The sequence below is a fragment of the Helianthus annuus genome, chromosome 4, assembly GCF_002127325.2.
Source record: "Helianthus annuus cultivar XRQ/B chromosome 4, HanXRQr2.0-SUNRISE, whole genome shotgun sequence".
NCBI lineage: Eukaryota > Viridiplantae > Streptophyta > Magnoliopsida > Asterales > Asteraceae > Helianthus > Helianthus annuus.
Genome location: NC_035436.2, coordinates 32,590,113 through 32,662,201, shown reverse-complemented (window position 1 = coordinate 32,662,201; position 72,089 = coordinate 32,590,113). Strand labels below are relative to the sequence as shown.

At 38.9% G+C, this 72,089-nt stretch overlaps 2 protein-coding genes across 2 annotated transcripts; both read left to right on the top strand.

Annotated features, from left to right (window-relative positions):
- The first annotated feature begins 21,696 nt into the window (after positions 1-21,696).
- Positions 21,697-51,864, top strand: LOC110934494 (cytochrome P450 81Q32). Its single transcript, XM_022177499.2, has 2 exons — positions 21,697-22,594; positions 51,094-51,864. The coding sequence occupies exons 1-2, from the start codon at positions 21,716-21,718 to the stop codon at positions 51,712-51,714; spliced, it is 1,500 nt and encodes a 499-aa protein (XP_022033191.1). The 5' UTR covers positions 21,697-21,715; the 3' UTR covers positions 51,715-51,864.
- A 368-nt stretch (positions 51,865-52,232) lies between these two features.
- On the top strand, positions 52,233-52,817 carry LOC110933141. The gene has a single exon (XM_022176378.1). It carries the CDS (start codon positions 52,233-52,235, stop codon positions 52,815-52,817), a length of 585 nt encoding a protein of 194 aa, XP_022032070.1.
- The last annotated feature ends 19,272 nt before the right edge of the window (positions 52,818-72,089 follow it).

Below are 72,089 nucleotides of genomic sequence, written 5' to 3'. Positions count from 1 at the left end.
TTTGTTTCCGACGGGTTCACTGGTCTCCTTCTCTCTCTCTCTCTCTTTATCTGTCTACTATCTCTCTCTCTCTTACCTGTAATCCGATGAAGGGACCGGCGGGGTGGCGGTGGATTTCAGCAGAAGGGAGCGGCGGGTGGCGGTGGATTTCAGCAAAAGGATCCGACGAGGTGGCGGGTTCATCCTCACCATCGATCGTGATGATCATCATCTGCATTTAGGATGAAGGGTGGCTTTCTAAATTTTGGAGAGAGACCCAAGTAATGGGTTTTAAAAAATGAATGGTGCCTTTCAAAATTGTGGAAAGAGAAAAGGAAAATCTGACGACTATAAAGGTGGGGAGAGAGAAGCCTGCAACAATTAATGTGGAGAGAAGTTGAAAATGACATTTATGAGGAAATGACCAAACTACCCTTTTAAGTGTCAAAATCTAATTGGCTGAGAGTGGTTCTTACGGTTCTTACAACTGGAGGTGGTTCTTATTTTAGCGGCTCCCTATATATATATATATATATATATATATATATATATATATATATATATATATATATATATATATATATATATATATAGGGTAGGGATATGGTAAAAAGTGTCTAAAATGTAAGAAGGGTAAGAAGTGTTTTAAACCATTGGATATTTGATCTAATGGTTGAGATCAATAGGGTATAAAAATGTAAATTGTGTTTTAATTAGAGGGACCTTATGTAAAATTGAAGGGCAATAGTGTCTTTTTCAGTGTTTGAAATATGGTAACCATATCATACACGACCAAAAAACTCCTACATTTACTCCTTTTTCCTTAAATATCGGAATTAATGATTCACCTTAATTGTAGGAGGTCTTTGGTTGCATATTCGTCATACATTATCATAACGAGAACTGTAATCAGATTCATGGCATGGTGTTTTAAAACAACTGGATAAATTGACTATGATTCAAGTCATGGTGTTTTATCTGGAGACATTGTTCATGGCGTGGTGTTTTAAACATCTATGATTCAGGTCATGGTGTTTTATCTGGAGACATTGTATAAAAATCGTAAACACCATGACTATGATTCAAGTCATGGTGTTTTATCTGGAGACATTGTTCATGGCGTGGTGTTTTAAACATCTATGATTCAAGTCATGGTGTTTTATCTGGAAACATTGTTCATGGCGTGGTGTTTTAAACATCGTGATTCAAGGCATGGTGTTTTATCAAATACAAAACATTCCCATGTTTTAAAACACCATGACTATGATTCAAGTCATGGTGTTTTATTTGGAGACATTGTTCATTGCGTGGTGTTTTAAACATCTATGATTCAAGTCATGGTGTTTTATCAATACAAAACATTCCCAGATTTTAAAACACCATGACTATGATTCAAGTCATGGTGTTTTATCTGGAATCTAAAAAACCTTGTATTGTGATTACATCCATGGTGTATTAACATTTGGAGAATCAATACAAAACATTCCCAGAATTTAAAACACCATGAGTATGATTCAAGTCATGGTGTTTTCTCTGTAGACATTGTTCATGGCGTGGTGTTTTAAAACATCTGGATACATTCTGGAGACATTGACTATGATTCAAGTCATGGTGTTTTATCTGGAATCCAAAAAACATTGTATTGCAATTTAAAGATGATGAAAAGAAGATATGAACAATATACGATTAAAAGATGTTGCGATTAAGATGATGAAGAAATGATACGTAGGTGAAAATCGAATTGGATCTTGCAAAAAATAGGACGATAATTTTTTTTTCAGTTATCTTGAAACTCAATTAATTGATAAGAAAGGTAAATTACTAATATACCCTTTTGAATTAATTAAGATAGAGGACACTTGTCATCACCAAATTATTTCTCACACTTCTTACAAAAGTATGACTTTGTACAGGATCCTTTACCTATATATATATATATATATATATATATATATATATATGAATATATTTATGCTAATGTGTTGTATGCAAGAATGGTTGAAAGGACAAATGAGTTATGCGGGTCAAATTGTGATTGCCATTTGTACCCGGTATTTAATGTTTGAAATGGTCAAGTCATATATTTGTAGGTAAGCATAATGTATGGTCATGTAATGTCACAAATTGGAAGGAAATAGTCAACGCAAGGTATGGATAACGAGTCAATGGATTTGACTCGCGCCAGGTATGTATAAAGGTTATGCTTTTAATAGGAGCTTATAGCTCGACTAGAGAGGGATGTGTCAAAACTGGGTAATTGGTAAACATAGGTCAGAATGTATTTACAATGGTCTTCCAAAAAGTCAAACAGAGTAAGTTGATGATTATTAAGCAAGTTATTGTAAAATAGAATGAAGTATTTGATTCACTAAGTAGGTAAGACCGATGAAAACTATTGTAGTAGCAAACAAAACCCTAGTCGAAAGAAATAAGCTTTGAAATTAGTTACATGTTAGACATATCATAAATTGCCTCTTGGGAGTCGGAATGAATGACGGTTACGACCTAGACAAATGATTTAAGTAGGGACGAGAGCGAGTAAAATCTCGCAATTAATATTAAAAATGATGAAATAAAGTCTTTGCAAGTATGCAAGAATGGAAAGGAATTATGAACGTGTACTTTGATACGTCTATGATAAGTAAGAAGTACCGGTTTGACTTTGAAAAGTCAAACTGCAAAAGTTGACAAATGAGTTAAAGATCTGCGAAAGAATGGTTATGTATTGACCCGTTATGAACGGGTCAAAAAACGAAAGTTATATGTTAGGAAATGGTCATGTATTGACCCGTTATGAACGGGTCAAACGCACTAATATTTTACAAAGGAATCGAGAAAAGACTAATAAGTAAATAAAGTGATGTAATAAACATCATGTCTGAATGAAATCGAATGAAATGTGTAAACCCCTAATCTTATAATGAGAATGGCAGGAATCACGATGTGATAAACCTATCAAGAACGGCGAAAGAATGCTCATGAGCGGAAGCTCATTACACGGATGAATCAGGTGAATCCAGAGATGGTATGAATGGTAACGAAGAGGGTCGATTCGCTTTTGCATGTCGAGGTACTGCATCAAAAGAGTAAGGTTAGTGAATTGTTTAATATCTGAAAGTAAATATTTATCTATGGGTTGAAAAGGTACTTTCGTACGAAATAATATAGTGCAGAATGTGTTATGAAAAAGAAGACTTGGCTTTTAGAAGTGGATTAAGAATGAATTTTAGTTCAGGCTTATGTAGTAAACAGACCGTGCATGAGTAAGAAGGTAGGAATGAAACTCTAGGTATAAATGAAACTAGTAGAACTAATACTGATGGTAAAATATATTAGTAAGTTCATATGAACTTCAGATTTGTTGTAATGTAAATCATGGTATTAGACTCTTTAGGTTGTTACTAGTTTGCACACACTAGTTTAAATACGATAATGTGCTGAGATGAGAATTTAAGAAGAAATTGTTAAAGAATGGAAATGTAAAGCATATGTAGTTGACCGGTTACGAACGGGTCAATATGATATAGAAAGCATAATGAAGAGATAGTATAAGTAGTGACTCGTTGTAATGGGTCGTAAGGGATGAAAATTATGATAATAATAAAAAGGTATGTATTGAACCGTTATGGACGGATCAATTAAGACAAGTATGATGGACTATATGTTTGATGTTTAAGGAATGTTACGTACAAATCTAGGTAGGTTGATTTGTTGAAAGAAATGGAGAAAGGATTTCTAGAAATGATGTTCTTAAAGTTATGACCTTACTAATAGATAAACCGATATTGATGAAGTAGGTTTCGGGGGACGAAACCTTCTTTAAGGAGGGTAGATTTGTAACACCCCAAAACACGAATTATTAAATTCGTAGATATGTCACCATGTGTAAGTAAATGAAAAACAATAACTAGGTTATTAAACTTAGTTAAATACCTAACGAGGTAAGTAAAGGTATGAAATTAGTGGCAATTATGATGGTGTCATAAACTTAAGGGACTAAGGTTGTCAAAGTGGAAACTTGAATTAATTAAAAGAATAAAAAGAAAATTTAAAACACACACACACACACACATTGTGTGTGTTTGTCTAGGGATCAAACAAAGCAGGAGAAAGGGGGTGTAAACCCTAATTCACACGAACCTTCAAATTGACAAGGAAATTAGGGTCAAATCTGATGCATGAACTAGGAATTATGATCATTCAAGTATTCTTCACACCAACGTAGGAGCCATGTCAACATGGACACGAGCATGGAAGGGCAATGGGTCAAAGGCAAATACGGAAGCCATGCACGAACTCGGATGCACGAGGTAAGTGATTCTGATTCACTTCTTAGTACGTACATAGAATTTAATATTTATGAGTGTGGAAAAATTATGCAAGGATTATGTAATGAATGAGAGTATTAAGGTAAGTGTTATTTTTAGTAGAACGAAGGAGTTATTTATAATGAAGGTAAACTAGTAGGATTAAACGGGTCGAATAATGGTATAAAGGGATTTATAAGTTATTTGCTTATAAATAAGCTATTGATGTGACCCGAGGTGATAAATGGATCCGTAATTAAATTACGGTCGCATAGAAACAAGAATCATGTGATTTGGATATGTAGGTCGAAAGTCATGGAATTTAGAAGTTAGTGTTTTGGTTAAAATCATAGCTGGGCATAAGTGCAGCATCAAAAAGGAAGCATTCTGTCGAAATAGGACTGTCGCGCTACGCGACAACATTTCAGTTTCACCGTCGCACAACGCGACAGGTGTCGCTCCCCGCGAGAGCCGGGAGCCGTAGGCGTCACGCCCCGCGAGGAAGCCACAAGCTGGCGATCTTTGTTTTCTTGTTCGTTTTTGCATCCGGGTTCGATGTTTGAATGATCTTCAATGTCTCATAACTTATTTTAAAGCCGATTTTGTATATAAGAGATGTTATGAGCCTCCGGATAGTTAAAGTATGGATTTTTCTTCATGTTAGTAAAAGAAATCTAGAAGTGATCCAGTCTAGAAACGAATAAGTATGCAAGACAATAAGTATAAAACATATATCATGGAAAGTTGTGATTATGACAAGAAGCATAGATACATATATGAATAATAGTGGTAAGCGAGAGCTCGTATGTATGTGTGCGTGTACGAATGTGTGCGTATATCTGTAGGTGTATATGTTTGTATGCATGTGTGAATTAGGAATGTATGCATATACAAATGTAATTTGCTATGAATGCACGTAGGAATTAATATACATGTATGAATGCTAGATGTTATAAAGGTATGAAGGAATGGTTTCATTATGTTTGGGCATTGGCGATTGCTAATGGTGTGCCTTGAAGTTGTAATGTAATGCTGGTAAAAGAACATCGGGTTCATGAGGTATCGAAGTCGAACTCGGAACGAGAAAATACGAGAGGATAGTTGAATAAATCAAAGTTTATATTGTCGAATGTTATTTGATATTAAATATATATTAGAATAATGTCGTATGATGTTGTTAACGACTAATGGTTAAGTTGTATGTGATGTCCACAGGTACTACATGGATTTCTTCTACCACTAACAAAGAGAAGCGAACATAGATCGAGTCGAGAGCAGGGATTGTACGGAAAAGGACGGTCACATAGTTTGATTTATGTATTTATTTGAAGGCTTAATAAAAGGGAATGTTGCAAATTCTTTCTAATAAATGTATGAGACTTGTAATTAAGGCTCGTATTTTCCGCTGCGTTGTTTTTAAGGTATTACGTGTTAAGGCGTTACAGACAACATTCAGCATTAGACCGTTTCTCGATCCTAGCAACACCAGTAAAGATCTGGACGTGATCCTCTGGATCTTTAGTCCCATCATATGTTCTTAGATGGGACGGTATTTTGATCTTTGTTTGAAAATCATAATCAGCGATTTGTTGGGAGAAGCATGACAAATTGCTTGGTTTATATGGCTTGGCCAAATCCTCTTCCACCCTTACTCCTGTGTTGTTGTTGTTGTTGTTATTGTTGTTCCCTTGGGTGGCCATCACTTGATTAATAAAATGTTGCCACGGGAAGCTTGCCATCATTTGAGCCATCATCTGAGGCATAAGGTTGAAGCCTTGAAGGCCCCCAGGTGCAACTGGGCAGTTTACCCCGAAAGAAGTGCTTGTGATGGCACTTCATGCCAAAGGAAGCACAAACAAAGCTTGTTCCCACGTAGTTGTTGTCGAAGGTGGAATGCTTGCTACTGGAGATTGTAGGAGCTGGTCCAAAGTCAGCTCGTGCCCCAAGGGAGCACCAGTTGCAACTGGTTGGGAAGAAAAGAGGGGAAAGGACGTTGGATCTGACCTCGTGTACAGATATGGGTTAGGATTTGGAGGAGGATTGTTGGGACCAGCCTCATTCCGGGACACGGTTGGTTGTGAACTTGTAAAAGGAAGAGTGGGAGGTCCAGGAGATAGCGATGGTTCTGGCTCGTCATAATCTAGACGGATCCTCACTCCTTTGTCTCTTTCTCTACTCACGTATTGATTAAGGAGAGACCTTAACTCGAGAAAGTTATTGGCAACCCCATCTGGAGTAAGGTTAACACGTGAGGGGGTGTTAGAAGCACCAACATTGGGGGATGGCACTCCGGAAAGAGACGGTGTCGGCGTTTGGAAAGTGAGGAACTCAGGGTAAGTTGCTCCAGTAGGAGTGCTTCCTGGTGTTGAGACGGTAGTTGACACAGCCACATGCATTTGGCTTGTGTTTGGGGTAGAGGTACGTGGGATTTGGTTTACCTCTCTCGGAGATTCACTTTCCGGCATGATAATTTTTGAGAGAGTGGAGCTACACTACTAGGCCTTTGAAGAAAGTAAGCGGCGTAGCCCCACGGTGGGCGCCAACTTGTTGATGCAACAAATACAAGACCGACGATAGTAGCTAGGCTGGTTAGGAAAAAGGCTTGGAGGGTTCCAGTTTGCCTAACGCAGGTCATGGGGTCCCCCCACGTTTGCAAGACGTGGAGAGAGGTTCCTTAGTTATATTTGTTGATTGTTCAAGATCTTTGGCAGCCTTTGAAACAAGAACAGTTGAGTTGTGTGTGTTTAATGTGAAGAAAGGAGACTTGTATGAAACAAGTGCTCGAGAAGGAAGATCAGAGATCCCAAGGGAATCAGGGCTGATCGGAATGTCTGTAATGCACTAAATGGAGTGTTATTTATAGAGGAAGATATCGCCCATAGAGGAAACCTTGGACTAGTGAACCCTGCTTGCAGTGGGAGACTTACCCATTTTGAGGTTGAACGGTTTGGACCCGTGGATAAAAGGTTGCTCTCTGTCCACTTGCTCTCTTTTACGGTTGTGAGAGAGCTGGACAAGCAATTAGTGAGGTGATGGTTTTCTGTTTACATCCTTTTTGCTGTTCACCTGAGTTCGCGGGTTTTGAACCCTTTAATCCTTTAACCTTTCAAGCGTTTATGTGACTAAGTCATTTTATTTAGTCTTGAGCTACCCCCAACATTAGTAATGTTGATTTAACTGTTCTTACTGTGAATTATATTTCTCTTAGTGAATCATTTTGTGTTCAGGATGATGAATTTTCATGGTGGGTAGACTCGGGAGCTACGGTACACGTGTGCAAAGATCTAAGGTGGTTTGAAGAGTGCAAATGATGATGGATCTGAATTACGAATGAGAAATGTAGCAACCGAGCGTATTAAAGGGGTCCGGAAAGTCAAGCTTGTATTTACTTCTGGCAAACACTTATTACTAGATTATGTGTTGTATGTTCCGGGTATACGGAATAATTTATTGTTGGGTATTGTATTAAATAATTATGGGTTTAAACAGGTCACTGAATCTGACAAGTTTATCTTTTCTAGACATGGAACCTTTGTAGGATTTGGATATTTATCTAAGGCTATGTTTAAATTAAATGTTCATGTCATGTTTGCTAAAGAATCCGTGTGTATTGCTTCTTCTATTAATAAAGTAGATAATGAATCAAAATTAAGGCATGCTATATTAGTACATGTTAATTATTTTAGAATGAAAGACATGTCTAAATGAGCTTAATACCGCTTTTGATATGAATAATAATCAATATCACACTTGCAAGTTAACCAAGATAACAAGAAAACCTTTTAAAGATGTCAAACGAGAATCCAAGGTTTTAGAACTCATTCATTCTAACTTATGTGATATTCATAATACTCCCTTGTTTGGAAATAATAAATATGTTGTGACATTTAGTGATGATGCTTTTAGGTTTTGTTATGTTTACTTGTTACATACAAAGGATGAAACTTTAGACAAATTTAAAATATATAAACAAGAAATAGAATTGCATCAAAATGAATTGGTTAAAAATCTTGGCAAATATTATGATCCATATTATTTCTAATCTACTGGTATCATACATCAAACCACTGCTCCGTATACACCTAAGCAAAATGGTGTATCAGAGAAGAAAAATAGAACACTGAAAGAAATGATTAATTCCATGTTGTCTTATTTGGGTTTGAGTGAAGGATTTTGGGGTAAGGGTACGCTGACAACCTTCTACTTATTGAATATGGTTCCAAATAAAAGGACGAAGCTAACCCCATATGAGCTCTTGAACAAACAAGCACCAAACTTAAGTCACCTTAAAGTTTTGGGTTGTAGAGCTATAGTAAGGCTCACTAAACCTAAGATGAGAACCTTAGGTGCGAGAGGCATAGATTTTATATTCATTGGATATGCTGAACATTCTCCGGCTCATAGGTTTTATGTGACAGAACTAAATGATTATGTGTCTGTTCACAAAGTAATTGAGTCAAGAGATGGAGATTTTGGGGATGAGGATAGGTTTTCCTTGGTACCTAGACATAAAGATATGCCTTAAAGTCTAAAAGATTTTGAAAGAAACTCTGTCAATACGAAAGATGTACCTTCAACTAGTACAAAACCCAGGAAAAGTACTAGGGTAAGGAAAGCCAAGAACTTTGGTGATGATTTCCAACTTTATTTGGTTGAAGGATCAAGGGATAAAATTGAATACCAATATCGATATGGTTTCAATATAGAAGAAGGTCCACAAATATTCAGTGAAGCAATGGCTTCAAGGGATACTTTTTTTTGGAAGGAAGCTATTCAAGATGAAATTGTATCTATCATGCAAAATAAAACTTGGAAGTTGACAGATTTACCTCCTGGATGTAAACCATTAGGATGTAAATGGATTTTCAAAAGGAAAATGAAAGTGGATGGGAGCATTTATAAATTTAAAGCTAGGCTAGTGATACAAGGGTTTAGACAAAAGAAGAAATTGACTTCATTGATATATATGCTCCAGTAGCAAGAATATCCACAATTAGGTTGTTGTTGCCTTTAGCAGCTATCAACAATCTTGAAATTCATCAAATGGATGTTAAGACTGCATTCTTGAATGGTGAATTGGATGAAAAAAAATATATATGAAACAACTAGAAGGGTTCATTATGCCAGGAAATGAACATATGGTTTGTAAGCTAGTTAAGTCATTATATGGCTTGAAACAAGATCCTAAACAGTGTCATCAAAAATTTGATGATGTGGTGTTATCAGATGGTTTTATACTTAATCAAGCTGACAAATGTTTATATAGCAAATTTGACTCCTCAGGAAAAGGAGTTATAATTTGTCTATATGTTGATGACATGTTGATATTTGGGACTGACTTAGGTCAAGTTGTTAAAATCAAAGAGTTCTTGTTGTGAAAGTTTACCATGAAAGATATGGGGGAGGCAGAAGTGATTCTAGGTATAAAGATCACTCGAGGGAGCAATGATATATCAATCTCTCAATCGCATTATATTGAGAAGATCTTGAGGAAATTCAACAATTTGAATTGTTCTCCAGTTGAAATTCCTATTGATCCTAACATTAGGTTTATGCCTAATTAAGGTAGCCCCATATCTCAACTTGAATATTCCAAAGCAATAGGATGTTTGATGTATGCTATGACCAGCACAAGGCCTGATATAGCTCATGATGTGGGAAAACTTAGTAGATATACAAGTAACCCGAGCACACATCATTGGTAGGCAATAAATAAACAGATTGTTTAAGTACCTGAAAGGAACTATAAACCATAGTTTGTGCTATTCAGGTTTTCCCTCAGTAATTGAAGGGTTTACTTACTAATACAAGTTGGATAAACAATAAGGAAGATCATTCTTCTACAAGTGGATGGGTGTTCCTACTTGGTGGAGGTGCTATCTCCTGGGCTTCAAAGAAGCAAACTTACATAACAAATTCAGCAATGGAATCTAAATTTGTAGCTTTAGCAGCAGCTGGCAAGGAAGCTGAATGGCTAAGAAATTTGATCTTTAAGATTCCTTTGTGGCTAAAACCAGTATCACCTATATCTACCAAATGTGATAGTGCAGCTACTTTGGCTATGGCTTACAACCAAGTGTATAATGGAAAGTCTAGACACCTTGGTATTAGACATAGCATGATTAGAGAATTAATCATGAATGGAGTGATATCTCTAGATTTCGTAAGATCTGAGTATAATATAGCTGATCATCTAACTAAAGGGTTAGGAAGAGATCTTGTGAACAAATCAGTCAAAGGGATGGGTTTAAAGTCCACACTTTAATATCCTATGCCATGGCACCCAATTCCCATCTAATACAACTTTAGATGCTAAATTCAATGTGGAAAGCTTGTCATAAAGATATTGGAACACAACATTAGAACCATCATAAGGTTTGTGTTCAGAATGCAGATAAAGTAGGTTAAAGTAGAATTTCTTAATAGTTCTTTGATAAATTGCATTTGCAGGTGCAAGAATAAAGAAACTACCTATAAAAGTATGAAGTTTAGCCGCTTCAAGAAGTTTAGACTTGGTTTTGATATACTCTTTGAATGATTGGACACAGGCTAGTAAAATATTGTGTCAAGTAAGAATATATAGATTTGTATACTTTTGTGTATTTTACCTTCAAGTATTCAATTGGATAGCAAGGGTTCAATCCATAGCGACACCCCGATATTCGAATATCTGGATCGTGTACTTTACTATGATGAAAATACAATTCTCAGGACATTTTCATTTATGCATCAGTTTGTGTTAAGCTGAGAATAAGTACGGTAATCATGGATATCACTAACATGGGGGGAGGAATGTTGGTAATTTTAGTGTTATCAATATGACTAGTGATATTGGATTACTTTGTCGATCAAGTCGAATCTTATTTTATTAGTCTAGTAGGTGATGCAGGAGTGTGGGATTGACTATATAAAACAGGATAATATATATTGGGCCTTAATTGGGCTCGTTAATTGTATACTCGAGCCCATCAGTAGTTAAGTGCAATAATCAACTTGGGCCAATTTCCATTTCATGTGTGTTATTGTCTAACATGGTTTTCCATTAAGTGTTTGTATAGGCTAAGTGCAGTGATCCAATAAAAATTCAATCCATTGTATCACTGTGTGTGTTACGGTGATCGACATCAATTAAAATTAATAGAATTTAATTTAATTAGATGTCGGTATAATCTATTTTGAGAAAATATTGGATTTGAATTTTGGAGATAACTACCCCCAATAAACCGTCGCTTTTTTTAGGCAATAAAACTGATTTGATCGAACTCTCGCTGGTACAACGTATTCTCACAAAAAAAAAAATCAGCAAATCTGATTCTTGAAGAACAAAGTTTAATCCGTTCAAACTTTTGGTAGTACCATCAAATAGTTTGTTATGATTGTGATACTTGAAGTCTTTGGAAAATAACATAAAGTTCCTTTCATAGGGTAATGGAATTCGAATTGGATTTTGTATAGGAATTAAAATTTAATTTAGAATTTAGGAGTGTTTATTTTACAAAATGGAATAGAATCTAGATGGAATTGAAATGTTGATTTTGTTCATTATGTTATTGTTCAATGAATTGAATTTTTTTCATTATAAAATGGGTTCGGAAATCGTCTGCGATTGGGGCTGGAAAGCGAAACCAACAACGGGTGAATATTTGGCTGAATTTTTAAAACTTTTTAATCTACTAAAGAATAGGAGGATGACAAATCAAAGTGATGCATGGGGTGGAAGTCGGATAAAGGATGGTTCTTAACGGTCCAATTAGTCAGAGAAGATCAAGGAGCAGCCAACTACTTGACCGACAAAAACTTCGTAATGAATTGGTGCGGTTGGGCGACGACAAAGGCGAATACTTTGGTTTGGAGGAGTCTCGCGGGCAGGATTCCTACACGGACCGAGCTGGCCAAAAAAGGAGTACCAATTAACAATTTATCATGTCCTTTTTCTGGTTATGTGCAGGAAAAAGTAGACCACGTCTTGATCTCTTGCGTATCGGTTAAAACAATATGGTGGCGAAAACAATATGGTGGCGAGTGAGCGATTGGCTAATAATTGCAGGTATTGCATCGTACTCCACAGTCAAGGACTTGCTCATTGTGGCTGTGGGCGTTGGATTACAGAAGAATGTGGCCCTATGTGTCGTAATGGTGACCATTTGGACGATTTGGATACAACTAAATGACAGAATTTTTAATGGAAAACCCAGCTCTAATACTAAGTTGTTTGAAGAAATCAAGGAATGCGCATTATTGTGGCCGAAACACAGATGAAAATGGAGAATATTTCTATAGAAAATTGGAGTAATCTAGGCTTAAATGTAATATCGATCTGGGCGAAAAAAAAAACAATTGAATGTAATGACTTCTAGCTGTTGGCTAGCAAGTCCTGAGTGTTTTTGAAAGTTAATAAAACATATTCTCTTTTCTGGTAAAAAAGTAATCAATTCAAATTTCTTTTTTTGTTGAAATGGATAGTGTAATAAATAGAATCTACATTTGAATTTCATCTAAATTCCATTCTCTTCTGAGAAATGAACACTACTTAAGGATTTTGGATGTTCTAATTAATATTGCAATTGACCTAATGAAGTTTCCAATTTTCTTAAAGAGTCTAATTAGTTGTTAGACTCGAACACCACCTAGTTACACTTAGCATCCAATCAACTATACGGAACATCCCAAAGACATACATGATCACCTTGAAATGAGAATGTGCTTCATCCTAATCCTAATGACAAAATATTATAACTTATTTCATGTTGTGATATAAGTTTTAGTAGATAAGGAATTAGATGTTTTTGCTTGCCAGTTCTTCTAGTGTTGGGCATTACATGCCAGTCTTGAGTTGGTTGGGAGTGAAAAGATTGGAGAATAAGTAGATTGCGTTGTATGAAAACGTGAATCTTTTCTTACAAGCATTGGTTAAAAATATCAAAAGGGGAAACCAATAAGACTATGACTGAAGTGTTGTTATAAGTCAAGAATATGAATTGTTGTTATCAGTACAAGAATATGTTGAATACTATAGTGATCAAATGAATCAAAGCTTTATGCTAGTAAGATAATCTGTAACATTCAAGCTTCATATAAATTTATACTTTTGAATTAATCTAATCACACAACTTATTACCCACAAAACTATAAAAGATAAACCAAGTATCACATTAAAAACTTACATAATTGTGATTGTGACCATCTATAACAAGAGAGGAACTTGGTGAGTACATCTCCCAACACAAACAAGAGCCTAATCTTTCTTCAAACATAAATAAGGCTTCTATGTGTCTAACAATCCCATTACCTTTATAAAAGGTCACCATCTGAAACATTGTTACACACATTATAAATTTAGAGTTAAGTTCACGTAAAAATAAAATAAACGTACGAAGCGTACGAATTGAAAGAAAAGTCAAAAAAGTGGCGGTGTCATTTTGGTAATTATCAGCAACTTCAAAATTACTCTAGTAGAGTAATTTTGAGCTTCTGTAGAGTAATTTTGTAAATGTTCATGTAGAGTAATTTTGGTCGTTTAGGGTAATTATCAAAATTGTAGGGTAATTATCAACTTCAGCAGTAAAAAAGACAGTAACATTGTGAAGTGAACTTTGCGTACTTGTCAAAAAGTTAACCAGGCTTATAGCTATTCTTCTGGCATAAGGCGCCATCAATTTTCAATACATATATCACATCGTCACGCACGCATGGTCCATCAATACGTTTCTAGTAACATATAGTAGACATCAATAATCTTAGCAACAAACGTGAAACAACAACCGGAACATCAAGTATAAGTACATAGTAGCTATCAAGCACATCAAACTTATACAAATATCGTTGCATGCAGTCAACCCAAAATAGTTGAGAAGGGGGCATCTAAAACTAACTTGGGGCCGTGGTTAGCTTTTTTTACTGTTTATAAGAAAAATGTGGCTTTTTGTTCAAGCAACATTTCTTTCCACACCATATATTTTTTGCTAAATTAACATTCGTGTACATTAACTTTTTGTGCACCATACATTTCATTAGAAATAAAAAAAAGTGAAACGTACTACTTTCGTGCTAAGTACTAAGTGATAACTAAAACATTAATGCAAAATTTGCCTCATTTCGCATCATCATCTATAACCGAAAGGTCTAAGCGAAAAGTACATAGAACCCTAAAAATGTAACAATGCTGGTTGTCCTTCGGATCTAGATTTGTTCAGCGCCAAAAACATGTAAATGTAAACGTGATTTCATAACTTTTTCGCAAAAACCCTTAACACGAGCTTGGAACTTTCCATGAACAGCTTTTTAACATCCCCAACACTCACCACAATGCTAGATTATTATGCGAGAATGCTTATACGATTGTTCCCTTTGATTCCTGCGAGTAACAATGCCAAGATCCAACCAAATTCCACTCTCTATTTAAACTTCTCTCTAAGCTTGGTGGTATGATAGTGCAAGAGGAGGTTGGTCCTACCTCCCTTCCATTTTAGGGTTTTCTCATGGGCTCACCATAATATTTTCCCTTCGGCCCTTTAATCCATGTTCCATTTAATTTTTTTAACCTGCTCAGAATAAAATTTGGGGTGTTAATTTCAGGTGTACACTATTACATTAGGTTTCGTCATCGAAACATGTTACACATTTAATAGTTGTGAGTAAAAGTATTTCATTTCTCTCTCAGGTTCCTAAGTGGCGTCCGAGCATTTTTGTTGCTTCTATTAAACCTTTACTTACGGTATAACCTTATTTTTATCCATCTTTCTTTTTTGTTAAATATTGCTACCAGTTCTTCACTGTAGTTAAGTCATTCATCACTTCAATATCATTGAGCAGTATATGCGCTTCTTTTTTAGCTAAACACTTACTCAAATTCAATACATGGAGAGTTGGGTGGATTCAACTCAACTCATTAGGCTATGCCAACCTATCAACTCATACTATTGTTCTTGATTGTTCGATATACTTTAGACTTAGGGGGTGTTTGGTTCGCTGGAAATCAATGGAATTTAAGGGAATTGTAATTTGAATTCCATCTCTTAAGATGTTTGGTTCACAGAATTTGATGGAATTAGAATCCCAATTCCAATCTTCATGTGTTTGATTGACATTGGAATTGGAATTAGGCATGAATTCCTTCAAATTTCTTTAACTAAAGGAATTCAAAATCCTTCTTATACGTGAAGGAATTAAAGTAAATTCATTGGAATCTTTGACCGTTTTGACCCGAACCGTTTCGACCCGTACCGTTTCGACGCAAACGGTTTCGACGCGAACGGTTTCGACCCGTACCGTTTCGAATCGAACCGTTTTGACGCGAACCGTTTCGACGCGTACCGTTTCGACGCGAACCCTTTCGACCCGTACCGTTTCGAATCGAACCGTTTCGAGGCGAACCGCTTCGATGCGAACCGTTTCGATCTGAATCGTTTCGAGGCGAACCGTTTCGACCCGTACCGTTTTGAATCAAACCGTTTCGACGCGTACCGTTTCAACCCGAACTGGTGGTTGTGGATGACGAGGTGATGGATTCCATTTCATTTGACAACCAAACACATCAAAAATGGAATTGAGATTCCAATTCCAACAATTTACAATTCCAGTTGGAATTGTTAAATTCCAAATCCAATTCCTTCAAATTCTAATTCCTATACAAATTCCAATTCCAAAAGCATTCTGCGAACCAAACGCCCCCTTAATTTTCCTCTTTTGCGGAATCAAATAATTCCCTTGAATAGTGAAACTTTCAAAATTACTTTGCCTCCGAAGTTAAAGTCATTAAGTTCATGTCTTTTGTCCGAGTAAGATTTATGTCTATCCTTTGCCACTTTCATATACATTTCAATCTTCTCAAGCTTTTTAGTTGTGGCAATAACAACCTCCAAGCTTCCTAGCCCACTTTGTCCGATATATCCACAACTTATGGGTGTCCAACACCATCTTCAATATAAAAAAATATATGAGGAGGCATCCCGATACTTGCATGAAAATTGTTGTTGTTGGAGAATTCAGCTAGCGGTAGGTGACTATTCTTCCAAAATCAATAATGCGTGCACTAAAAATATCCTCAAGGTCTGAATGGTCCTTTCCATCATGAAACTTGGATACCCTACATTTATCAGATAGCCCGTAGTTTACTGTTTTCATTATTTTAGTACGTAATATATAACAACTTAAAAAATCGAATATATCACTGCGACATGTTTATTCTTTATTTTTAGTGATGCGCTATAAGTATAATTCAGATAATGTCTAATATCCTTGGTTGTTTTGTTCTTTCTCATGATGAACCCAACCAAACTGTCCAAACATAGGTATTGTACATTATTTTATCTTATGGTTTTCTTGACGTAGCATAATAGAGAATATTTTTTTTACCATAAGTTATAGCAAGGGGAGACTATTTGCACACTTGGTGTATAGATAGTCAGCCCAAAAAGGGCTTTTTTGTTTTATATGCACACCCTGCAGTATCGAGCTGTGGACAAAGCACGGCGTTTTGTTCCGGTCAACCAGACAAAGATTGACGGGTCTACTGACCGGAGCAAAACGCCGCATTTTGGTCCTGTCAACCAGACACCCGGTCAGTCTTTTGTCTGGTTGACAGGACCAAAACGCGGCCAAAGCTTGGCGTTTGGATCCGGCCAACAAACCCGTCAGACACTAGTCAGTCTTTTGTCTGGTTGACCGGACCAAAACGCAGCGCTTTGGCCACAACTCGACATTACAGGGTGTATATATAAAACAAAAAGTCCTTTTTGGTATGCATATAGGCATTTGGGTATGTCGATAGGTACGTACACCAGCAAATATCATTACTAAAACAATATAAACCAAACAAGATCGATAATAGTTATAACATATATTTTATTAAAGTTTCATCTTAGTCAACCACATCCATTTACAAATTATTCATACAGCTTTGTAAACCTCCATTGAAACATGTGTGATTGCTCATAAATGCAAATCACGCAATATACATATACCGGGTTAGGTTAAAATGAAAACCGGCTTAAGTTGTGAGAACCATGAGAACTAGGACATCCAAAAGGTTTTATCAAAAATCATTTGTTTCAGCAAAAAAAAAAAAAAAAAATAATGCTGCATACACAAATTTACATGAGGTGTAAAAATTTTTTTATCGTCGTAACAAAATGTACATAAGCGCATAAACAAAACATACATCAGGCAAAAGTATTGACTCGACAATTTTTCTTTTTTTTTTTTTTTTGCTTTTTTACAGATGTTTTTATAATATTTTCATCTAAGTTTGTGCAAAAAATTGTGGCCGAACTCACACAGAAAGTAGGAGTTATCATGATTCTCACAACTCGTGTTGGTTCTCATTTGAACCGATGCCTACATAATGCAACATTCGTATGCTCATAACCTCCAATCATACAACTTAAATTGCAATTCACAATGACTTTTCCCAAAGTTATAACTCGTACATAACAATATTAAATATCACATTAGCACTCATCACTATAAAAGTTCCCATAATAACGATATGTGTATGTTATGATATTAATCGGGTTTTATCAATTTATTAGTATGGAATTGGGTACAAACTTCGGTTGTATCTATATTCGCTGCACGAAACAAACAAAATTTCAATAAACTTCAGACAAATTATAACAATATATGATGAGGATACGTCCTTGGTCGGATCGAATGCCCGATGAACATAAAGCCGAACCGTAAGCTCAAAGGATTGGTCGTACCTAATGCCCTAGACAGAGCAATCAGACGCGTTGATCTGTCGTAACTAACCTGGGGCCCACGGCTTTAACTACCTGATAGCGACTGGTCCGACTCTAACTAACTCGCCACGTCAGCATACCCCAAAAGTATAAATACCCGCCAAGACTTCCCACAAAGGGTAATCGCTACTTTCTCTCTAACACTCCCCTCTCTCTCTCTCCATGACTTACTTCTTCTCATAAATACTTATTCTCACGCCCGAGCTTGGTCACAGAAAGCCTCCCCCCTCCCTGTGACGAGGCTAACGGTGTGCTTTCTTCTTTGTGATCTTGCAGGTTTAGTCAAGGTCATCTGAAGCTCTACTCTTACCAGCTCGGACCAACTGGTTTTTGAGTCTTCAGTGGCGCCATCCCCTCGAATTCACACAATCCACTTCGTTGATTCTTTTCATTCGAAATTATGGTATCCACATTGTCTCCACAAGTACTTTCCCGTCTTATAACGACATTTGGGAAGGAAGAGTTGCACCTGTAACAGCTGTTTCTACCAGCTGTTTCTACGACGGTTGCCACCTCGGCGGTCTCAGCAGGATCGGCAACAATACCTCCACCTGCAAATTCTGTAATCGCGAGCTCTGTCACCACGGTCTCAGTTACTGCTCCAGTCTCCATGCCGCTGCCTAATTTCGACAACGCTTTCCTTCTACGGAACGCTGATTTACTACGGCAGCTCCAGCAGCAGCAGCGAGAGGAGAGGTTACAGAGTCTCCGCACGAACTTGTTCAGTAGTGCTTATCCAGGGGTGAATCCCATCTCCGCTGGAACTTTCGCCTCCGGATCTATGGTAAGTCCTGTAATCTCCACTCCCATAACATGTGTTTCACAAGTTTCCAACCTTACGAATGCTCCAGTAAATAACGGTCTTTACGACCTGTTTCGCCAGGGATCTATGAGTCTAAACCCTAAGGATCAGGAGTTAATCATGCCCTACCATCCTACGTCCATGACTTCTCAGTCAAAATTCACGTTAAGGATCGCTAATGCACCGCTCCCAGCAAAGTTGAAGATGCCCCCAACGTTAAAATTTTACGATGGTACGTCCGACCCGGACGATCATATGTACGCTTTTGCCGGAGCAGTCAAGGTCGAACAATGGCCCATGCCAGCATGGTGTCACATGTTCGCTCAGACTCTCATGGGGTCAGCAAGGGTATGGTTCGATGGATTACCGGAAGGATCGATCGATCATTTTTGAAGATTTCCGGCGTATGTTCTTGCAAAATTTCTGTCAACAGCGACGCTGCAAGAAAGACATTACTGAAGTTCATCACATAAAACGTCGCGATGGAGAATACGTAGAAGATTTCATTAACCGTTTTAATCGAGAGAGCATGCAGATAAGTGCAGCAGTTGATCAACTCCGCGTTCGTTTCACGGAGTTCGAAATAATCAGCTCGTAGAGACCATGAAGATCTCCCAAAAACCATGGAGGTACTTATGGAACGAGCTCGAGCCTTTGTTCGGGGAAAAAACGCCTGCGGGCAACCGAATGAAACGGCAGCAAAGAACGCGAAGGCTCGAACCGCATCACGGAGACGGAACGCGTCACCACCAAAGGATAGAAACAGCAATTGGAATCGAAGTCGTGGACCGTACCAAAAATCTGATCGAAATAACTTCTGAACCGGTAATGTACGTTTTAATACTTTCTCCGAATTAACTAAGTCACCGAGCGAGATCCTTAGTACGGAAACCACCCAGTTTCCTACACCGTCAAAGCAGCGGCCTACATCAGATAAACATTCCAAAAAGTATTGTGAATATCACCGAGACAAGGGGCAAACGACCGACGAATGTTGGGCACTTAAACAAGAAATTAAGAAAGCCGTACGATCCGGAAAACTCTCCCATCTCGTGAAGGAAGTAAAAGATGGCAAAAAGTCAGCGACCGCAACCGACAATCCAAACACCGAGGCCGGGATCAATATGATTCGGTCTACCGAATCAAGGGGAATAAAGCGATCAAGCCAGCACATGGCAACTTGGATGCACCAACCTACGTACTTCCCTCTGATTGACCCAGAAGATGCTCGGGACGGACCAATCACAATATCAGCCTTATTCGCGGGACATCTGGTCCGGCGAATATACGTAGACGGAGGAAGTGCCTTTGAGATAATGTATTTACAGTGTTTTCAGCAGCTGCCCCCCTAGACAAAGAAGAGATTAATCGAAGTGTCTACTCCGTTGATAAGTTTTTCGGGAGAGGTGGTTTGTCCGATAGGACAAAGTACCCTCCCGACCACGTTCAAAGATAATGATCGAAGCAGGACCATTCAATTAACCTTTTTGGTTGTTGGCACTCATTCGTCGCGTAACGTGATACTCGGACGCCCTGGATTAAGGGCTTTTGGAGCGATTAGTTCCACAATACACGGTGCCATAAAATTCCCCACCGAGGCAGGGGTCGCCACTATCCTTTCGGAGTCAAACTCATTCGTTGCGGAAGTAAGGCACGCAGCAGAAATAAGTTCCAAAAAAATCTGAAGTACCCACGGAACTCTGGGCAATTAATCCGGAGTTCCCAGAACAACAAGTGGCGATCGGAGCTCAGCTCCCGAAACGAACCAAGAAGCTCCTATGGGAGTTGTTGAGCAACTAGATTGACGTTTTTGCCTGGATGCATTCCGATATGCAAGTTCCCATGTCCATGGCACAGCACTGTCTGAACGTGAAAGAATCGATCAAGCCGATAGCACAAAGAAAGAGATATATGGCACCAGATCCAGCCAAGGCAATTGCTAAGGATGTAAAGAGTCTCATAGACGCAGTTATGGTACGAATGCCCGATGAACATAAAGTCGAACCGTAAGCTCAAAGGATTGGTCGTACCTAATGCCCTAGACGGAGCGATCAGACGCGTTGATTCGTCGTAACTAACCTGGGGCCCACGGCTTTAACTACCTGATAGCGAGTGATCCGACCCTAACTAACTCGCCACGTCAGCATACCCCAAAAGTATAAATACCCGCCAAGACTTCCCACAAAGGGTAATCGCTACTTTCTCTTGCTAACAATCCTCTCTCTCTCTCTCTCTCTCTCTCTGACTTACTTCTTCTCACAATACTTATTCTCACGCCCGAACTTGGTCACAGAGAGGACCCCCTCCCTGTGACGAGGCTAATAGTGTGCTTTCTTCCTTGTGATCTTGCAGGTTTAGTCAAGGTCATCTGAAACTCTACTCTTATCAGCTCGGACCAACTGGTTTTTGAGTCTTCCTGACTTACTTCTCTTTACAATTCGTGTTGGTTCTCATTTGAACCGATGCCTACATATACATAATGCAACATTCGTATGCTCATAACCTCCAATCATACAACTTACATTGCAATTCACAATGACTTTTCCCAAAGTTATAACTCGTACATAACAATATTAAATATCATATTAGCACTCATCACTCTAAAAGTTCCCATAATAACGATATGTGTATGTTATGATATTAATCGGGTTTTATCAATTTATTAATTAGTATGGAATTGGGTACAATACTTCGGTTGTATCTATATTCGCTGCACGAAACAAACAAAATTTCAATAAACTTCAGACAAATTATAACAATATACAAATAATAATTCTTGTATCAGATTTTAAAACAAGAAAATGATTGAAGAATACGAAAACAAAACAAATCTTCTTTCTTCTTTATAAAGAAAATCCATCATTAACAAGCACCAAAAAGCTTCAAAAATGGAGGTTCCATATCTATACATCTCCCTCCTCCTCCTCCTTCTAGCTTCATATCTCTTCCGTCGCAAATCCGCCAACCTCCCGCCAACTGTCTTCCCAGTCCTCCCGATAATCGGCCATCTCTACCTCTTGAAACCACCACTCCACAGAACCCTTGCCAAAATCTCCGCCAAATACGGCCCCGTCCTCCTCCTCCAGCTCGGATTTCGCCGCGTCCTCCTCGTTTCCTCCCCTTCAGCCACCGAAGAATGCTTCACCAAAAACGACATCATCTTTGCAAACCGCCCTCACATGTTATTCGGTAAGATCATTGGCAACAACTACACTACTCTCATATGGTCTTCCTATGGCGAAAACTGGCGCAACCTCCGCCGCATTGCTTCACTCGAGATCTTATCAACTCGTCGTCTCAACGAGTTCCACGACATACGTGTTGATGAATGTAGGCTTATGATCCGTAAACTGATGTCCGACTCTAATCCAGTGAATATGAAGACAGTTTTCTATGAACTGACTTTGAATGTGATGATGAGGATGATTTCTGGAAAGAGGTATTTCGGTGGAGATATTGCAGCCACGGAGGAGGAAGGAGCGCGGTTCAGGGAGATAATGGACGAGACGGTTTGGCTCGCCAGTGCTGCTAACATTGCCGATTACGTACCGATCTTGAGTTGGTTGGGCGGGAAAGGGTTGGAGAAAAAGTTGGTTGCGTTGCAGGGAAAGAGGGATCGGTTCTTTCAAGGGTTGATCGAGCAACTTAGAAGATCAAAAGGGGAGACGAATAACACAAAGAAGAAGACGATGATTGAAGTGTTGTTATCGCTACAAGAATCTGATCCTGAATACTACAATGATCAAATGATTCGAAACTTTGTCCAGGTAAGATCTCTTCTCTAATCTTTGATATTTGATCAAATAAGAGCACTCATGTTGAATTCTTCATTTGTTTATAACGTTATGTTTTAAACTTGTAAACCATATGATAAGAAAAAAAAATGAAAAATAATGATCGAAAGAATATCAAGAGATATTAAACATTACATATTTTTTTAATGACAATTATAATACTTATGTGACTGAAAATGACTCTTAATTGACATTAAATATTACGTATCCTTACTTTCCTTCGGATCCGGAAACACAAAATTACATTATGCATTTCTCTCTTTTCACTTTCTTTTCACTTTTAATTCTCTTTCCCTAATTTTCTTTCATTTATTATACACGGGAACGTAATGAAAATCTTCAAATTTAGTGTTTTATTCGATTTTACTTCTACATCTGAATCTTCTTTTCCATCCCTAATATATAGTTTAATTCAATTTAAAAATCTCCAAATTAGATTCACTATTCACATCTTTAAAATTTATAGATTGTACCCACTAATATTTTTGGTTTATATCTCAAGCATTTTGTTTTGTACATCAAACATGAAAAAAATAGAAGTAAAAAAACGTAATATAAATATAGAAATGGGGAATCGGTGCCGAATGTTCGATAGTTTAAAAAAGAGTTAATTACATGGTTAGTCCTTATTATATGATGAAGTAATAAGGTCAGATATTAATAGTTTAAACTCAAACTCTGATTATTAACTTTTAATTTTGTAACAACCTGACCAACTATGACTAACATATGTTAGTTTTTCTGTTAGGTTAAAAGGTATTTAAGTTATTATACATCTAAAGGACTAATTATGTAACTATATGATTAATGAAAAACTGTTTCTGTAACTTGCAATATGCATACGGGTGTTACTTTTTACATCTTACTCTACAACACCATACTCTATAAGCTAATTAAATAATCTAGCCAATATGAGCCTCGTCAACTTGGTAGAGGCTTATGTCTCTTAAAGGAGATGCACCAAATTCAATCGTGAGCAAAAATGAATTATTTGTGTGATTATCATTCAAAAAGAATTAAATAATCTCAATTAATCTGACTAGTTCTTTAATTTACATCATATAAATAAGTAACATGTTGGTGTATGGAGGTATTGTACCCCATGCTTAGAGGGCTTTTCAAAAAAAAAGTTGATATTACATTTTTAATCCCCAACTATTTGAATTTTTACTTTTAAACCAAAAGTTTTCATTTTTTCAATTTAACCTCACAACATTTTACTTTCAATTTTGGTCCCCTACACTTTTCGCATGTGGCAAATTTTTCGTTTTACGTTTTGTTCTAGATTTTGCGAGTTAACATGGTGCAACGTGCGTGTGTGGTTCAACGTTTTTACGATTCGTTTTACGCTTCGTTCTAGATTTTGCGAGTTAACATGGCGCAACGTGCGTGTATGGTTCAACATTTTTACGTCGTCTATTTTTTCCCACTTGACAGGTTCGCCACAACACGCAGGTCCTAATGGACTTAGTTATTATTTTCTATATTTTATGTTTCGGTCGAATTTCTTCACAATAACACACCCAACTTTAATGTCGGTGGTTGTTGGCGATGGTATGACATTAGTGCTATTTGTCACGGTTTTACGCCCCCACCGCAACGCGGGGGCCTTAATACTAGTTATTAGTCAAAAATGGAACTTCTCAATAATGCAGATTTTTTTAACAATTATTTAATATTTAATTATCACAAACTCATTATATGTAACTTTTTTAATATATTATTCTTCTTTTGAATTTTTATTTATTTTCATATCTAATATCCATGGGTTAGAAAAACAAATTTAATAGGTAAAACTAAAATTGTAACTTCTTTACATTGTATGTGAAGTATTTTTAGGATTTACAGATAGCGGAATCATATGTGAAATATTTTTAAATAATTGTTTAATATATATATATATATATATATATTAGAAACTGGCGAAAGCCACTGTACAAGAAACAAGTTATACAAAGTCACACTTGCACCAATTGGACCATTCTAGTGTATACATTTTTGCCCGATTTTTAACCCATAAGAACCCGCTAGTCTTTATTTCGGCCAAGAGTTTTGCAGCGTCCACCCTTGTACTTCTGAAAACGATCTCGTTCTGTGTTTTCCAAATCCACCAGCAAGCGAGTAGAATGTTCGATTGTACTAGCCTTTTTTTGCGTCTGAGCCCAACACATACTTGTGCAAATTTAAAAGGTCATTGGCGGCAAAAATGGGAGGCAGTTGCATCCAATGGAGCTTATGTAACAAGCTGTGAATAAGTGATCTGATGTTTCTTCCTTTTCGTTGCAAACTGGACACAGTGGCGATGGGATGTTCATGTTTCTACGCTGCAGCGCCACCCGGATAGGAAGTCGATCCATACTAAGACACCACCTAAAAATATTAATCTTCCGAGGGAGCCAACCGTTCCAGGCGAATAGATTTTCCGACGAAAGGATCATTTTTCTGAGCGATTTCACAGTAAAAGTACCCGACGAGTCCCCTTTCTATAGCCATTTGTCATGCCCGGACAGTGAAGTTAATCTGAGATAGAATTTGATTTAAGTTTAGAAGTTCCGATATCTCATTGGGGGTGTCAAGGGTGTCTGAACCAGCAACCCGTGAAGGAGGTCGTTGGGCCGATGCTTTATACTCACTCATTCACCATGCAGCCTTTGAATTTTTACAAGGAGTAAAGTGCAGGAAAGAGGTGCTGAAATGGCACTGTAGCCGCCCAAACATCAGTCCAGAACTGCGTATTGTGCCCTGGTGAGATTATTTAATTGTATGTTCGCCTTTCTCAAATCCGCGTCTTATTTCAAAATAGTGTTCCATATACATGGCAGCCCCTTTTTAGATGGAATAAAGTTACCATGTTTTGGATTATGGTGGATACATGCAATGACTTTCCTCCATTGCCTCCCAACCTCCGATTTGTATCTCCACGCTCATTTGGCTAGGAGACACGTGTTCATATCTCTAAGTGCCCTGAAACTAAGCCCTCATTTTGACACGGGCGCAATGACATGCTCCCATTTCATCCAAGGCATCTTGCTTCTATCCTTCGATTTACCCAAAAAAATTCTTCACATTTTTTCTAGTTTATTAATAACATTACAAGGGACATGGTATAAGAGAAGTAATAAAGTGGGAGGGAATCCAGAACCGCTTTAATAAGAGTTTCCCTACCCCCAATTGAGAGAGATGTTGCCTTCCAAAGTGATAGCCTTGCTTCAATAAAATCAGTCCACCATTAAATTTCTAAACACAACCAAAAAATCAGTGATAGAAACCAAATTAGTTCACCTTTAAATCACTAAACACACCACAAAAAAATCAATGATAGAAACCATAAGTCTCTAACACATGTCAATATGCATTTACCACCGTTTAATCCACTACTAGAATATCAAAAATTTTTGACACTGCTTTGATTGATTCACTTGGGTTATCTTTATATTTTTAAAAAATAAAATATAAAAAGGTTATTGGCGTTTGTCCGTAAAAATATACATTATTTGAACAAATGTTTTTTAGTTTTAATTTATTTATAAAACATCCGAGATCTAATACAAAGGAAAATAAAACAAAAAACTATACAAACAAAAAATTGTATAAAATCTACAAACATATGTAATGTTTTGTTTCTTCGTTGCTGTTCTTTTCTGGTTGTGTCTGCAGCTCCCCTTACCTCCTTATTAAGGTTCTGCTGTTTTTTGCTTTTGTGAATTAAGTAAGTGATTATGAAATTTGAGAATTATGCCAATTGTAAAATGGGAGATTTATTAAAAACTCATTAGTGAAAACCATAACCAATCATAGCCGAACTACTAACAAACATCTGATGAAAATTTTCTAATTCTGTGAGCTTGAAAGTACGAGTTTAATTACAAAAACAGCACCTTATTAAGCATAATGTTACATAATTAGTCCTTTTAATGTAAAATAACTGAAATGCCCTTGAACCGAACACAAAAGCTAACATCTGTTAGTCTTAGTATCCCGTTTGTTACAAATGAAATGTTGAAACCTCAGAATGTGGCGTTAAAGCATTAGTAACTGACATTGTTACTTTCCATAAACCACAATAACTAACGATGTAATTAACTCTTGGTTTAATTTATATTTATAATTTATTTATGTTATATTTTTTACTTTCTTTTTTTTTTTTTTTGAACGGCCAACGAATCCTCCAAATGGGTTACTGGCGAAATTCACCACATCGGGATACACCCGTCTCCGAACTGGGGAAAACCCTCACCTAGGGCAGAAGCCCGTGAACGCTCGCCCAAAGGCACGACAGTGTGGTGAGGTAAAACCCATTCAGTTTAAGGATCGAACTAGCGATCGCCGCATACTCGCCTAGTCTCCCATCATCACCAGGTGCCGCTGAAAACTAATGGGGAGAAGCAGGAATTGAACTTGAGTCTCTTAGAAACACAAGTCTCTCCCTTACCACTTCACCACAAGCTCATTGGCATATATTTTTTACTTTCTAAGTTCCTTTTTATATATATGGTTTGATTCAAAGCAAACTGAATTCAAATTTATGAATTTGAATCGTTTTCTCAATTATAACTGAAATTCATTTTATTTTATATACAAAATACCTTGATTTTAATAATTAAAGTAATCTAAAATCCGATTTCATAAACATCCTTAACAAGATTATGTATAAGAGGTTATTAGGCCATAAGGTATCCACACTTCTAATATCATCCATCCCATAACTTTGTCTCATTCACATCACCAATGTCACATCACATTTTTCTCATTTCATTTTCCCCGTCTCTTTTCAATCCCATATATACAATTATATAAAAATAACGTTTTCCTGTAGGACGTAGTTCTTTGTGTCGATTTGATCTAATCTATGGTAGACAACGATAAGATGACATGATTATAATTAATAATAATTTATGTAGGTATAAAAGAACAAATGAAGAATACAAAGATAAGAGAAGTCATTACTTTTATTTGAGCCAACAACAATCGCCTTCAATTGCATTAATCTTGCATACTATTATCATACTTAGATAGTGATTTGTTTTATTATTATTTTTTGGGTAAAGTTTATGTACAAATAATCTTAACATACTAAGCATACAAATTGAAGAAAAACTCAAAAAGACAAGATGACATTTATGTAATTATCAATAACTATCAAAGTTACTCTATAAATATACCTAAAAAACCTAAAAAAAACCTAACCCCCTCCCCCCCCCCCCCCCCAACCCCCAAAAACCTAAAAAAACTTTACCCCCAATTTGTATGTTTAGTACAAAAATGCCACCTTGTCTTTTTGAGTTTTCCTTCAATTTGTATGTTTAGTATGTTAAGATTATTTGTATTTGATCTTTTGCCTTATTTTTTAACAGCAAATTTTTTAATCATGTCGTTTATGGGACTTGAACCTAAGACCTCACTCTCCCAAGGTGTTTAAAAGTTTTGCCTTTGTCAATGAACCACCACCCCATTGATAGATAGTAATTTGTTGAATAGTTGATTACAAGTCATGTCAACTCATTTATAATTGTGCATCTTAATGAATTACATGCTAAGACCGGGTGTCGTCGTAGAGAAAAATAATGCCCCCACCATGGGGCATTATTCGACACGTGTCATCCTAGTCAGCATGGGGCGTTATTGTAAAAGTGGCGTAGTGGGAATAATGCCCAAATAATACCCTTCCAATCATTAAACAAAAAAAAAACAATCTATTCTCTCATTGGCCAGTCAACCCATCACAATCCCATTTTGGCGTTTTAATAAACACGCCGGTTACATTTTTTTTCAAAAATAACGCCGGATAACGCCTAGCGTAATTGGGTGGGGAGCGTTTTGGGGCGTTTTTTTTCAATTTTTTTTAAAAATACCGCCCCACTACGGGTGGTCTAATGGGGTTGTGCCCTTTGATGGATCAGGGTTCACTAAAAGTTTGAATCAAAACAATCTTAAACTAGCTTAAATCTAAATTGAAGCTAATTTAATAAATTTAGTATGAGCCCTAGGTTCATACAATTAATTTGATTAGGCTTGCAAACTAAAATTAGAATATTAGTTATGATAGTTTGGTATTTAATAGTATAAATTACATAAAATAATATTATATCTTTGGTTAAAATAACTTAACCATTGATATTTGTAATTAGAATGTATTTGTAATTATACTATACAAAAATAAGCATACACGTGTATACATTAATAAAGGGAGTTGTATACTTCCTAGTCCATTCCAATCAGTGACATTAAAGAAAGGTTAAGCATGTGGAGGTTACGGATTTTGAGGAAATCCAAAATTAACCATGATGCTTTTAATGATTCAGAGGAATCACCTATGTTAGAGAGAAGTGGGGTCGCTTCGAATAGATTTGTGGGGAGGCGCAAATCCTAGAGCTCTCGCAGAACCCGGAAAGTGTTCCATGACCATAAACAGACACAACCACGAGGACTTGACTCAACTAGGGAAAGAATTGTGTGAATGTATATTGTCGCCTACATAAATGGGGGATTATTCAAAACACACCGCGTCTACAAGACCCTAGGAGCCTAAGTATGCTTCACAAAAGAAGGTTAAAAGGTTACACCTACCTATCTTGCAATACTCAAGTGTTGAACGTGTATCGTTGAAACTTGATAGATCAATTATTCATGTAAGGGATTGTTGGAAATTTGTGAAAATAACATTTTCACAAACATAGGAAAATGATTTTTTCCTATTTTGGACTAGAAATAAATATAAGAAAATGAGTGGGTTTTATGTATTTATTGGTGAGTTTGTGTTCTATGTTGGAAGGGCTTCACAACGAAGTAAAACACGTCCAAAATGGAGCTAAGATGAATGAGATATCGATGCTCAAAGTTTGGTGTTTGAAACTTGAATGCTGAAAAAAGTGGGAAACTGGCACCTTGTCCCACATAGGAGGAGAGATGAAACTTAAAGGGGTATTTAAGTGGGAACTCTCCATCCTTATTGTTTCATGGAAGCACACACTAAGTGTACTCGCGAAGGGTGCGGAGCATCCTAACTCACACACGCGCGCGCGCGTGGCGTGGGCTATGAGGCGCAATGTGGTGCTTTGATGGCGCACTTTGCACTTCGCATCGCCGAGAGCCGCCTTTGTATTTTTTACCGCGTGCGCGTGGTGAAGCATAAGGGCTGCAAGGACCAGGTGGTTGGTTACGAGGCGCATGACCCTGGTGGCTCCGTGCACAAGGGCGCATGACATGGCAGTCAAGCACGTCGGCGCGCGAGTACGCATGTCAGGTAGGCGCGCGGTTGCACACATGGAGCATGGGCACTGATGTGACGTGCGCGGCGCACGAAAGTGAGCCAATACGGCGCGACTGTGTGGCGTGCTCATATAGGCTCACAGGTGACGTGGCGCATGCGCGCATGGAACTGAGCCAGTGTGGCGCACGCGTGCATGTAAGTGAGACAAAACGGTGCATGTGCGCATTAGCGTGTAGACCTGCGAGCGCCCCAGAGTGTCTTGTGCACGCGCGCGCAGGAGCTTTCAGCAGTTAATGCCAGTGCAGTTACATTTCAGCATTTGAAATTGACGAGTCAATGCTTTTGACTGAGAATTAAATGACGAATTAAAGTGCATTGAAGACGTTTAATGTAGCTTAATTCTCCTACTTAATTTGTTTTTCAGTTTCGACATGGACCTGCAGTATAAATAAGAGTATCCTGCTGCAGATCAATACACCGAATTACACAGCTCTTACAAACTTCTCCACTGGTGAATTCTTATCCTCTTCTTCAAGCATTCAAGGTATACCTTCAGGTTGGAGTCAAGACCGGTAGTACGACTGCTTTAGGCTGTTGTATCCTGGAAACAAACGTGTTCTCCTGGGAGATACGAAATTTGTTTTAAAGGACCCGCGTCTAACACGATCCTCAGCCAAGATCCGTTTTTGTTCGCAAATTCTGTTCTTGTTTTTCCTTTATTTCAATTGTAATTGTATTACATTTCAGTTTTCATCCTGTTCTGTATTTGTAATTCAAGTTAATAAAATTTTGTATTTAATTTTACACGAACGGACTCCTACAATCTAAAAACAAGTTTCTAAAACACCGTTCGTGTAGAATAATAAACTTCTCTGCTGTGATTTTCATTTTTTTTACTTCACAGCAGATTGTGTTTTAAAAAGGTATTTTTTTCTCTGTTTTGATTCAATGTAGCGACTTTGTCAAAACAGATTCTATTCTTCTACTCTTTCTTTGTCTTTGGGTTCTAAGATCTTCTGTTGTAGTCTTCAAAGTTGGACTTAGAAGCTACACGGTTGGTTTTGTTACTCATCGATTCTGTTAATAAAATAATAAATCAGCACATTTATTATTTCAACAGATTTATTAACTTGGTTTTGTGGAATTTTTCAGATTGTCGACTGAAAATACCAACGTCAACGTGGTTGTCGGTAGCCCTACCAACACTGTGGGAGCGTCCACAGTGGCGAATCCTGCTGAACGACCCGAGAAGTTCTCGGGTCTCCACTTCAAGAGGTGGCAACAGAAGATGTTCTTCTACTTGACCACCATGAACCTTGCGAGGTTCTTGACTGAAACCGCTCCCCAACCTGTGGAAGGGGAGACCGACGCACAAGCACAGTGCGCGGTAGATGCTTCGAAGCATTCGGATTTCATATATCGAGGCTATGTACTCAACGGCCTTTCGGATGCGTTGTATAATGTGTACTACAACGTCAAGACTTCCAAAGAATTATGGGATGCATTGGACAAGAAGTACAAAACGAAGGATGCTGGCACAAAGAAATTTGTGGTAGCCCATTTCTTGGACTACAAAATGGTTGATAACAAGACTGTTATGAACCAAGTCTAAGAGTTGCAAATTATACTTCATGACATCCACACTGAGGGTATGGTATTTAGTGAGACATTTCAAGTGGCAGCCATGATTGAGAAATTGCCTCCTTCATAGGTAGAATTCAAAAACTATCTAAAGCACAAGCGAAAGGAAATGACGATTGAGGAACTTGTCGTCCGTCTTCTTATAGAAGAGGACAACAGGGTGGCCCAAAAACGCACTATTTTACAAGCTTCGACTAAGGCAAACATGGTGGAATTTGGGGAGTCCTCAAAATGCAATAAGGGCAAACGGGGTAAAAAGAACAACAAGGGGAAAGCAAAGGTTAACAACCTTGGACCGAAAAAGGGGGCTGTGAAAAAGAAGCTTGCACCTTTCCAAGGTACTTGTTACAACTGTAACGAGCGGGGCACCGTGCTAACCAATGCAAGAAACCTAAGCGTGAGCGTGCGCACATGGTTGATGAGGATGGTATGCCTTTGATTGCAATGATAACCGAGGAAGCGGCTATGATTGAAGAAGTCAACGCGATGGGTGAAAACCCAAAAGGATGGTTTGTTGACACGGGTGCAACCCGCCATGTTTGTGGAGACAAGGCTCTTTTCTCTACATTCAAGGAAGCGTCGGGCGAAGAAAAGCTTTATATGGGAAATAAAGCTACCCAAGCATTAAGGGTGAAGGCACTGTGATCTTCAGCATCAAGGGTGAAGGCACTATCATCCTGAAGATGACGTCTGGCAAGGAGCTTACTTTGACAAATGTGCTTTATGTCCCAGAGATACGAAAGAATCTCATGTCGGGATGGATGCTCAACAAGTTTGGATTTCGTCTAATGTTTGAATCGGACAACTTTGTTCTTTCTAGACGTGGAATGTTTGTTGGAAAGGGCTATGCCCTTAATGGTATGTTTAAAATGAATGTAATGGTCGTAAACCAAAACAAAAGTATGAATCAAATTTCTACTTCTACTTACATGATTGAGTCTTCTAATGTTTGGCATGGTAGACTAGGACATGTAATTTTAATTCATTACGGCGTTTAATTAAATTAAATTTGATACCAACATTCCATATCGAGTCCGATCACAAATGTGAGACATGTGTGGAATCCAAACTTACGAGATCATCGTTTAAATCGGTTGAACGAATAACCGAACCCCTTGATTTAATTCATACTGATGTGCGTGATTTAAAAGCGGTTCCCATGAGTGGAGGAAATAAGCACTTCATCACGTTTATTAATGATTGTACTAAATATTGCTATGTGTATTTACTTAAAAGTAAAGATGAAGCAAAAGAAAAGTTTATCTTGTACAAAACCGAAGTTGAGAATCAACTTAAAAAGAAGATAAAAGCTGTGAGAAGCGATCGAGGAGGTGAATATGTTGCACCTTTTGCGGATTTATGCGCAAAAAGTGGCATTATGCATGAGTGTACACCTCCTTATTCTCCATAATCAAATGGCATGGCAGAACGAAAGAACCGCACATTGAAAGAGATGATGAACGCCATGTTGATCAGTTCGGGAGTGAACCGAGAAATGTGGGGGAACGCCATTCTCTCGGAAAACTATCTTTTGAACAAGATACCTTTGAAAAATAGGGACGAAACTCCACATGAGTTATGGAGAAAAAGGAAGCCTTCATACAAATACTTGAAAGTGTGGGGGTGCCTAGCAAAGGTGATTGTACCACCTCCTAAGGCTCTTAGGATAGGACCTAAAACGGTTGATTTCATTTTCATAGGATATGCACATCAAAGTAGTTCACATCGTTTTCTTGTACATGAGTCTAAGAATCCCGATGTACACAAACACACTATCATGAAGGCAAATCCTAACATTGTCTCATATTTTAAGTATGTGTTTCCTATGCTAGGACAAACACATGCAACTTCTTTAACAACGGTTGATGAAGCGGGTCCAAGTTCATCTACATGGTTAGATGAAGCAGGTCCAAGTTCATCTAAGTGGATAGATGAAAGACATGAACGATCTGAGGTTGAGGAGGGTGAGCTTAGACGAAGCAAACGACAAAGGGTTGAAAAATCCTTTGGTCCAGACTTCATGAGCTACATGGTTGAGGGTGAGCCCAATACCTACCGCGAAGCGGTTACCTCTGCAGAAGGACCTCAATGGCAAGAAGCAACTGAGAAATGAATTTGATTCTATATTGCAAATCATACTTGGGAGTTAGTAGATCTTCCACCTCGTTGTAAACCACTTGGATATCATTGGATATTCAAAAGGAAGATGAAAGCCGACGAAAGTATTGATAAATACAAGGAAAGGTTAGTAATCAAAGGATTTAGACAAAAGGAAGGTCTAGACTACTTTGATACTTACTCGCATGTGACGCGAATAACCTCTATACGATTGGTTCTTGCAATTGCGGCTCTAAGAAATTTGGAAGTTCACCAAATAGATGTAAAGACCGCATTTCTAAATGGTGATTTAGAAGAAGAAATTTACATGGAACAACCTGAGGGTTTTTCCGCCCCAGGAAACGAGGGTAAAGTATGTAAATTGGTCAAGTCTTTGTATGGCTTGAAGCAAGCTCTAAAACAATGGCACCAAAAGTTTGATCATGTCATGATTGACAATGGTTTCAAAATAAATGTGTGTGACAAGTGTGTTTATTTTAAAGACACACCAAGAGGTTATGTGATTTTATGTCTTTATGTAGATGATATGCTTATCATTGGGAGTGATGATAACATGATCAACTCAACGAAAGATATGTTGAAAGCGAGGTTTGATAAGAAAGACATGGGTCTCGCGGATGTGATTCTTGGAGTAAAAATCACTAGAACCCAAAATGGTCTTGTGTTAAGTTAATCTCACTATGTGGACAAGATCCTTGGGAAATTCAATTCGGACGATATAAGTATAGCTCGCACTCTAATTGATAATACCCAACGCCTAAGGAAGAATAGAGGCGAGAGTGTTGCTCAGTTAGAGTACTCATGATCATTGGTAGTCTCATGTATCTAATGACATGTACTAGACCCGACTTAGCATATGCTGTGAGCAGGCTAAGTAGATACACTAGTAATCCGAGCGTGGATCATTGGAAAGCTATCACAAGGATGCTTAGATACATAATATACACAAGAGACTATGGATTGCATTATACCCATGATCCAGCAGTGATCGAAGGATACACTGACGCGAACTGGATATCGGATAAAAAAGATCATAGATCGACAAGTGGATATGTGTTTACACTTGTGGGAGCAGCTATAGCTTGGAAGTCTTCCAAGCAAACAGTTATAGCTAGATCCACAATGGAATCTGAATTCGTTGCTTTAGATAAAACTGGGGAAGAGGCGGAGTGGCTACGTTAATTTGTGGAAGATATTCCAAGATGGCCAAAGCCGTTGACGGAGATCTGCATACATTGTGACAATCAATCAGCGCTTGTTAGAGCACAAAGAGCGATGTACAATGGCAGATCAATGCACATTCGACGTAGACACAACATGGTACTACAACTTATCTCAACGGGTGTTATCTCAGTTGACTATGTTAGGTCAAAGGAAAACATTGCGGACCCGTTAACAAAAGGCTTACGCAAAGATAAGGTGTATAAGTTGTCAAGAGGAATGGGACTAAAGCCCATAGAAGAAGGGAATATGAGGGAAACCTAACTAGTTGACTGGAGATCCCAAGATCTAGGTTCAATAGGCAAACTTAATCATAAACCCAAAGGGAGTCACTGTGGGGGGTGTCCCAAACATTAATAAAGGGAGTTGTATACTTCCTAGTCCATTCTAATCAGTGACATGAAGGAAAGGTTAAGCATGTTGAGGTTAAAGATTTTGAGGAAATCCAAAATTAACCATGATGCTTTTAATGATTTAGAGGAATCACCTATGTTAGAGAGAAGTGGGGTCACTTCGAATGGATTTGTGAGAAGGTGCAAATCCTAGAGCTCTCGCAGAACCAGGGAAGTGTTCCATGACCATAAACGGACACAACCATGAGGACTTGACTCAACTAGGGAGAGAATTGTGTGAATGTATATTGTCGTCTACATAAATGGGGGATTGTTCAAAACACACCGCGTCTACAAGACCCTAGGGAGCTAAGTATGCTTCACAAAAGAAGGTTCAAAGGTTACACCTACCTATCTTGCAATACTCAACTGTTGAACGTGTTTCGTTGAAACTTGATAGATCGATTTCTATTCATGTGGGCGATTATTGGAAATTTGTGAAAATAACATTTTTCACAAATATAGGAAAACGATTTTTTCCTATTTTGGACTAGAAATATGTCACACCCCGATCTCCACGTGTCACCGGTGGGCCCGGTGTGGGGTACAGTGACGTGGTTGGCATCGTCATAGACAAACAACACAATATAATAATACACAGCGGAAGCAGAAATAGATTCATTTCAACTTTAATTAAAATGTAATAATAAACATCATAAGTAGTTGAAACGGATCCACAGGCGGATCAAATAAAATAAGATAAATTGTTCAACAGTTTATTTGTCGTCCGAGCTTGCGAGACTATAGTGGACGCTCTTAGGAAACAGCCAGCCTAGTTCGTTTAGTACCTGCACTTAACCTTTTGGGAAAAATACGTCAGTTTACACTGGTAAATACAAATCAACTGACTCATTTTGAAAATGATTGAAAATTGATTTAAATGCACAAGGCATAAATATTTTTATTAACTTGGGATAATTATGCAATATAAACTTGTGAACGAATTACATGTACTCGTACTTTTGGTGGCCCGGGATCTGCTGTCCGGGCTAAAGATTCAATGACACACCACATTAAAGAGTTATACACGCCGGGTGTACGCCTACACCCCGTGCTCTAGTCGTGGCCATCTCGTAAGATAATGCCAAGGATATCCGGGACACGGTCAATAACCCCCCAAAGCCTAAAGTAAGACAAGACTGTTTAAACGAGTCGCACAAACTATTCAAGAATGTACACCCCTAGGGCGCAGGATTTGTGCGCTCGATCAAGCGGTATTCTATATACCGTACCCCAAGCCCGTATAGGGAAAATAAGTCAAAATGTATTTACCTGAGCAAGTATGAATCACAATTGGTAAGTGTAGATAGCTTTTACTGGGCCTCCTAATCTGGAACAAAGGTTTATAATAACCTATTAGATTCCTAACGGGTCTTTTATTTAAGCCTTAGCTTTGACCGGTTAGTTTTTAAGGACGATACGGTACAAGCGCACGATTAAGCGAAAGACCGGATAGAATGTGATTTAGACCCGACAAGTTTGAATACTTGTATAATATGGGTATACTAAATACATTCTGGATTTTGAGATAAAAATGATAACGTTTGACCCGTTTCGGTCAATTTACGCAAACTAGTTACGTAAACCGAACCGAACGCTAAAAGGGCGTTACGGGTAGCCAAAAGAGTCAAATGCAAGTTCCCTGAGATAATATGCTTTAAATATGATATAATATCAGTAAGTTATGTTCTATTATGCCCCGAATAATTTTAAACTCAATTTATGCCTTAGAAGGGCATTTTGGTCATTTAAAAGATTATAAAAGAGTCAATTTGGAAATCTGAGTTACGGGTCTGATTTATACAGTAAATATACTTCATTTGATATATTATAACAGTAGAGTATGACCCGTATACAAAACTTATCATTTGAAAATCAAACTATGCACCGTAGGGGTATTTTAGTAATTTCACAAGGGCTAAAACTGCCAAAACTGGAAATCTGAGTTCAAACATTTATACTTACTGTTATTATATGAAAATATACTAATTACATCAGTAGGTATGAGTCTCATATGTTTAAAATGAGTATAACGCCTACTATACGCTAGAAACGCTTAAAAATGCGATTTAGAGCCGTTTCCGGGTTTTTAAAAGAAAGCTGAGATTTTTATATTTCCAGAATGCTCAAAATAATTTATTTAACATATAAAATCAGTAGAAAAAGATTTGGGGTCAAAAGAATGTATAAAACTCATTTTATGGCTTAAACGGTCAAAACCGGCATTAGCCGAATCGACTTAGCGACGTATGATCCGATCAGCCAAAAATTAAATAAAAATCATCAAAAATCCCAAAATAATATATAACATCAGTGGGTAAAAAGTTTTATATCAAAACGTGGCCTGAAATAGGTTATACGCTAAATGCGCCGTTTATGTAACTTTAAGATATAGTTTTACGATATCGGCCATAACTCAAAATCTGGACCACTAACTGATCTCAAATTTTCGGTGCAAGTTTATATATTAGAAATAAAGATTTCTACTCTTTCACTTTTCCAAAAATCACGTTTTATATCAAAAAGGGCAAAATAGTCAACTTTAAGCATAAATCGGAAACATGCAAATGAATCGGCTAAGTATAGACTCAAGCATCAAAAATTCCAGAAAGTTTAACCAAAATAAAAGTGGTTCAAAATATGCTCTAATACAGATCTCAAACATGCATGTACGGATCCGAATCGATAGTCTACGAAAAAGTCGTTTTATAAGACTTTCGGTTCCAATCCGGGTTTATACTAAAGATTGTCGAGTTGATCATGGTAAAACATATTCTTATATTCATTATGAAGCTATTTTTGATGATCAAACTGATTGCATGTCATCTACATTACCATTTACGCTATATTTCGCAAAAACCATTTCTGTTGACTTTTTAAGAACATCTTTGACTCGACAATTAGCATGCATAAAGTGGAAATCAGAGAATACCCTTTTGAGGGTTTGTTTCCCACATAAATACCAACATATCAGTGGTTTCAATTTGAGAAATGACAGAGTAAAACTCGTTTAATCGAAAAGTCAAAGTATAAGAACAACGGTTTGACTTTTAACTAATAATCAAAGCAAGAACGAATTATAGGATGATATAGAGGCTTACAAAGGTCCTAATAAAGCTTAGTTAACACTAGGAGGCTGCCTTGTCGTTCAGAATTGCTCCAGGAGTGCCTTGAGAGTTCTTGAAGGTTTGGTGTTCCTTGATCACAATGCAAATGCCAAAGAAATGAGCCTTTTGATCAATTTATGGAGGAAGTCAGAGGTTGGGGATAGCTTACTGTTGTCCTAGGCATGCAAGGGAGTTTATTGGTGCAAAAGGAGGTGATATGAGCTGTTTACCACTTCAAATTCGGACCCCAAATAGCAATATTCGCGAAACTCTGCATCTGATAGTGTCACGCGGCCCGCTTGGGTCTGTCCAGGCGGGTCGCCTGGCCTCTGCTGCTGTCAAACTTTGTTACATATTGACAGCTTTGGTCCCTGTCTTCGCAAACAAGGTTTCGGCTACTTATCCTGACTCGTAAACCCCCAAACTTGGTTTTTAAGAACCTTGGGACATTTACCAACATGGTAATGTCCTCGGATAACTTTGCGCTCAACCGAAAAGCCATGAAATTCGACGTTGACGCTTTTAGTCCTTCAAGTACGGTTTTGGCCATAACTTTCTCATACGTTAACGAAACTTTACGAAATTTTTACCACATATTCTAGTGAGTATATTTTAGCATTACAATGCTTCGGGTCAGCCAAAAGTTCACTCAGAGGTATAAATTCAACATGTTGACACTTTTGGCCCTGTAGTTTGCAATTCCTCACTTTTGTGCAATTTCCGCGTCGTATGATCCATGAACCATCCGTTTAAGGTTATAAACATTATGTAGGGTTATCATAGAGTCTATTTATCCATTGTTGACACTTTGGACCCTTACGTTCCATAGTTTTCACCGTTTGTCAACTTTAGTCCCTCTAAAGTATGTTTTCACATACCGGAACCTTATGACACGTGTCAAGACATTATTGGACGAAATTTTTTCGAGGTGTTACATCCTCACCCCCATATGGTATCATTTCCCTTTTTCGTCTTCGGCAACTTGGTGATGAAATCCATTGTCACCATTTCCCATTTCCACTTGGGAATTTCAGGTTGTTGAAGCAAACCTGACGGCTTCTGATGCTCAGCCTTGACTTGCGCACAAGTCAAACATTTAGCTACATGCTCAGCTACTGACTTTTTCAAACCAATCCACCAGTAGTTTGCTTTCAAATCCTGGTACATCTTATCAGCTCCAGGATGAACGGAATATTTAGAGCTGTGGGCTTCCTGGAGGATAACATCCCGAAGTCCTCCATAAACTGGAACCCATATTCGTCCGTTTAGTCGTAGCATTCCATCTTTGTCGTAGGATAACTGCTCCTCAGTTACTCCTAACTTCTCTGCAGGATAGTTAGCTTCCAACATAGCTTCCTTTTGTGCAGCTAACACCCTTTCATTCAAATTATTTCTTATTTCAATGCGCTTGGCATTGATTCTGATTGGTTTCACCCTTTCCTTTCTGCTTAAGGCGTCGGCAACTACATTTGCCTTGCCTGGATGGTATCTTATCTCGCAGTCATAATCATTTAAAGTTTCCATCCATCGCCTTTGTCGCATGTTCAATTCCTTCTGATTGAACAAGTGTTGAAGACTCTTATGATCCGAATAAATTATACACTTGGTTCCATACAAGTAATGTCTCCATAGCTTCAATGCAAATACAACCGCACCCAATTCCAAATCGTGGGTGGTGTAGTTCTTCTCATGCACCTTGAGCTGTCGAGAAGCGTAGGCAATGACTTTGCCTTTCTGCATGAGTACACAGCCCATGCCAGTGTGTGATGCATCACAGTACACCACAAATTCTTCGATACCATCGGGCAATGTCAACACGGGCGCATTGCTCAACTTCTTCTTCAAAATGTCGAAGGATTCCTGCTGCTTAGGGCCCCAATCGAACTTAATCTTCTTACGAGTCAACGAAGTTAGGGGCGCAGCAATCCTTGAAAAGTTCTCGATGAATTGCCTATAGTATCCTGCCAATCCAAGGAAACTGCGAATCTCGGTGGGAGTCTTCGGCTCCTGCCAGTTCATGACTGCTTCTACTTTAGCGGGATCCACTTGGATACCACGCTCGCTTACTACATGTCCAAGGAACTGGACTTCTCGAAGCCAAAATTCACACTTCGAAAATTTGGCATAAAGTTTCTCCTGATGCAGAAGTTTGAGAATACAACGAAGGTGTTTCTCATGGTCAGCTTGGCTTTTCGAGTAGATAAGGATGTCGTCAATAAAAACGATAACGAATTTATCTAGATAGGGCTTGCAGACACGATTCATGAGATCCGTGAATGCGGCTGGTGCGTTAGTGAGCCCAAACGGCATCACTAGGAACTCGTAATGTCCATAACGAGTCCTAAACGCTGTCCTGTGCACATCTTCGTCTTTGACCTTTAGCTGATGATAACCTGACCTCAGGTCGATCTTTGAGAAATAGCTTGCTCCTTGCAATTGATCGAACAGATCGTCGATCCTGGGTAACAGATACCTATTCTTGATAGTGACCTTGTTAAGCTCACGGTAATCGATGCACAGACGCATCGATCCATCCTTCTTTTTAACGAACAAGATTGGTGCTCCCCAAGGAGACGAGCTAGGTCTAATAAAACCTTTAGCTAACAAATCATCCAACTGCGTCCTCAACTCCTTCATCTCCGTTGGTGCCAATCTATATGGTGCTCTTGCTACAGGCGCTGCACCTGGAATGATATCTATCCGAAACTCCACTCGCCTATCCGGTGGCAAACCGGGTAGTTCTTCAGGGAATACTTCAGGGTATTCTGAGATAACAGGGATATCTTCAATCTTCGGCTTCGGCTCATCAATGGTAACTTGTGCCATATAAATGACACATCCCTTCTGCATGTATCTGGATGCCTTGAGCATGGACACTTGCTCAGGCAATCCATGCTGGGTATCTCCTTGAATAGTGAGTGACTCACCAGACGGAGTCTTCACTACTACTTGCTTTCTGTTGCACACAATCTGGGCTTGGTTTTGCGCTAACCAATCCATGCCTATCACTATATCGAATCCAGCTAGCTTAAAGGGAAGCAAGGATAACGGGAAAGAATGATTCCTAATAGATATAACACATCCATCTAGAACAGTCGAGGCGGTTTCTATGGTTCCATCGGCTAATTCCACCTCATATTTCACACTTAAGGTTTTAACAGGAAGGTTTAACAATTTACAAAACTTATCATCTACAAATGACTTATCAGCTCCTGAATCAAACAAGACTCTAGCAAAAACATCATTTACAAGAAACGTACCTGTAATGACGTTGTCATCAAGAACTGCCTCCTTGGCGTCCATTCTGAAGACTCTCGCATTAGTCTTCTTTCCTTCATCAGCCTTCTTCGCATTCTTTGGGCAATTTGGCCGGATGTGCCCTTTCTCGTTGCAACCAAAACAAGTTGCATCTTTGATCCTCTTGCAATCTAAGGCTTTATGATCCGTGGACTTGCAGATTCCACATCGCCTTTCTTGAGACTGGGATTTCGCTTCCAAACGACATTTCCCAAAATGGTGCCTCTTGCAGGTCTTACATCTGGGTCTCTCACCCAATTGATGATCTCCTTTCTTAGATCCCGACCCTTTCCGGTGGTCGTTGTTCCCTCTGTGTCGTTTCTCAGATCTTCGTGAGGTGTCATCCTCACGTTTCCTTTTGTTTTCCTCTGAGCTCTTCATAGCTCTCAATCTGACCACATCTTGAGTAAGGGAGAGGGATAGATCAGCTACTGATCTAAACGTCGTAGGCCTTGAAGCCTTAACGCCCGCCTTTATCTCCGGTGCCAAGCCCCCAATAAAACGGGGGATCCTTCGTGGCTCAGGGGTCACCAAATACGGCACTAATCGAGATAAGGTGTTGAATGTAGTGAGATATGCCTGACAATCGAGGTTCTTCATTACTAGAGACACGAAATCCGACTCAATCCTTTCGACCTCATGCTGCGGGAGAAATTCTCTTTGATCAGGGCCACAGACTGTTCCCACGACATACCGTACAGAGTGGCCTTACCGGCAGCTTGTAGAAGTGACTTCCACCATGCTAACGCATCTCCCTTGAACGACTGGGACACGTACTTCACGACGTCCCTATCAGCACACCCGCTGATATCAACCACAGTATCCATCTCATCCAACCATGTCATGCAATCCACTGCTCCTTTTTCCCCAGTAAAATCCCTGGGTTTGCAAGATACGAAATATTTGTACGTACAGGACTTGCTGTGCGTATCATGCTTCAGCTTGACTTCTTGCTTAGGAATACTGCTGTGGTTGGAGGAGTGATTATCCTCCTCATCCTTCTTCGGCTCACTCTTTTTAGAAGGCGGCTTACTATGAGCCTCTGAATGAGTCTTGGGCTTGACATGCGATACAGTCCGGGTCCTACTCCGAGTCCCGCTAGATTCTCTGAATTGCCTATCCATAGCCTTGGCAACAGCGTTTTCTACCAGTGCTTGCAGTTCCGCACCAGTGACGTGAATCTTTGTATCATCTGGGTGCTCTCCAGAATGACTGTTGGTCTCCTCCGATTTGGCCATGTAGCTTTAAGCTACATAAAAGGACAAGGTCTTATTTAGAAACCTAACAGTATTATCGTTCTAGACGATTTATTAACCATGATATTAAGAATCATAATAGTTAATTTATTTAATTTCATTCCAGGGTTTTATTAGCAACTATATTATGGAATGAAATATATATATTGGCACAATAGGCCTAGTCACTTCGGACAACTTCTAAATTATAAATCTAGATTTTTATAGGATTAGCATTGTATAATTAAACAAATAATCCTTTACTTGGCAGGGAGTCATAAACCACAACTGCCTTTTTGTTTTATATGACATAGTCATAACCCGTAGGTATCAAGTCATTACCAGACTTGTATACAGATATAATCTGTAGATAATTTATTAAAAAGAGTGACATGTGTGATTTTACGAATCACGCTTAGTCAAGAATGTTAACATGTTTTCAGACGTTAACAGAGATTTGAATCTTTTCAACCAGGTTTTACCATATTGGCCAGGCCTGTTAATAAGACATTCAAGCTAGGTTCTACCTTACTAAGATTCTTATTAAAATGGCAAATCAAATAAAAATTGATATTTTCTATTTATTTGAATATTAAATTCATGCACATAAATAAAATGAAAAAAAATTTAAATTAACCATTTAAATTAAAGTAAACTAGTACAACTTTTGCCCTAAACGGGACTTTAATTCAAATAACATGCCCACGCAGGGGCTAAACCAACAACAAACAAAACAAACAAACAGACAAAACAAACCCACGCAGGGGCTAACAGAAACAACATACCCACGCAGGGGTAAAATAAGGGAGATATACCCACGCAGGGGTAGAATACAGGAATAAATGTCCACGCAGGGACATGAGTAAAAGAGCTAACAAACAAAGGATTTAATAATCCTTCTTACTCTTACCCTTAATCAAGTCAACCATCTCCTTGAACATACCGCGGTTGTGTCGGTGATCATTTTGCAATTCCCGTCGCACGTCGTGTATCCCTTGCAGGATTTCTTGGACTTGCGGTGGCGACATCATTGGCACCGGCGGCGGTGGCTGATACTGCTGTGGCTGTGGAGGCTGCGGCTGCTGGTACCCTTGCGGTACGTACCCAAAAGCTGATTGTCCCGTAGCCCAGGGACCTCCAAATGTACTCTCCTGATTGAGAGGGTTGTAGCCTGAAGCTAACCAGTAGGGATCTCCCGTATAATCATAACCGGGAGGAAAAGTCGGCTCGAAAGGGTTGAACTGTGCTGCGCTAGCATACGCAGAGATGGGCTCTCCAAAGTTCTGCGGCGGTAGTGGCGCAATAGTCGCAGAAGTAACCTCTGAGACGGGATGCTGAGATTCTCCCATCTCTGACTCCTCGTGGAGCGGCGAGTAGCGGCCGCTACCTGAATGTCGAGGGGTGGCAATGCGAATCCCTCCTCGCGTAGACATACGCACGTTCCTCCTTGGCCTCTGAGGCGGAGGAGGCAAAACCGGTGGTGGTGGTGGCGACGGAGTGACCACATCGCGCCAGAAGGCCTCAGATGGGTCCTGCTGCTGAGGCTGCTGCTGAAGCTGCTGGTGCTGGGAGTGGTGCTGAGAGTGCACGGGAGAACCGTGGTAAGACTGGTGCATGGGGGAGTTATGGTAGCTGGGGGTATAGACCCAGTCGTGCTGCTTAAACCTCTCCTCGTAGCTGTCAACACCATTGAATGGTGATCCCCTGTATGGTGACCCATCCGATATCTCAATGGGATGGTTAGGCGTGCCGGACGGCGGCAGGGAAGGGTCAGTGTCCTCGTCGACCTCCATCTCGTTACCACCAGAGAAGTGGTCTTCAGGTCCTAGTGGGTTATGACCCACTGGTTCATCCAAGTAAGCATCAGGGTTGTATAGGCCCTGATAAGCTGGTGCTGGGTAGTGGTGAGGTGACTGGTGTTATGGAATGAAAGATCCATGGGAGTCGTGGGGCCCATTTTCAGAATGGGGCCTAAATGAGTGGGGTAGGGATGGCGAGGTACTCAATGATACCGAGTGCCTGGCTGGCTCGGCGAATGATCTCCAAAGATCATGGGCTGCAGTGTTGTGCGATGCTGATGGGGCTCGCCTGTGCGAAGGCCCTGCCTCGTGGTCATGTGATGTGGCGAATCCTCCTCGTCCTCGCATACGTGGCGGCATGATGAACCTGTCAAAAATCAAACAAGTTGCACAACAAAATATATAAGGCAAAGCTAATAATAAATAAAAATAAAACAAACGAAATTTGAACATTTCCTAAGTTCTTTGTCTAGACTCGAAAATCGAGTAATGTGCAATTGTGTAACTGAGATCAAACACAAAAGGCTAGTGTTTAATTCACTCAGCGTTGGCTCTGATACCAACCAGTCACACCCCGATCTCCACGTGTCACCGGTGGGCCCGGTGTGGGGTACAGTGACGTGGTTGGCATCGTCATAGACAAACAACACAATATAATAATGCACAGCGGAAGCAGAAATAGATTCATTTCAACTTTAATTAAAATGTAATAATAAACATCATAATTAGTTGAAACGGATCCACATGCGGATCAAATAAAATAAGATAAATTGTTCAACAGTTTATTTGTCGTCCGAGCTTGCGAGACTATAGTGGACGCTCTTAGGAAACAACCAGCCTAGTTCGTTTAGTACCTGTACTTAACCTTTTGGGAAAAATACGTCAGTTTACACAGGTAAATACAAATCAACTGACTCATTTTGAAAATGATTGAAAATTGATTTAAATGCACAAGGCATAAATATTTTTATTAACTTGGGATAATTATGCAATATAAACTTGTGAACGAATTACATGTACTCGTACTTTTGGTGGCCCAGGATCTGCTGTCCGGGCTAAAGATTAAATGACACACCACATTAAAGAGTTATACACGCCGGGTGTACGCCTACACCCCGTGCTCTGGTCGTGGCCATCTCGTAAGATAATGCCAAGGATATCCGGGACACGGTCAATAACCCCCCAAAGCCTAAAGTAAGACAAGACTGTTTAAACGAGTCGCACAAACTATTCAAGACTGTACACCCCTAGGGCGCAGGATTTGTGCGCTCGATCAAGCGGTATTCTATATACCGTACCCCAAGCCCGTATAGGGAAAATAAGTCAAAATGTATTTACCTGAGCAAGTATGAATCACAATTGGTAAGTGTAGATAGCTTTTACTGGGCCTCCTAATCTGGAACAAAGGTTTATAATAACCTATTAGATTCCTAACGGGTCTTTTATTTAAGCCTTAGCTTTGACCGGTTAGTTTTTAAGGACGATACGGTACAAGCGCACGATTAAGCGAAAGACCGGATAGAATGTGATTTAGACCCGACAAGTTTGAATACTTGTATAATATGGGTATACTAAATACATTCTGGATTTTGAGATAAAAATGATAACGTTTGACCCGTTTCGGTCAATTTACGCAAACTAGTTACGTAAACCGAACCGAACGCTAAAAGGGCGTTACGGGTAGCCAAAAGAGTCAAATGCAAGTTCCCTGAGATAATATGCTTTAAATATGATATAATATCAGTAAGTTATGTTCTATTATGCCCCGAATAATTTTAAACTCAATTTATGCCTTAGAAGGGCATTTTGGTCATTTAAAAGATTATAAAAGAGTCAATTTGGAAATCTGAGTTACGGGTCTGATTTATACAGTAAATATACTTCATTTGATATATTATAACAGTAGAGTATGACCCGTATACAAAACTTATCATTTGAAAATCAAACTATGCACCGTAGGGGTATTTTAGTAATTTCACAAGGGCTAAAACTGCCAAAACTGGAAATCTGAGTTCAAACATTTATACTTACTGTTATTATATGAAAATATACTAATTACATCAGTAGGTATGAGTCTCATATGTTTAAAATGAGTATAACGCCTACTATACGCTAGAAACGCTTAAAAATGCGATTTAGAGCCGTTTCCGGGTTTTTAAAAGAAAGCTGAGATTTTTATATTTCCAGAATGCTCAAAATAATTTATTTAACATATAAAATCAGTAGAAAAAGATTTGGGGTCAAAAGAATGTATAAAACTCATTTTATGGCTTAAACGGTCAAAACCGGCATTAGCCGAATCGACTTAGCGACGTATGATCCGATCAGCCAAAAATTAAATAAAAAGTCATCAAAAATCCCAAAATAATATATAACATCAGTGGGTAAAAAGTTTTATATCAAAACGTGGCCTGAAATAGGTTATACGCTAAATGCGCCGTTTATGTAACTTTAAGATATAGTTTTACGATATCGGCCATAACTCAAAATCTGGACCACTAACTGATCTCAAATTTTCGGTGCAAGTTTATATATTAGAAATAAAGATTTCTACTCTTTCACTTTTCCAAAAATCACGTTTTATATCAAAAAGGGCAAAATAGTCAACTTTAAGCATAAATCGGAAACATGCAAATGAATCGGCTAAGTATAGACTCAAGCATCAAAAATTCCAGAAAGTTTAACCAAAATAAAAGTGGTTCAAAATATGCTCTAATACAGATCTCAAACATGCATGTACGGATCCGAATCGATAGTCTACGAAAAAGTCGTTTTATAAGACTTTCGGTTCCAATCCGGGTTTATACTAAAGATTGTCGAGTTGATCATGGTAAAACATATTCTTATATTCATTATGAAGATATTTTTGATGACCAAAGTGATTGCATGTCATCTACATTACCATTTACGCTATATTTCGCAAAAACCATTTCTGTTGACTTTTTAAGAACATATTTGACTCGACAATTAGCATGCATAAAGTGGAAATCAGAGAATACCCTTTTGAGGGTTTGTTTCCCACATAAATACCAACATATCAGTGGTTTCAATTTGAGAAATGACAGAGTAAAACTCGTTTAATCGAAAAGTCAAAGTATAAGAACAACGGTTTGACTTTTAACTAATAATCAAAGAAAGAACGAATTATAGGATGATATAGAGGCTTACAAAGGTCCTAATGAAGCTTAGTTAACACTAGGAGGCTGCCTTGTCGTTCAGAATTGCTCCAGGAGTGCCTTGAGAGTTCTTGAAGGTTTGGTGTTCCTTGATCACAATGCAAATGCCAAAGAAATGAGCCTTTTGATCAATTTATGGAGGAATTCAGAGGTTGGGGATAGCTTACTGTTGTCCTAGGCATGCAAGGGAGTTTATTGGTGCAAAAGGAGGTGATATGAGCTGTTTACCACTTCAAATTCGGACCCCAAATAGCAATATTCGCGAAACTCTGCATCTGATAGTGTCACGCGGCCCGCTTGGGTCTGTCCAGGCGGGTCGCCTGGCCTCTGCTGCTGTCAAACTTTGTTACATATTGACAGCTTTGGTCCCTGTCTTCGCAAACAAGGTTTCGGCTACTTATCCTGACTCGTAAACCCCCAAACTTGGTTTTTAAGAACCTTGGGACATTTACCAACATGGTAATGTCCTCGGATAACTTTGCGCTCAACCGAAAAGCCATGAAATTCGACGTTGACGCTTTTAGTCCTTCAAGTACGGTTTTGGCCATAACTTTCTCATACGTTAACGAAACTTTACGAAATTTTTACCACATATTCTAGTGAGTATATTTTAGCATTACAATGCTTCGGGTCTGCCAAAAGTTCACTCAGAGGTATAAATTCAACATGTTGACACTTTTGGCCCCTGTAGTTTGCAATTCCTCACTTTTGTGCAATTTCCGCGTCGTATGATCCATGAACCATCCGTTTAAGGTTATAAACATTATGTAGGGTTATCATAGAGTCTATTTATCCATTGTTGACACTTTGGACCCTTACGTTCCATAGTTTTCACCGTTTGTCAACTTTAGTCCCTCTAAAGTATGTTTTCACATACCGGAACCTTATGACACGTGTCAAGACATTATTGGACGAAATTTTTTCGAGGTGTTACAAAATAAATATAAGAAAATGAGTGGGTTTTATATATTTATTTGTGGGTTTGAGTTCTATGTTGGAAGAGCTTTGCAACGAACTAAACCACATCCAAAATGGAACTAAGATGAGTGAGATATCGATGCTCAAAGTTTGGTGTTTGAAACTTGAATGCTAAAAAAGTGGGAAAGTGGTACCTTGTCCCACATAGGAGAGATGAAACTTAAAAGGGTATTTAAGTGGGAACTCTCCATCCTTATTGTTTCATGGAGGCACACACTAAGTGTACTCGCGAAGAGTGCAGAGCACCCTAACTCGCACTCTCACTCGCACACGCGCGTGGCATGGGCGATGAGGCGCAATGTGGCGCTTTGATGGCGCACTTTGCACTTGAGAGCCGCATCGCCGTGAGCCGCTTGAGAGCCGCCTTTGTATTTTTGACCGCCTGCGTGTGGTGGAGCACAAGGGTGTAAGGACCAGGTGGTTGGTGACGTGTCATGCAGGCGCATAGGTACGAGGCGCATGACTCTAGTGGGTCTGCGCGCAGTGGCGCATGACATGGTTAGTAGGCGCGCGGTTGCGCGCATGGAGCATGGGCACTGATGTGACGTGCGCGATGCACCAGAGTGAGCCAATACGGCGCGACTGTGTGGCGTGCTCGTATAGGCTCACAGGTGACGTGGCGCACGCGCATGGAACTGAGCCAGGGTAGCGCACGCGCACATAGAAGTGGGCCAAAATGGCGCACGCGCGCACCAGAGTGTCTTGTGCGCGCACGCGCGTAGGGGCTTCCAGCAGTTAATGCCAGTGCAGTTACATTTCAACATTTTAAACTGACGAGTCAATGCTTTTGACTGAGAATTAAATGACGAATTAAAGTGCATTGAAGATGTTTAATGCATTTTAATTCTCCTACTTAATTCGTTTTTCAGTTTCAACATGGACCTGCAGTATAAATAGGAGTATCCTGCTGCAGATCAATACACCGAATTACACAGCTCTTACAAACTTCTCCACTGCTGAATTCTTATCTTCTTCTTCAAGCATTCAAGGTATACCTTCGGGTTGGAGTGAAGACCGACAGTACGACTGCTTTAGGCTGTTGTATCCTGAAAACAAACGTGTTCTCTTGGGAGACACGAAATTTGTTTTAAGGGAATCGTGTCTAACACGATCCTCAGCCAAGATTTGTTTTTGTTTGCAAATTCTATTCTTGTTTTTCCTTTATTTCAGTTGTATTTGTGTTACATTTCAGTTTCATTCTGTTCTGTATTTGTAATTCAAGTTAATAAAATTTTGTATTTAATTTTACACGAATGGACTCCTACACCCACCTCACCATTGCCTGCTGTCGTTTACCCACCATCTTCAGTTGAAAAAACGGCCAGCCCTCCATGTCAGGGTTGTTTTTGCAGCGACTGTTTTTTTAGGCCCCACCTGTAAGTATGTGAGAGGAGGGGGGTTAAAAAAGTAAATAGGAGGGGTGTAGAAAGTAGCACCCTTTTTTTAAGAGATAGGATTTGGAACTTTGGGTTGGATATTAATGTATTAGGCTTGTGGACCTATAGTAGGTTTAATGCACATCAGTGATTGGGTTGGATTTTGATAGACAAGTGCGATACCAAAAATATTATATTCAATGCATATGGGTTCATACTTTTTTTGAAGGTACTGACACATTAGCATCTATCGTTTAGTCGTTTATTTTTTAGGGTTTTGTTAATTTAAATAAAAAAAACAATGATTGAAAAATGATAACATGGGCTATATCCCACAACATACAAGTTAACAATGAAGTTTCCTGTGCGGTTGGCGTTGACATGGCGCTTACGTGGTGCGATAATTACGATCTTAGCGGCTTTATCCCACACCATTTGATCTTAGGATAATTAAACAATGAAAAACAATAAGCTAAAGATTATAAATATTGTCCCAACGTAATGACTGTTGTGGTGAAAAAATATATATAATAGGCCATGCATAGGGTTGTTTATCAATTGAACTGAAAGTTTGAGCACAAACTCGGTTTTATAAATAACACACATATTTAAAACTAGCGGTCTATATATAAAATGAATTATAATACATGTACAGAAAATAGTTATATCATTACTGATTAATAATTTAGCTGAATTCAAATCGGTTAAATCATTCACGATGCGACCTTTAGTTTTAGATATAATGCCGAAACGAGTAGGCTACTAGGCTTAAAGCTCAATCTCTTTTGATTTAAACAAGAAGACTTTAAATGAGATCTAGCTTAAATCTACTTGGTAAATTTTGGATTAATTAGAATAGAGCCACATAACTATTGTCCGTCAAAATATATTCTTGATCTAAGTCTTCAAAACTTGTAATTAGGTCTTATTGTTGGCGGGAACCGATACTTCGTCTGGAACTATGGAATGGTCTTTGTCGCTTTTGCTAAACCACCCACAAGTTCTACAAAAGGCGCAAAATGAGATCGATAAAAAAACAGGAAAAGTTCGTCTTGTTGACGAATCGGATATGGTTGACCTACCTTACCTTCGTTGCATTATAAACGAGTCATTTCGACTATACCCCACGGTTCCTTTACTACTTCCTCACGAGTCATCACAAGATTGTATTATTGAGGGTTACAACATCCCGCGTGGGACCATGCTTCTTGTTAATCAATGGGCCATACATCATGACCCCAAGTTGTGGACTGAACCTGAAAGGTTCAATCCTGAAAGATTTAAAGGGTTAGAAGGGACAAGAGATGGGTTTAAGATGATGCCTTTTGGATCTGGAAGAAGGGGTTGTCCAGGGGAAGGGTTAGCTGTTCGTATGCTTGGATCAACACTAGGAGTGCTAATCCAATGTTTTAATTGGGAACCATTAAGTGATAACACAATTGATATGATGGAAGGTCTCGGAGTAACCATGCCCAAGGCCGAACAGTTGGTTGCCAAGTGCAAACCACGACTAGAGATGCAAGATGTACTTGCACAGCTTTGAATCCTTCTGGTGCCTTATCTTTTTTTTATTTGAATACGTATAGAGTGCATGTTATGATTTGGATTCTTGTTATGTAGACATTGTTTTATATGACAGAAAAGTGTGAACCTACAACAACATTACTTATATTATTTGTGTCTTTTAAGATCACCATACTTAATAATGTATGTATTTGTATTATTTATAGATATTATTGATATCCTTCGTATTTTAGAAATTGGTTGTAAAATCCCCCACAAAAAATAGGAGACGAGGATAATTTATATTGAATGAGAATGGTGAAAGGATCAAGGTTCCTGTTTACGTAACTTGTGCATACCACCATCAAACATGGTATCATGAGTCCAGTAAAGCCCTACACTCTTAATCATCTTCTGCCTATCCTTCGATCCCCACCTTTTCCTCCCTACCAATATTTCTTTTTTCTTATTTTCCACTTATCTATCTCCCATGGATACTAAGATTCACCCAACCACAACTGTTAACAACATAAAAGTCTCATCCCAGTCACGTTGGAAATGGAATCCGGTCAATACACATCATGGTGGCAACTATTTAAGATTCATTGTCGAGCCTATCTTGTGATAGACCATCTCGCTCCTAAGCCTGTTTCCGCATCCGGGTCCTCCAAAGACACTGATAAAAACAAACAATCGAAACAAGACGACTCTTGCGATCAGTTGGACGCTATTGTGCTTAAGTGGATCTATGGCACGATCTCCAACGATCTTCTGCATACCATTCTTAAACCGAACACAACAGCTCACGATGCCTGGACGACACTCGAAGGCATCTTCCAAGATAACAAGACGTCAAGGGCAATCCATCTCTTACACAAGTTTTCGAACACTCATTTGGACGGATTTCCTAATGTTTCTACCTATTGCCAACAACTTAAAGTCCTAGCCAATCAACTCGCCAACGACGGGTCATCGGTAGATAATGATCGTTTGGTTTTACAACTTATTTCAAGTTTAAACGAGCAATACGAAGGCATTGCTACGATTCTCCAAAACAGAACAGAAATATCACTGTTGGTATTAGTAGAAGAAGAACTAGTAGAAACTTTTGATCCTTGGAAGACTGATGATGTCTTCTTTTGAGTATTATCTGTGTTCTTCTGGTATGGGGGTGGAATAGGAGGCAATGATGCACTAGTTTGAGATGAGTTAACTGCCGACATGGCACTTGAAGTGGATTTTCCCTGAGAAGCCATAGAAGTGATGATACTGAACAAAAAATAAAAAGAAAATTTTTTTTCTTAAAGTGTAAGCACTACTTGCCCCACGGTGGGCGCCTAACTGTTTTAGTAAAAAATCAAACAAAGGATAATGTAACCAAATCTGATTTTATGAGGTAGTGTACTTTGAATAATTAACAAATGTATGGTCGTATATGGAATATAGGAAATGATGAACAATGAAAAATATGAATGCTTGATGAATGTAATGATGAACATAGAGATTTATACGAGGAAAAGCCCTTGATCACTAGTAGATCGCCGGTATAAAATCCTTGGATAGTGAAAACTATCACTATCAACTATATTGAACAACAAAGATTACAACTTCGGATGATATTGAGCTTGTTACAATTGAGTTCTAGTGTTAGTGTTTGAGAGCATTTTCGAGAATAGCAAAAATGTGCAAGTGTCTTGTGTCTAATCAAGCTCAATATCTCTCATATACATTCTAAATTAGCAAGTTAACTAACTAAGCGAAAAAGAAGGAAGTTTTCACGTTCGACCCCATAACGGCTACATGTTCTTCAGCTCGTGCGAATTAGAGAGTCTATTCCCCGATATTCCAGCATTAACTGAGTTCAAGTCGTTATACACCTGCGATTACCAGTTCAAAACAAGGATACAATTGTTAGTTGAAATGTACAATAAATAAGGATCCGTGATCCTCAGACTTCCTGGACCATCTATTAAGGATTAGTGATCCATGCCAATCTAAGGATATGTGATCCATAGTTATAAAAATTAACCCCTAACAGTAATGGCGTTGGTAGTTATTGTGGATGTTGATGAAATAATAATGTGTTATAATAAAAATTATAATGACCATTTTACCCCAGAGGAAAATTGTAGGTCCCTTTTGTCGGAGGATGACGAACCTCAAACCTTGTTATACTAACCCACTAGCGAGTGCGGAATCCAAGCTAGCGAGCAAACCGGGATTAAGCAAGTACAAACACAAACACACACGGGTTCACCGATTAACACAACTTGTATTAATGCAAATGAAGGTTTCGGTTACAAGCACAATGTTTACAAATCTAACATGTAAACTCTCAAAGTGTGTGTGTGAGTTCCGGACAGAATGCTCTCAAGAAGACTCTCTATCTCTCGGGTGTGAACTCACAGAACTGAACTAACACATACACTGCATGGGTATTTATACCCAGCCCATGATGTCTGGTCCGAAAGATCCAATAGATGGTCCGAAGGATCATCTATCGATGACAAGGTAATCGAAGGATCAGCATGGACCTCGAAAGATCACCTTTCGAGGTCTATCATTCGAACCCTATCTTTCGATGCCATCGAAGGATCTACAATATCCTTCGATTGGCTATCCTTCGACACAGGACATCATCTTTCAATATATACCAACTGTTGTCCAAGTCAAACCGGAGGATGGTTGACTTGGTCAACTTACAACACTAAACAGGACATCGTTTACATCGTGACCGAATACAGACCGAATACAGACAAAGTACAGACACAAGTGCACCAACAAACTCCCCCTTGGCTGTAGCTTTGTCTTTATCTTCTATAGTTGTAGACTCGTCTCGATGTCCTTTCAAGTCTTCAAAGTCGGAGGATCTTCAAAGTCTTCACGTCTTGAAAGCAGAAAGTGTATCAACAAACTACCCGTATCATGTAGGAAGTGTGTTGACAAACTCCCCCTTAACATAAGCTCCCCCTTGAGTTATGCTCGTGAATGGACTTTATCTTTATGAAGTGAGATCCTTGTGGTGTTGATGATGGCCAGCGGCAACTCGATCATCTTCATCTTTTGAGCGCCTTCTCGTCGTGTCTTCATTCCAAAGCTTGTCATCGACCATGTTCTCCTAGCCTTTAGAATCTGCACATGCAAGAAATCTAAACGCGTAATGAGAACAACTGCTTGGAATATAGTATAAACAAATGACACACGAATGACCATGTCATAATCAAACACCGTCCGACAGTTTGAAAGTTTAATAAATTTGTCAATTTTAGTTTCTCACTTTCAAAACTTGCAAATTTCGACCGTTTATGAAGATTTAGTCAGTTCGGTTTTCAGTCAGGTTTCAGGTAACGAAGACTCGAGCTCCAACATCGTACGATCGAAAATAAAGTAGGAAGAAAATCTTTTTGGCTTTTATAAAGTTTATATTAAAACACGCCTAAAATCTTTTTGGTATTTTTGAAAGTAAAAAACAACAATTTAAAATCCTTTGAGTGTTATCAAACGACATCACCGCTAATGTCGTGCTGATATGCACCAAACGACGAAACTGTTTTAAAAGAAAACAATAAAAGTTAAGCAGTAAATAAATAAATATATACAAACATTCTTTTTGCGAGTTTCGAGGGTAAGAGAATCATATCAGTGTACGGTCATGCCAAAACACTCTTGTTGTTCAGTTAGTTAACATTAAGATAAGCATCCTATAACAATTTTCGGTATTGTTGTCCACTTAAGCTCAACTTATCAGATGTAATCATGTTTAGAGGATACGTTAAGATATGATTTATACTTACCGACCGGTGTTCATCCACATCACGACACATTCCCGTATCAAGGTATGCACGAGAGTTCATCTTACCGGTGAGTATACCGATTATCATCTGTTTGACCGTATAAGCTGTGAGATACTCACTTATTTTGAATTGAAAACAAGCCCTATGTGATAAAATCACTTATTGATGAGGAACTTGATTTTCATATGCATGAGGGCACAGGTGCAAGTCCGTGAACAGGTCAGTACTTCCGTACAGCAGAGAGACGAACTTGACACCCGGATAAATGTGATATTTTATCACTTATTTGATTTGGACATGTGATTGTTTATCACTTATTGAGGTCGAATGTAGTATGCAATATGTACACGTATGTATAGTATCATGGAAGATCTAGACTTGCGTCCCCGTTATTTTTCGGTAAAAGATACAGCCATGATACCCAGATGATAAGCAGCATAAAGACCGAATATCTCAGAACCTCGGCAATCTATCAAACGAAATTTCGGTACTAAGACCATATGCCAATGAATGGTTCCCACCTGGTCTTCAGTCGATTAAGATTTATATCACCCTGCACACTTTAAAATGATTGTGAGCCTACCGATACATCTTATATAGAGCTGCTTATCATTTTTCATTTAAGGTTTAAAGAGGTTTGGATAGACCACTGATGTACTATCATTTTCTCTTTTGCTCGCCAGGAAACTCATTTTTGTTTTTCTATTGTTTTTGTGTTTTTGAAATTTTTCGATGTTTTTGGATTTTCAGATTTTTGGATTTACTCCCCCTAAAATCAATAAACTAAGATAAATTTAAAACACACAAAGATATTTACAAAAATGATTTTCCGATGTTGGTTTTACTCTTGCTTGACCTTAATGCCATTTACCAATAATAAGAAGTCAAATCTAGATTTGTCAAAAGCTTTGGTAAATAAGTCGGCACGTTGGTCATCGGTGTGGACCTTAACAACATCGATTAGCCTTTTCTCAAAGCAATCACGTATGAAGTGATATTTGATTTCGATGTGTTTGGTTTTTGAGTGCTGCACAGGATTTCTAGTGATATCTAAAGCAGCAGAATTATCAACGTAAATAGGAGTAGTTAGGAATTCAAAACCGTAGTCCCGCATTTGTTGTTGGATCCAAAGAACTTGGGAGCAACAACTTGAGGCAGCAATGTATTCAGCTTCGCATGTTGATGTAGCGACACACGTCTGCTTCTTGCACTGCCATGTGACTAGGCGATTTCCTAAGAACTGACATCCAGCCGTTGTGGATTTACCGTCGATTTTGCATCCGCCAAAATCAGAATCACTGAAAGCTACCAATTCAAAGTTATTATCCCTAGGGTACCACAGACCGGTGTCTGGGTACGCCTTCAAATAACGAAAAATCCTTTTAACAGCAGCAAGATGTGAGGCCTTCGGGTTAACTTGATATCTAGCAAGCAGGCACGTTGGGTACATTATGTCTGGCCTTGATGCTGTGAGGTACATGAGAGATCCGATCATGGCGCGATAGTTAGAAGGGCTAACAGCTTCTCCCTTCAAGTCAGGAGTAATTCCGTGATTTGTTGGCAATGGGGTACCAATGGGCGTTGCATCAGACATCTGGAACCGGCTCAAGATGTCACCAACATATTTAGTCTGATGGATGAATATCCCAGACTCTGTTTGTTGAACTTGTAGGCCCAAGAAGAAAGTCATTTCCCCCATAGCACTCATCTCGAATTTATCCTGCATAATGCGCTCGAATTCCCTACACAAGACATCATTAGTAGAACCAAAAATAATGTCATCAACGTATACCTGTACCAGAAGAAGATCTCCATCTTGTTCTTTGATGAAAAGAGTACAGTCGATAAGACCTCTACGAAAACCGTTCTCCAGCAGATAGTGAGATAAGGTTGCATACCAAGCTCGCGGTGCTTGATGTAGACCATACAGAGCTTTGTTGAGCAACCAAACCCGATCGGGATGGATAGGATCTTCAAAACCTGGAGGCTGTTCGACATATACCTCTTCTTCAACCACGCCATGTAAGAATGCACTTTTCACGTCCATCTGATAAACCTTGAATCCTTTGAAAGACGCATAGGCTAGAAAGATTCGAATTGCTTCGAGACGTGCAACTGGTGCATATACTTCGTTGTAGTCGATCCCTTCAATCTGACGAAAACCTTGAACGACTAAACGTGCTTTGTTTCGGATAACAACTCCACGGTCATCCTTTTTGCATTTGAAAACCCAACGGGTACCAATCTTCTTGTATCCAGCAGGTTTCTCTACGAGTTTCCAGACACCCAGCTTCTGGAATTGTTGCAGCTCTTCCTGCATTGCTTCAACCCAAGCATTATCTTTCAAGGCTTCTTTCCATGTTCTTGGTTCTTCCTGTGAGACATAACACGCGAAGGACCAGTCGTTTTGTTGCCCGGATTCTCGAATAGCTGCATACAAGCCTGCATTGTTGTTGTTTCGCAACATGTTTCTTGTTTGAACGCCACTTTGCACATTTCCAATGATGTTTTGTTGAGGATGGGTATTATGAATCCTTGTTTCTGGATTATCTGGAACAGGAACATTTATACCCAGGTTGTTGATGTTAAGATCAACAACCAATTCAAGGCCCGGAATTGACGAAGAGGATGATGCAGTAGCCTCAGCTGTTCTATGTGTATCCACTGGAGGAGTACCCTCTGAAGTACCATGAACTGCTGTTGTAGGAGCTTCCTGATCTGCATCTAGAAATTCATCATCCTCTGAAGATTCGTTCAATTCGTTTGCATCATGAAAATCCTCATTGTTGAGAGTATTGTTGTTCACCGAAGAAGATGGTTCTTGATTCACAAGAATTGGACGAACCACCGGTGAAACTGTTGCATTGTCACTCTCGAAAAACATCCTAGCCGCAGCATTTTCTTCAACGGCTTCAACATTGATCGAATTGAAGAAGTCATCATACTCAAACATCCAAGGTTGACCCGGATTTTTGACTGGCAAGGTGTGCCTTTGTACTCTGACCTCAGACCATTCCTCGACCCTTTTAGTCTCTAGATTCCAGACTCGTAAGTTAGGGGTGGCATACCCAAGAAAGTATCCATCAATTGCTCTTGCCCCAAACTTTCCATTAGGATCGAGGATTGTGCAAGGAGCTCCAAACGGTTCGAGATAAGACAAATCTGGTTTCCGTTTTTGAAGAAGCTCAAAGCAGGTCTTGTTGTGCCTTTTGACTGTAAGGACTCTGTTCAATGTGTAACATGCAGAGGCCACAGCTTCAGTCCAGAATGGAATGGGCAACTGTGACTCTACCAACATTGTCCTAGCAGTCTCGATCAATGTGCGGTTCTTACGTTCAGCGACACCATTCTGTTGAGGAGTATACGCTGCACTAAACTCATGAAGAATACCTTTTGAAGTGCAGAACTCCGTCATGGAATGATTTTTAAATTCAGTACCATTATCGCTACGTATCCGCCTAACCTTCAACTTATACAAATTCTCAATCTGAATGATCAAGTTTTTGATAATACCAAAGGTTTCACTCTTGTGTGCCATGAACGCAACCCAAGAAAATCTTGAATAATCATCAGTAACCACGAGGCAGTATTGATCACCCCGAATACTCTTGTGCTTGACAGGACCGAACAAATCCATGTGCAAGCGTTCAAGAGGAACTGCCACCGTGTTGATCTTCTTTGTAGGATGCTTCTTCTTCGTTTGCTTTCCTTTCTGGCACGAAACACAGACGTCTTGAAGATGGAAATTTTTGAGGGGAACACCATTCACCAATTCATTTAAAACCAAATGATTCATTTTTCTTAGGTGAATGTGACCCATTCGTCTGTGCCAAGAGATAGTGTCTTTTTCTGTGGCTTTGGAAACGAAACAAGTTGCTTGTGCAGACGTAGTAATAGCCTGGCTCATGTCAAGGACGTACAAATCATTTATCCTTGGAGCCGACAAGAGAATCCATTCTTTTGGAATTTTGAAGCCGGGTTTCAGCACATAACATCCATTAGCATCAAAGTGTACTGAGAACTGCTTGTCACAGATTTGAGAAACACTAAGAAGATTGTGATCAAGTTGTTGCACAAAATTGATCTTGTCAAAGCTGACAATCCCGTTAGATATCATTCCTTCACCCGTAATGTATCCACCTTTATCTCCAGCAAAAGCAACATAACCTCCTCTAATAGATTTAACGTCGTAGAGAAGCTTCATGTCGCCTGTCATGTGCCTGGATGCCCCACTATCAACAATCCAATGACTACTGATAGTTCCTCCTGAAGCACCCTGCACATGAACTCAAATGAATTAGTTGGAGATGGGGACCCAAGCCATTGTGGTCTTGGGTCTTCCATTTTCATCAATGACAATAACTTCTTGTCTTTGATGGTTGGTGAATTGTGATGATCCCCCTGATTCAGTAACCGATTTAGGTTTCCATGTCTATTTTGTTTTACCAGTGTCTTTCTTTAAAACTTTAACTTCTTGATTGTTTGAAGTTGTAGAATTGTCTGGTTTTACAGCAACAGATTGTTTTTGAACCACATCGATTTTAATTGCTTTTTCACTCTTCTTGACCTGTTGCCGTTTCTGTTTCTTTTCCCTTTCTTTTACAAGTCGGGGATCTTGTTTTGTGGAAACAGTTGGCTTACGGTCAGTTTTGCCACGGGGATCATCAACCTTTCCTTTTTGTTTATGAAGATATGGACAATTACGAATAATATGTCCAATGGTTCCACATTCAAAACATGATCTTCGTTCTACAAACCCCGAAGAATCATGTGATCGTCTAGCCGATGATGTTGAACTTTGTGAACCCGAGGTACTAGGTTTTGAACTGCTTGGTTCATTTCTTTTCTCGACAATAGCTTTCTTGACAAAATCTAAGTTAGATTGATTTTCAAACTTTTCAATTTTGTCCGTTCCCGTCGATTTCACAAAGTTAACCTTTTTCTTCTTCTTTTGGTTCGGCTTCTTGTCAGCTTGAGCCGGTGTTTTACCTTTGGGTTTGGTGTGATTTTGCTGTGTTGGCACGGTTGGTAATTTCTTGTTACCAAATTGTTTTCGAATCTCAGCCTTTGGAATAGGAGGACACTGTGTAACTGTAACACGTGGTCCTGTCTTTCCCAAAAACTTACTTGTCGAATTTTCAAAGACTTTGCAGATTAAGGATTGATTAACATTCTTAATGGGAAAATCTTTGTCTGAGTAAATTTTATCGTCACCAACTAGAGTGTACAGCAAATTCACACTCTCCGGCTCTTCTGCAGATGAGGACTCAATTGCAACAGTCTTAGCGGGTTGTACAGGGGGATCACATAGAATGTGATTCTCAAGAGGTATGTCCTCATTTTTGACTACCGCATCAGACTTTGCTGGGACAGTATCATCAGATTCATCATCAGACGAATCAGCATCCTCAATCACAACTGGAGGATCTTGATTCTGTTCAGCACTCACAAATGTATCTGCTGACACATCTGAATCTGAGGATACTTCCTTTTGGTATCCGAGTCCTGCAGCAAACTCCTTAACATCTAGAGGCACAGAAGGTTCAAAGAATACCCTGTCCTCTTCATCAGGCATGGCATCATAATTATGTCTCACTGGTGGTGGACACTTCTTGTACCCTATGCATGTGACATCTCTCTTTTCCTTCTGAACATCAATGATGTGATCTAACACATAGCTAGAGCTCAAATAACTGTCTAGCTTGAGTTGGATCGCATCACTTTCGGTTTTCACACAAGCCATTTCTTTTTGCATAATCTCAAGGCGAGATATATACAAATTAATATCAGTTTGTTTTCTTGAAACCATTTTAGTCAGTTTAGTTTTATCTTTCTTTAATGTTTCAATTACTGACTTAAATTCTTTTTCATGGTTTTCATAAAACATGTTGGCTTCTGTGCATTTAGAGAGATCCACAGTCAACTTCTGATTGTGGATGAATGTCACATCATATTTCTCTTGCAAAGCCTCATGCTTGCTTTGCAAGTCACACCAATCAGCACTCAAGGAACTATGTTTGTCTTGCAAGTCAAACAAACTAGCTTGTAAAGCATCATGTTTGGCTTGCAACTCAGACATGTTTCCTTCCAAGTCAGCACACCTAGCATGCAATCTATCACATTCATCACAGTTAATAGCAGTGGGTTCATCGACACATACCTGACTTGATGAACCGTCGACATTAGCCATAAAGGCTGAATGGAGAGAAGACGAAGAGTAAGCAGCCTGATCCACCAGAATAGATCTTCTTTGAGTTTCTGCTACAGCTTCCCCCAAGAGTTCATCAATGTCAATATCATCCGAAACATTAGATGTCTCACCCACATGATCATCACCAGAGTTGGATGATTCTTCATCAACACTCCTGCTGTATCCAGAGGAGTCTTCATCTTCAGACGATTCATCACCACTGGCAGAAGATTCTCCACCACTGGTGTGAACTAGCTTCTTCACAACCTGAGCAAAACATGCTGTTCCATCGGGAGCATCACCACCCAACTGGATTGACCAGTCACAACCTTCATCCACTTGAACTGCAAGTGCCCGGTTGGTTTGGTTGTTGACAGGTACCAATGTACGATCATTGTTTCTGTTTTGCTGGTTGCCTTGGTTTCTGAAGGGGTTTTGATTCCCGTGCTGGGCTGGCTTTGTGCATTCCCGTTTAAAGTGACCCCGTTCACCACAGTTGAAGCACTTAACAGCTTGTTTATCGAACCCATACTTGGTGTCTCGTTTACTTTCCAAGCTGGTTCTTCCAGTACTTTCCATCCAATCCTTTGCTCTTCTCACAGCACTCGCAAAGGCCCACTTGATGTCCATCAAGTCCATCTCCTCTTTATCAATCTGCCTGTAGTCTTCTTGTGTCAGATTAATGTTGCCAATCTGACCTTCTATTAATCCACAGTACGCGCTCACTACAGTGTTAAGCAGCTCCATGTGTTCCTTAGCTACTTCTACACTGATTTTAGAGAAGCTTGACGTGTCGAGCTGTACGGTACCTGACTTTGACTGTTGACCAACAGATGATGTTCCTCCATAACATGCACGTTGTTGTTGAGCAGGAGGAGGAGGAGGTGGTTCTATTGGATTTCCATACATGTCTGTGGTGGGAGGTGGCTTAACAGGAACTTGCACCGGATTGCCATACATATCAGTGGTTGTGACAAACGCTGTTTGCAAAGGAGCATGTGGACCTGTTCTTGTAGACGAAGTATTGGAAGTTCCACAATACATTTCAGGATTTTGTGGCAATGGAACTCTCTTCGCCTTTAAGGTTTCCTCCTGATCCTTGTTTTCCAGAAGCTGCACGAAGTCGTTGATATTTGTAGTTTTCAACACTCCGTTATACTTCAGGATTTCCAAGAAGCTACTCCATTGTGGAGGTAAAGCGTCAGCAAACTTTTTCACCACTTCTGCTTGAGTTGTCGTCACACCAAAATTATTCAGCTCAGTAAGCAAATGATAAAACCGACTTGTCATGTCTCCCAAAGACTCCTTATCTAGACATGTGAAACAGTCGAATTCTTTCTTGAGTAGATCATGACGCAATTGACGTGTTGCTTCATTTCCTACTCCCCTGGTTTTCAATCCGTCCCACAGCTTCTTCGTAGTCTTGAAGCTGACAAATTGATGATAGATGTCTTTGCTTAGCGCCTGAGTGAGAATGGCGTAGGCTTTCTTCTCCAGATCATAAATTTTCTTTTGATCCTCTGGAAGATCGGCAAAACTAGCAGTTGTTGAAGCAGCGACTTCGATAGCTTGATCAAAATCTGTGGTGAAACGTATCCACAGCTCTGTATTCTGACCCAGAACATATGTACGGAACCTGTCAGCCCAACCCGGATACTCATTTAAATGCATCAGCTTCGGAGGTCTATTCAAACTTCCTGTTTCACTTTCGCTCAGTAAGATACTTTGAATACTAGGAGTTTGATTCGAGACTAGCGCCCACTGATTTCCCTGAGAAGATGTCGATACCGGAGACTCGGCCCATGAAGGCGATAGACTTGTAGACGTGTATTTTCCACTGTCTGGCGCCGGTGTACCCCACCATGAGGGAGTGACACCAGAACTTGTATATTTACCGCTGTCGGGGGCCGGATTCCACCAATTTGGATTCATGATAAATGAGCAAAATAAATGCTAAGTAAGAATTCCGAAAGATCACACGGTCGAAGGATCCTGGTCGAAAGATTAGAAATCACAGAAACTTGTTAGCAATAAACTGACCACAATCGAAAGATCAACTATTGTTCGAAGGATCAACAGTACTCGAAAGATTACTGTTGAGTCTCGAACAATAATTTCGAAAGATTCAAGAACTCGAAGGATTCCCTTTTGAAAGATCCTTATCTTTCGAGTTAAAAATCCTTATCTTTCGTATAGCTGACTTTCGAAAGATCACACTTGTTCGAATGATCAACAGTGTTCGAAGGATCACTGTTGACTTTCGAGCACTGGCTTCGAAAGATTCAAAATCTCGAAAGATTCACACTTGAAAGATCCTTATCTTTCGAGATAAATCCCTATCTTTCGGACACTTGTCTTTCGAAAAGATTCCTTTATCGAAAGATATGTTTCAGACTTCGAAGGATGGGTCGAAGGATGACAATCTTTCGAGCCTTCCTTGATCGAAAGATGGTCTTTCGAGGTCGAAAGATATCTTTCGAGAGATTCTGACACAACTGACGTAGATGTGACGGGTTGGTAAAAAGGTGATGGGTTGGTAAGTTAACTTTCGGCAAGACGGTATGTGCAGGTTGTACTTTCTCACCAACCAAGATTTTCAAAGATAATTTACCCAAAAAGGAAAACCTTATCTTCAAACCAGTCACCGGAATATTGACCGGAATATGGCCGGAAATTACCAACACACTCAAAAACAAGTTTTAAGTTACCCAACCCAAACTTGAACACTCCCGGTAAGTTTAAAACACGTTTTCCAGTTTAAAAGTGTAGAAAAACCAACAAAAACGGGTGTTAAACCAAGTGTTCAAACACACACCAAGAACTCGAATAACCCGGTTTTAAACAAGGTAAAGAGCCAAGCTCTGATACCACTTGTAGGTCCCTTTTGTCGGAGGATGACGAACCTCAAACCTTGTTATACTAACCCACTAGCGAGTGCGGAATCCAAGCTAGCGAGCAAACCGGGATTAAGCAAGTACAAACACAAACACACACGGGTTCACCGATTAACACAACTTGTATTAATGCAAATGAAGGTTTCGGTTACAAGCACAATGTTTACAAATCTAACATGTAAACTCTCAAAGTGTGTGTGTGAGTTCCGGACAGAATGCTCTCAAGAAGACTCTCTATCTCTCGGGTGTGAACTCACAGAACTGAACTAACACATACACTGCATGGGTATTTATACCCAGCCCATGATGTCTGGTCCGAAAGATCCAATAGATGGTCCGAAGGATCATCTATCGATGACAAGGTAATCGAAGGATCAGCATGGACCTCGAAAGATCACCTTTCGAGGTCTATCATTCGAACCCTATCTTTCGATGCCATCGAAGGATCTACAATATCCTTCGATTGGCTATCCTTCGACACAGGACATCATCTTTCAATATATACCAACTGTTGTCCAAGTCAAACCGGAGGATGGTTGACTTGGTCAACTTACAACACTAAACAGGACATCGTTTACATCGTGACCGAATACAGACCGAATACAGACAAAGTACAGACACAAGTGCACCAACAAAAATGACAAAATATCAGCGTTTTATTAGACAAATATGAGCTGATTTCACTTTTATACCAAAATGACAATAAAACTGAAACCACAGGGACCCAGATTCAAAAGGTTTGGGTTTTGGACTAAAATGACAAAAGTGACCAAACCTCAGCAAACAAAATGATAGTTTAATTCTTTGCAATGTGTTTATATTGTTTAGGATGGAAAATTGTTCGCATGAGTTAATTGTAGGCATCTTGGCTGCTTTGATATGATTCCACTAGTGTATTGTAGGCATTTGATGGTTGTTAATTGTTTGGTAACTAGTTATATGGTCCCCCGTATTGCGGGGCAGGGGTATAAAAATGAGCTACCATTTTTTAAGAGGAGAGGGAGGGATAGAGTCGTGCTAAGTAGCAAGCCAATGACGACCAAAAGCATGAAAAAATGTAAATGAAAGAAATGGATTTATAATACCTAATAACTCATATGACACATATAAATAGGGGTGATAAAAGCCACAACTTTGACATTTAAAAGATGTAAAATAAACTTTAATTAAAAAAACTTAAGGGACCACCAAATAAATTTTGGTGCCCAAAATCGGCTAGGTGGTCGTTTTACTCTTTTAGTAAATAAAAGCAACAATTTGACACTTAAAAGATATAAAATAAACTTTAATTAAAAAACTTGAGAGACCACCAAATAAATTTTGGTGCCCAATTGTTGAAACCCCCAACTCCTACCCCGGGAGCGGGTGCCGCGAGATCCAGATTAGTGGTATCAGTGTTTATTAATTTGGTAGCGGAAATACATCAGGATCGTAGTTCGTAAATATTTTTATCAGAGTTAAACACCAAGCTTTTTATAACAAATCATTGGGAGAAAACCCAAGTTCATTTGACAATACATTTGTAGGGGTAAACCCTAATTATTGAAAACAAAAACTCCTTTTTATTTAGGTAACTTTTATAGCCACTTTTCCAAGCCTTCAGTGCTCTCCAGCTGGCTTCTATTGGCTTTCACATTGTGTTACCTGAAACACGTTTTAAAAACATTTTCTCAGCAAGAAATACTGGCAAGTACATTCCATTTTGTAAAGCATCAGTTGTTTACACATTATATAGTATTAAGGGCGATTACAATGTTTATATCTACACAATTACTTGGTCAGTACGTGTCACTCGACGGATCTATGACTATGGTCATATCACACATTAGATACTCGTGCCCAATTGTGAAGGTTATCAAGTACTGCATACAAACCCCATAATACTGGCAGCTATTGTAGAATTACAAAGACTTAATCGCTGTAATTGTATTTGAAAACTTTTGAGGTTTTGATAAAATATTTTGACTCACAAAAATGTACTCTCAAATAGTGAGAAAAAGTGGATGTACTTACATTGTTGACTTGGGTGATAATACTATAGCTTCCTGGTGATTCTCTTGGTTATTATCTACTAAAATTAAACAATGCACACGTGTTAGTAAAATAACCCAAATCACATTAACCGTACAACTCGAGACAGAATTCCAATGACTGAGTCAGGCAGAGCCTTGACATGCATTACAGAATCCTAGATCAATCGGGTGTAACACGAGACAGAACTCCAATGACTGAGTCAGGCAGAGCCTTGACATGCATTACGGAGCCTTAAATTGATCGTGTAGGGTAACAACAGGGTTATAATACTTACCACGAGGCAGAGCTTGGCTATATAGTGTTTTTTGCCCGGGAATAATAATAACTATCAGAAATTTAGAGAGAATTCAGAATTTTGAACGACTGACAAATGAGCCGTCGACCTCTATTTATAGGCTTTCCGTATGGCGGCTTGCACCCCGCGAGAGATGAGGCTTCAACCTTCGCGGCATGCGAGAGCCCACGTGGCGGTTATAGCTTCGCCGAGTCAAGGGGTAGGTATGATGAGTCACCGGACACGTGGCGCAAGGCCTTGTCCGACAATCCAGGTCAATCGCTGCCCACGACAGATGCAGCTAAGAAGGTCATGTGAGGCTCGTTTCTCGCGTACGGGGTATATTTTAGGACATCTAGGGTCGTGTTGAGGGTTCTAGCAGGGTTGTTATATCCTCCCCACCTTGTTTTGAATCTCGTCCTCGAGTTCTATTGGAATAGGTGTGGGTATTTCTTTTGCATTTCTGATTCGAGTTTCCAAGTGTATTCTGGTCCTCTCTTGGAATCCCATTTTACTTTGATCAGGACTAGTCTCTTGTGTTTGAGATTCTTGATCTTTCTATCTTCAATCTGAACGGATTTCTCGATAAACTTAAGTTTCTCATTTACCTCTATGTCCTTAAGAGGTATCACTAATGATTCGTCTGTTACGCAATCTTTGAGATTACATACATGAAACACATCATGTATTCCTGCAATTTCCTCTGGCAGTTGTAGCTGATAAGCTACAGGTCCTATTCTTCTAATAATCTCAAAAGGTCCAACATACCTGGGCTTAGCTTTCGTCGTTTAACGAAACTGACTACTCCATTCTATGGAGAAACTTTTAACAATACCTTATCTCCTACTTGAAATTCTAATGGTTTTCATTTGTTATCTGCATAACTCTTTTGACAATCTCGTGCTGCTTTTAGTCATTCCTTGACTTGAATTATCTTATCCGTTGTTTCTTGCAATATCTCTGGTCCAGATAATTGCTTTTCTCCGATTTCTGCCCAACAGACCGGAGCTCGGCACTCTCGTCCATAAGTTGCTTCAAATGGTGCAGCATTAATGCTAGTATGATGGATATTATTGTAGAAAAATTCTATTAATGGTAAATGATCATCCCAATTTCCTCTGAAATCAATTACACAGACTCTAAGCATATCTTCCATTGTTTGTATTGTCCTTTCTCTTTGTCCGGCAGTTTGTGGATGATAAGTTGTGCTTAGATTTAACCTTGTTCCCATTGCTTTTTGGGAACTTGTCCAAAAATGAGAAGTAAACGGCTATCTCTATCGGATACAGTAGATAAAGGAATTCCATGTAATGAAACTATATCATTTACATATAACTTGGCTAACTGTTCCATACTAAAAGTTTCCTTCATTGGTAAGAAATGAGCAGATTTGGTCAATCTGTCAACAATCACCCAGATTGTATCATTTCCTTTTCTTGTTTTGGGTAATTTGGTAACAAAGTCCATTGTTGTCAATTCCCATTTCCATATTAGCATCTCTAATTGTTGCAATAACCCTGAGGGTTTCTGATGCTCGGCTTTAACTTGTGAACAAGTTAAACATTTAGCAACGTAGTTTGCTATATCCTTTTTCATTCCTATCCACCAGAAATTCTTTCTTAGATCTTGATACATCTTATCACTTCCGGGATATATCGTATACTTAGACTTATGAGCTTCTTCTAGAATTCTGTGGCGTACGTTTTCTTGTTTAGGTATCCACATTCTTTTCTTATGGAACTTCCAAATTCCATCGGTTCCTTGATCATTCCTTTTAAACTTTCAGCATCGTCCTTGATTACTGTTTCTTGTACCTTTCTAATTTTATCATTTAAATCTTCTTGTAGATTTAATCTAAGAGAACGTACTCGTTTCGGCATTTCATGATACTTTCGACTTAATGCATCAGCTGCTACATTAGCTTTCCCAGCATGATACTGGATATCACAATCATAATCACTAAGAACTTCCATCCAACGTCTCTGTCTCATATTTAATTCTTTTTTCCCAAAAATATACCTTAAACTCTTATGATCAATGAAGACAACGGATTTATTTCCATATAAATAGTGTCTCCAAATCTTAAGGGCAAAAACTATGGCTCCTAATTCTAGATCATGGGTTGTGTAATTCTCTTCATGTTTCATAAGTTGTCTAGAGGCATAAGCTATAACCTTTTGAAGTTGCATCAACCCACATCCATATCCTAACTTAGACGCATCACAATAGACTATAAAGTCTTCAGTTCCTTCTGGTAATGTGAGTATGGGTGCGTTGGTTAACCTTTGCTTAAGAATCTTAAAAACTTCTTCCTGTTTCGGTCCCCATTCAAACTTAACTGATTTGCAGGTCAGGTTGGTTAATGAAATGGTTATTCTAGAGAAATCTCGGATAAACCGTCTATCATACCCTGCCAGTCTAAGAAAACTTCGTACTTCTGTTGGCGATTCAGGGACTTTCCACTTAGTAATAGCCTCGATCTTTGTGGGATCCACATAAATTCCTTCATGATTAACCAGATGTCCAAGGAATTGCACTTCTTGTAACCAAAATTCACATTTTGAGAATTTAGCATAAAGCTTCTCTTTTCTCAACAATGTTAGAAGTGTATGCAGATGCACTGCATGTTCCTCTTTACTCTTAGAGTAAATTTGAATATCATCTATAAAGAAAATTATGAATTTATCCAGGTATGGTTTACATATCCTGTTCAACATGTCCATAAATGTGGCTGGGGCATTGGTTAAACCAAATGGCATGACGGTAAATTCATAATGACCGTACCTTGTTCTAAAAGCAGCTTTAGGAATGTCATCTTCCTGTACTTTCAGTTGATGATATCCTGAGCGTAAATCGATCTTAGAAAAGAATTGAGCTCCTTGAAGTTGATCGAATAGATCATCGATTCTCGGTAGTGGGTACCGATTCTTAATCGTAACCTTGCCTAATTCTCGGTAATCAATGCACATACGTATCGATCCGTCTTTCTTCTTAACAAAAAACACTGGTGCTCCCCACGGTGATGAACTTGGTTGTATAAAACCTTTGTCAAGAAGTTTGCCCAATTGTTTCTTATGTTCCTGCATCTCCGTTGGTGCTAGTCGATAGGGTGTCTTGGCAATCGGTGTCGTTCCTGGTATTAGGTGAATCCTAAATTCAACCTCTCTATCAGTCGGTAATCTAGGTAACTCTTCTGAAAAGACGTCTGAGAATTTAGATATTACACGAATATCTTTTAATTCTTTTCCTTTTGTATTAATGATTACAGAAATCATATATACTACTCCTCATTTCCTTTCATAACTCGCGGCTTTCATCACAGAGATGAACTTTGTCGATCTAGTTGGCTTATCTCCTTTAATTGTGATCTTTTCACTTGTTGGTGTACTTACTTGTACTGTCTTTTGATCACATAAAATACTGGCATGATTGGCTACCAACCAATCCATTCCTAATACAACATCGAATTCGGCCAGATTCATTGGATAAAGGTTAGCAAATAAATGATGGTTCAGGATTTCTATTCTTGCTCCCTGCAAGATTTCACTTATCTTAATGGATTCCCCGTTGGTTGTCTCTACCAGACAATCTTGTTGAAGTTTGTCTAAGGGTTGGTCAAGAAGTTTGTAGAAAGAAGTATTGATAAAACTTTGGTTTGCACCAGAGTCAAATAATACTTTGGCAAATATATTATTAACTAAGAACGTACCGGAAATCACATCCGGAATCATCTTGGCTTCCTCAGCTGTCAGACCAAATGCTCTGGCATTTTTCTTAGGTGCCTCAGTTGTCTTAGCTTTGTTGGTTGTTGCTAGAGGTAGTTTCGGACAGTTCAGTTTGATGTGACCAGCCTCTCTACAATTGTATCATATTCTGGTATTAGCCTTTCTCCTACAATCTTCTTCCTTATGTCCTAGGTACTTGCAAAAGTTGCAGGATACAACACACTTTCCTGAGTGCTTCTTTTTACAAAACTTACTGTAGGGTGGGTGCAGGAGAACCTGTTCCTTTTCCACGGTAGGAATTACCAAAGCGAACTTCCTGGGTAAGCTTTTGAGCTAAGTTCTTTCTCTGGTTTTCCTCTTGTGTGCATACCAGTTCATCAATCAGGGTATTTGCTAGTTCTACTGCTTCTTCTATGGTTTGCGATCTAGCTGCCTTGACTACGTGTTTAATCTCGCTAATTAAACCCAAATATAACGGGAGATTAACACTGGTTCAGATGAGGCTAAGGTTGGCACTATCCTAGCATATTCAAAGAATATGGTAGTGTAACCCTTGAAATCAAATATACTAGTAGTTATGCATCCGTATCTATTTTAGTCTATCTATAATTTTTTTTATCAAAATACAAAATTACATATATATCTAAGCATTCTCTAAGTACCGTTCATCTAGTACTGCATTTCATTCTCATCATACTTCCAAACTAATTTCTCCCCTATCTATCGGATTCTATTTCCTTCATTTACTAAACTTACTCCATACTGACGGAGTTCTTGCACAGATTCTCGACTCACTGTGTCACACCCTGGCTTTGCGGAAGCGTGAGTTTATTTGGTGTGACTTCTTAATACCATGGCTAATCCCAACAAAGCTATATGAAAGTAAAACCATGATGATCATCCATTAATTCAAGTTTTAAAAATAAAATACGACAACGTTGTTTTCAAGAGTCGACACATGCAACGACAATCCAACAAGACATATTAAAAATATTGTTCATACGACACAACCATAAAACATAAAATAAACACAGTTTAAGACTTGTGACTCGTCCAGGCAAAAGTCACAATCCCTAAACTTGGATGACATCATTCTTCTTACGCAGCTTGACGACATAGCATACCTTGCCAGATCCCTAATTCCCTGAAATACATGTTGTAAAACCCGTTCAGGATCTTTCAATGATATCGATCTTAACTTGTGAAGGTGCGGAAAACAATCACAAATTTGATTCAAGAACAAATAACAATAAATAGACAATGATATGAATAAAACACAAACCAGAGATCTTGCATTCAAAGTTAAACAATGACTGATACAAGATTCTTGACTGAACTCGGTTCCCCTTGAGTCGCAACCACCAAACTAACGAACAACCTCAACCAAGTGGTTGAGGTTTGTTTAAATACAAAACAACTAGGCCGAACCCTACGCCCATTGCGACACATAGTAGGCTAACCCAACTCTTACAAAATCGACCCAAACATGTTAACTAAACAAAAT

Excerpts from the sequence above, each read along its gene's own strand:
- LOC110933141 (XM_022176378.1), top strand. The coding sequence starts at position 52,233 with ATGGAATCCGGTCAATACACATCATGGTGGCAACTATTTAAGATTCAT.
- LOC110934494 (XM_022177499.2), top strand. The coding sequence starts at position 21,716 with ATGGAGGTTCCATATCTATACATCTCCCTCCTCCTCCTCCTTCTAGCT. Across the intron at positions 22,595-51,093 it reads TGATTCGAAACTTTGTCCAG|GTCTTATTGTTGGCGGGAAC; the intron begins GTAAGATCTCTT and ends ACTTGTAATTAG.